The sequence below is a fragment of the Neolamprologus multifasciatus genome, chromosome 6, assembly GCF_963576455.1.
Source record: "Neolamprologus multifasciatus chromosome 6, fNeoMul1.2, whole genome shotgun sequence".
Classification (NCBI taxonomy): domain Eukaryota; kingdom Metazoa; phylum Chordata; class Actinopteri; order Cichliformes; family Cichlidae; genus Neolamprologus; species Neolamprologus multifasciatus.
In genome coordinates, this window is record NC_140444.1 from 25,244,741 (window position 1) to 25,316,829 (window position 72,089).

Here is a 72,089-nt window from a genome sequence, read left to right on the forward strand (position 1 = left end):
TTTGTTTTGTTCTTTTTTTCACTGCTTTTTGGAAAAGACATTATGTTGTGTTCAAGTTCAAGATTTTATTATTATTCAGTGCAATAATAAAAATTATATTTGTGCTTTCATCTTTGCAGATGAACCCTGCTGACCCTGCAGTTAAATGTTGGCCACCTCCAACAACACTCAGAGACAACTTTAGGTGGACTTATGAACTGTTAGGTGTGAGGTGGCGGTTTTGACTGCCTAGAATGGAAACACTAACAAAATACACAAGTGGAGTCCTGTCGTTACTCGGTTGGTGGACGCACACGATCACGATGCTGAGCTATGAGACAAACAACGCAATAACAGACGGACTGAGAGAAGAGAGTAAGCATTTCTTCAGTTTAGGGGGAAACAGCAGAGGCGGCAATGAGAGTCATGTTGTTGATGCTTATGTGGTCACATGCAAACCTAACCATCATCCCTTGGGATATCCTTAAAAGAGGTTCAGATGCTGAGCGCAGAAGATTTCCCCCACTGACCCTGCAGAAATGAAAGGGTGTAGCAGGTGGTATCACATCAGGAAATTATCACGCACTTTGCATGTGGATGTTTCACTTAGATCAGCATTCTGAATATGTGATCTGAATGGGCCAAATGGGCCAAGCAAAGAGAGAGTCAGAGTGTCTGATTTTTGTTCTCATGCATGTATATGTGCCTCAGCTCTGAGCTTGTGCCTCACTATGTCAGCTAAGAACTGTGGTCTGTCTAACTGTGATTCTCTGGGTCTATCTCTCCGAGCAGATGTACTCTTTTCTGCTCCACAGCTGCATCCCACATGTTTTCACGCTGCTTGACAATGCACGTATATTCTCTTCTGCTCGGAGCTCTAATGTTAGTGGTGATACTGGTGGTGGTGGTGCTGGTGGTGGGCGATTCCTACTATTTTTATGGCCCTGATCTGCCCTTAAACCAGAGTTAAGCAAGTAGCGCTCCAGCCCAGCTTTGGTCCTGAAAAATCTCCAGTTCTGTAATGTAAAGAATGTAGAAGGTAGGGGGTCAGAACTGGCAGGGTCTGCCACAGCTTCATAGCACACTGAGTCATTTCCATAATTGCCCACAATCAAACCAACCCCTCTTGGATCCCACCCGCTCCAGATTCCTGTAGATAAGCTGTGCCGCAGCTTTGGTGAGTGCTGGAGACCCCCAAGTAAGAACAGGTGCCGCTAATGTAACTGATTTCAGGTTTTCCCAATGTTTCCCCGGTAATTGCTTTGGGTTGAACAGTCCCTTTTGGATTGCTATAATGTGACTTTCCTGAAGAGCGGAATAAAAGAGGGTTTGTCCCACATTTGGTATTATCAGGAGACTTTAGCCAAATTAAGATGCCTTACTGTAAGTACGACTGTACAGGAACAAATCACTGGGCATCAGATCGTTAGTGATTGATTCGCATTGTAGCCAATTTTCCACCGCCTACAAGAAAAGTACTGCAGAGCAAAGCCTTTAGACCATAAACGAAGTCAAACAACCCATGACACAATATGCAATGTGACGTTTCTCTAATGCTACAGTCTCTTAAGAGATATCAGTCGCTGCCACAGCAAAGCCATTCAAGAACCGAGGCAAGTCATTTTTGACATGACTGTTCATTAACTAAAATAAGGTGAGAATCTGTATAAGAGGGGGGGGTGGGTGGGTGGGAACAGACATAAAAGTAGTATAAAAAGGCGCAGGTTGATTGTTTTTAACAAGTTTAAAAGAGCATATGCAAGTCTTTACGTAGCTAGTAATTACTGCGTATTAAAATAGTCACTGGCTAGTTTACCCATTCTTAAAAGCCTGCGTTAGCCTTCCCCAGAACCGTGCAGGTACAGTTTTAGTAAATGTACCTTAGGTACACCACACTACATCAGAAGAATAATACTTACTTGACGTACAACTGTAAAGGTTTTTCATATTTACGAACAACGACCGCCGTCTTAGGGAGGGAATTCAGGAGAAGTTTAATAGTGTATTACATTTCTCTCTCGCTATTATCAAAATAAGTCATTACACTGACGTGATAAGTACAGGAAGGCAGTGAATAATGAGCAACAGTCGTTTTAATCGCCTCTACCGTCGAATGAGCGTTCGGTACTTTACTCCCCCCCCCACCTCCTGTCTCCGTCCGCCGCTCTGCCAGGTAACCGTTTACCTCGACGTGGACGCGACTGTGGCCACACGCGCGCTCCCGCGAAGTCATACGTCACCGTGCTCGCTCCTCTTCTCGCGCGCTGGTTAAAAAGAAGGAGGAAAGAGCACGGGAAAACATGTGAGCGCTCTGAGGACTTTAGTGAGAGGCAACTTTTATTTTTCTTATATGTTTTTTTACCTGTGCATGTCCAAACTGCCGTGCTGTGCTCAAAAAGGAATTACATCTTAAAGGAACGTCACGGCTTTATTTTTTGTATTTTTTTCCACTTCCACTGTTTTGCGGGTTTTGGCTTTTTGTGCTCATCAGGATAAACTGTGTTATTATTTTTGCTTTCATATTGTTATTATTATATTATTTCAATTTTCGGAGTTATACTGTATAACCAGAAGGGAAAAGTAGGGCTAATTTATTTTAAACACCTGTTTTCATACTAACGAATCACATTTAGAACACCTGCGTGTACAAATTTGACTGTTGTTTTTTTTTTCTTGCGTGGAGAAATATATACATATAAAAATATAGTGCACTCCAGGTCAACATCTCTCTCTCTGTCTCTTTTTTAAAGGGACGCGTTTTGTTTTATTTTCTATTATTATAATTAATATTATTGCAAGCGTATTTTATTATCTTTTGAGACTATGAAGCATTTGCAATTTGTGCTTGTGCTGGCCATCGCGGTCAACGTGTGGGAATGTGGGGACGCAAAGTTTGGCGAGAGAGGAGAAATGAGCCCCAGGAGAAGAAGATGTTACGACGGAAGCTTGCCCAAGCGGCTGAAGAAAAGGGAGCGAAAACTGTTGCTTGACGGCAGCAGCGGAGGAGAAGTTTGCCACAGGCTGTATCCTCGCGTATCCTGCTGCCCCACCAGGAGAGCCGCCTATCAGATCCTGCACCGCAGGGATCCCAGGGTAAGTTAAAGTCCGTCCGCACACGCAGCATTTTCTTCTAATGAAAGGACTGGCTTTTTAAAAAAAAAAATTATTATTGCTAAGGCACCTGAGGACATGCATTTACAGCCTTTGTGCATTGTCATTCTGCTTCTTACTACCGACAGCTGAATTTGAGGATGGCAAGAGGAAGTTGCCTTGAGCTATGCTGCCAAGAAGAAGTCCTAATTTTATGTTGCTGTGGGAAAGCTATTGTAGCCTTAGTGGTGGGCGACCTTTAAATAGCTTCAGATGAAATCCCCATTCATAAAACTGTAAGCATATGCGTGGCTTAATTTTATTTATTTATTTCCCCCTCTTTTCAGTATCGCTGTACCATTTATACAATCTTCGAAGAACAACTTAATCTGCTTCTATCGGAGGCAGCCTTAAAAGTGAACAAAAATCCTGCTTTCAGCAATAAAATGTTTACCAGCTTCGCATAATACGGTTCAACTCTAATTCGGTGTGTCCAATCCGCTTCGTTGTTACCATGGCAATCACTCGCCCGATTTACGTTACTTCGACGCTGGCCACAGTGAGCTCCAGCCGCCGGCTGAGAGTGACAGAAAGAGGCGCTAGGTAACTAACTGTTGAGCCATTTACCCGACAAGGTAGGAGTTCGGCTGTACCTTTTTTTTTAAGTCAGCCGTCGACCTTTTTACTGGAACTGGAAGCTGATAAGGATTTTTCCCCTCTTGTCGGCTGTTTGGCAGCCGTTGGTTCTCAGTGGTTTTCAGAGTTAACGCTCAGACGTTTGTTTGTCTAACGTCTTTTAAGTGTCTCGCGCTCTTACGTTCCACTCTTGACCGTTATGGCGCCAACCGAGGTAATAATGTAAGTGTTAAAATGTAATGCAGCTGGGGGGGGTTAATTAAACCACTCTTCGGAAATGCAGGAAGGAGGAAAAAAAAACAGCGAGTGTATGCGGCCAAACTTGTAGCAGATTCCTTTGGATCCTCACCGGGCCATTCTCATGTAAACCACCCCTCGAATCATTCAGTGGCTGGGTGGTATCTCACTTTGTGTTGCGACAAAAAGCCATATTGCATCATTTAATTTGCTCAAGTCATGCAAATAAGAAGGGGGGGGGGGGGGGGTCGAAACTGAATAGGACGAACTCGACTTCTCCTCCTCCCAACTACACTGCCCACACACGGAGCCCTTTCTGATTATGGCAAAAGAATAACAACAACACCATTGTGTTTGTTGGTTTCACTAATGGGAGAAGCTGGAGAACATCATTCTCCCCCCAGTCATGAGCCCCTGTCCAAGTGTTAATGCCTTTGAGAGAGTGCGTGTCTTTCACTATATCCCCCGCAACAAACTTACACCTATTCCCTGAGGACAAGTGTTTTGTTAAAGCTTAGTGTTGCCTACCTCAGTGCTTGTCTCCCTTCTCCTATCCCAGTCTCCCTGATTGTGTGAGGACTGTCCAGATTTATTCTCTATTTTTTTTATTCCAGCTGAATCGTATTTTACATTTTCATTTTTTATGTGTTAATGTGTTTCTTCTGTGAATTTTTGCTGTTGAGTCATGCAGATGCGATCATAGAAGGAGCAGCTGTTCTCCCACACGAGGCTGAGCTTTGCAGGTGTGAAGGGAGTTTTAATAAATAAAAAAAATGCAATGTAAAAATCTGAAATGACAGGGGAGTTAAGTTACTCATGATTTAATTTTCCTACCCCATTATAGTTCCACTTTTTTTCCGATTGTGACTCTGCTCTTGATCTCTGTGAAAGTGTGACAGCTGAGCCTCCTCGTTGCTGTTTTCTCCCTGCTTTTTTGAGGCGTGTACTCACCAAGATTGAGCGAGAGACAACAAACAAAGGTTCACTTGTTCTGGTTTGGATGATGGCAACATTGGAGCCCATCCCAGTAACATATGGACACAGGGCATGGTTGAGAGCACACAAATGCTACTCTCTGGACCTTGTGCCAGCCTATGGCACGCAGAATCAATGGGCAATTTAGAGCAGGAGAGCAGGCATGCCCGCAACACTACATGGCATGAGCGTAGAGGATACCGAGACAGAGGAACACACTGTACATACAGCGCGGAGCTCCCTTTCGGAAAGGGGTTAGATAAATTGCAGGACAAAGATACCATTCAGTATGATTCTGTCTTTGTTTAGTCCCATTACATTGCCTTCTATGAATTGCGATTTCCTATTTGCATGTCTGAAAGTGTATTTCACCTGTTGGGCAAAATCAGCACTGTACAACTTCTGAAGAGAAAATCTGTTCTGCAGCTTCAACTCGCTCTGCAACTAGAGTAAAGTGTAAGGTGTCCATATGTTAGCCTTGGGTCCCCTGGTCTAATTGACTTCGACAGACTGCTAATTTGTTGATACCAGAGAGGGAATGATGTGCCTGTCTATCTCTAAATTGGTGTTTACACATGGACCTCACACAGAGCAAAGCACTACCAGCCTGCTGCCTGCAAACAGCACTTGACCTAAAACAGATTACATTGTGTTTTATTATAGCTAATTTGTTATGTAAATAATCCTGCTAATTTCTTTTGGATGAAGTCTATGTATACCTTTGCATAATCACCCCAAGTCAGGCTTTGAGGTGCTTATTTGGTTTCATTCATTTTATGCTTTGAAATTTGTCAAGCGTGGGTATCGTAATTTGATTTTAAATGTTTGTGAACTTGGTAAGTAGGCAGAGAATGAGATGATCTTTTTGTTTATTTCTGTATACAGAAAGGGAGGTCAGACTGTAGGCTTGACAAGTCTGTACAAAAGGCGACTGAATAAAAAATGTTGCAATTGTATAGAAAATTTAAGCATGTTGAGTATTTCAGCAAAAGACAAAAACAACTTTTAGATCTTTGTTAGAATTCACTTTTATGAATGGGATCATCCAATCTCCAGTGGGAGAACAAGGAGGTAAGTGACATCACTAGTTGCTGCTGAAAATGTGGAGTCGGGTGATGCAGATGCAATTGTGGAGTTGTTGAAGACTTCAAACTGAAAGAAATAAAAACTAAAACTAAATAAAAACTACCCAAACATATCCACTGTAGAACATTAACAGAGTCCATGGCATTAACATTAAACTTTTCATGTATGTAGTGAACAAATTATACGTCATATATATCTTATAACTATCTTTAAATCTTGTGAGTACTTCCTTTATATATATCACATTCGCTAATTTCATGTAGTTAAATGGGAGCATAATGTTAGACATCATATACACATATTTACTGAGCTGATATATACAAGCCTAACATGGAAATAAATATACAAAAATATATAAAAGTCCAGTTTAAAGGGTAATTTGAACTCAGTGAGATCATTTGAAAGCATCTTGCGTAGTTTTTCTAAATTCTCAGTGTCGTCATATTCAGGAATTTATAACAAAGATTTGAAAATGAATCTCAAAATCTAAACTCTCCCTTCTTCATAGTGTAATATTTATCATGCTGCTATCACCAAATGTCCAGCTAATCCTAAACTATATGTTGGCTTGCGTAGTGAGTGTGAAGTGAGAGGTAAAAGCAAACAGCAAGCCGTTCTAATCAGGCGTATGCCCTTGTTGCGTGTGGTCTCCAGATTTTCTCCACCAACAATACAGAATGTGGACGTCTCCTGGAGGAGATCAAGTGTGCTCGCTGCTCCCCCAATGCCCAGGTGTTGTTCCACTCCTTGGACATGGATAAGATGCCACACAGGGAGCCAGACCTGCCACGTCTCTGCCAGAACTTCTGCCGCGAGTTCTACTACACCTGCAGGGGGCACATACCAGGTAATTACACAGATAATAATAGCCATTATTATAACTTTAATGTTGCCCGTGTGGTTACCTGGTGGTATCCAAGTAAACATACACAGTGGAAAAGATTAAGTAAAAGTAAGCATGTGCTATATTTGGTCATTTGTAATTCTCATAAATTCAAAATGATGTGAACATGTTGATTTTGATTAAAAAAAAATAAAAAATCAAACCCAGCCACACTTCTCATTGAGACTCAGCTTGCACATGCATGTGCAGCTGGAAGATTTTTGGACTTATGCAAGACGTGGTGCGTCAATAGTCTGGTCTGTGGATATTTATTTATTCAGCTCTTACCTCATCTGACCTCACCCCGATTTGCTGTTGCTTGTCTCACCCATTTTGCTTGCTTTCTACCTCGTTTCTTAATGCATCAGTAAAATCACTTGCCACACTCTGGCTGTACGGACCCAGCACCTGATTAGTGTGCAGGCTGGCCTAGCACATTTGAGTAATCAAATTTGGAGAGTGTTTATGTCATCAGGTGCCGATATTGTTGTTCTCACGTCTCTGTTAGGTCTGTTGGGATCATGCAGGGTTATTTTAATCAGCAGAAATTTGCAGTAAATTAACTTTATGAAGCCCTTGAAGGTAGTAACAATATGCAGACTTGAGACAGTTCGTGACATGTGAATGGAAAATATTAGATATGCAAAGGTGGGTGTGAAAACAAATTTCATGAATGCACTGACAAAATCCAGCCGGCCTGACCTGTGTTCCAGAAAACTTGACTGACTGGAGCAAAGTGAACTATTTTATAACCTGTTCCTGGATACAACTTGCTAGACTGAACTGCTGGAGTTGATTCTGTGTTTGGGATGCATATGCACCCTAGCTGTGGTCTAGACATGACTGCTGGGTGCTTTGCCTTCCTCAGACATAAACTGTCACCTAAAAAAACTCTCTCATGCTCTGCCATTAAACTGTTTTCATTTGGGTAGTAGGTTAACATGATTTGTAAACATAGCTGAAGTGTTGCTGTACTGGCCTCTGTCGTTCCAGACTATTAGATGGCAGAAACACAAAAAAAACCAAAAAGCCATTGATGCAACAGTTTCCTATATGTGTAATGTACTGTTAAATGGGACGCCTCTATCACTAAAGCATTTGCTTATCAGAAGATCACAGGTACCTTCAGAGTGCACACCACACAAGATCAAACACTTCTTGACTGTCTCTTCTCCTGCAGCCAAGTCTTCTTCCAGTCTCGGTCGCCACAAACTGATTAGATCTGCTAAGATTTGCAAACAGAGAACAGTTTCAAACACACTTGTCTGCAATCCACCCACATGATACGCTGCAGCTCAAGTCAAATATCAAACACATACATTCCATCGGAGTCCTTGCTCATCTGCATTTAATGGCCTACCGTAGTATCATGTACAACACTTCAACTACAACTGATGTTGGCGAGACGGACTCTACAGAGCAAAGGCAAAGAAGAAGTCTGGCATTGTCAGAGTACATTGTTTCCTTATGAACTGATAGACATATGGGCTCAGAGAGTCAAACCAGAAAACCTCAAGAGAAGAATCCAGACACGACTCCCACCCCGTCCCCCCACTGTAGGCTCCTCCCTGTACACCCCCCATCAGCCCCCACAGATCAGCATATGTGGTGACGAATGACACATTTATTTTTCTACAAAGGTTGTGTGTATGTAAAACTGCTGAAGTGCATCAAGATGTCAAGTACTTTGGGTGGGCCACCCAGGTTGCCTTGGAAGATAACCAGATGGAAGTATAACTTTAGCAGTGGGGAGCCAGGAATATGGACAGAGTTCTGTCTCTCACTCTGTGTGTCTTTGCCTTCGCTCACTTGTTCTCTCACTTCTTTTCTCCTTTGGTTTGTTTCCTGCCTTTTTTTAATGTTAACTCTTTTACAGTATCTTTTGTTAGTGCACACCCTGCAATGAAGGTAGAAGACATTGTCAAGCATACAAGGAGGTATTGGCAATTCCTGAAAATCATCTCCAAGCTACAGACAGATTAATTTGATTGAATGATTTACAATATGAGCAATGCTTTTCTTAGGCATAAATGGTAACAATTAAGTTGGAATTTTTGAATGTGCAATTCCTTTTTTTTGTATTGTACCTGAATATTGTAATGGGAGGCAGCAAAAGTGAACATAACCACAAACCTTGCCTATCAGTGTCACCTGTTTTGCTAATACAAAATTACCAGTCACAGGTATTAAATTGAAACAGTAGCCTTTACTGCACCCATAACTGTCGTTCTGCACCCATGAAACTTCCTACCAGCCCTTGATTAGCCCATGTACCCCTTTTCTCCATAAAGCTATTTACTGCCTTGACTCTCACTTCTGCCTGGGAGCCTCCCACCTTCTCCATACTTCTCTTATGTCCTCCTCCACTCATCCCTGCACCCTCCATTCGATGTCCCCAACCAGCATGGTTAAGATAACTGCAGACACTAGAGTGTGGGTGGTATAGTCAGAGCTGTGTGTGTGTTTCTACGTGTGTTTGATCTTCATGTTATGTTTAGATGTTTGAGGGGATATCCTATCACCTCCAGTATTTGGTGCGGTCAACCCTTGCGGTGTGGGGCAAAGGGAGTAGATGAAAGGAGGGACAGGGAGAGTCCTGTTTGTGTTTTTACCACTGGTGTATTTGCTTTCCTCTGTCCTCTGAGGGATTGACTAAAGGAAACAATATTGGTAAGATTGTTTTTAGGTCGCTAAGGCCCCCGAAGACCCACTGTGCACTCTGCTTATTGCCGGGAATAATGTTGTGACTGCACTGGCTCGAGGGGCAGCTCTGTGTGACTGCTGTGTTTATGCAGATTACCCTCTCCTCTGGCACTAAGTCATTTTAGGTAAACTAGCAGGCCAAAGGGAAATAAGGAATGATGTGATGTCAGTTTTACCTTGAACTCATGGGCAGAATTTATGGAAATACAATCAGTCAGCATTTCGGAACATCATGTCTTTGTTTGGCAATTCAAGTGATGAAAAGCTCTCACCCTGAAAACAATTTTGTTTATTCAGTCACATGCCATATTAAACAGGTGGACTTTTTCATTTCACAGGCTATGCCCATGTGCAGCTCTGTAATGCAAAACAGCCAGACCTTTTTGAAGAGTAAAACAAGTAATTTGGTTGGGGTTTTTTTTTTATTTTTTTTTTATTTGATCAAATAACATTTTACGATACCTGTGACTGGCAAGAAAAATGAAGGAATAACATTTTTAACTCCAGCTAAGTGAATGAACACAGTTTGAAAATTGGAAACTGCCATCCAGCATCACCAGATTAGTTAACCGTTTAATGTGTTGATTTTGAGAAATAATGATGGGAAAAGTTGTAAAAATGTAGTTTTAGAAGAGTTTTGTAATTTGGTAACTTTTTTGACATTTGTTTTCAAATTATTTTTTTCTGCATCTATAGTGTTGCAGAATATATTCAAGGGGGTATATGTGTGATTCATGAAATTAATTTGGTTCCCATAATTCACTGCGATGGAGACATATTGTTTCTGGTATTGAGTCAGATGCTTTTGGCAAGGGTTTACCTAGTTAATAATTCTAGTAATCATATATTTGGCTTTCTTTGTGTCTCACATTTTTCAAAATAATTGAACTCCTTGTGGAGCTTTGTGGAGTCTTCGTTGGGATGCAGTGGGGTTTTTTTCTTTTTCTTTTTTCCCTAGAAATAGCTTTCTTAAGACCACTTCTGTGTATGTCACAACCTAGTCAACCATCAAATGATCTATGAATCAGTTGAAGAATTATATTTTTAGTGCCAAACAGACAAAATTATAGTCCTCATCATGCCAGTTCTTGTACTAGGTTTATTTCAGATTTTTTTCATGTACAACGGCTGAGATGTGTACTTCCTCAGCAAGCTTGATGAATTTTGCTGCCACTTGCAATGTGTTGCTGTTCATTTCCAGTAAGCTTTCATTTAGTGTACATCGACAGCGCACACTGGGTTTAACTATCTAAAGCAGTTATAATTAAAGGATCATCCAGCTGTAGCAAATGCAACCTCATTATTGCATGGTGTTGAACCAACTGAATAGAAAGACAGTCTCTTCTACTAGGACTAAGGCATGAGCATTATTTCATGAATAAAAATAATCACAAGGTAAACTAAAATTTAGAATGCAGTCATTCTTCTCTCTGGAAGAGGTATAGTTCACTGTAGAGCCCTTTCTAATGTGTGATCCATTTGGTTTGGCCCAGTTTGCTTTCACTTGTTCTTTTCAGCTCAGTCTAGCCAGGATTTGTTTTGGCTCGTCAAGTAGAACTCCAACTCTCCCCGACATACTAGCACATCACATCATTTCTCATCACATCTCTCTTCTTCTGCCTGCACTTACAATCTCATCTTCTCTTGCACAATAGCCACAATACATTATAGGCAAACCAAAGCAAGCAGGCCAGAGGAGCCAAGTATAAGAAGCCATGCAGTATCTAGTGAGTGCATGACTCCATATCTCGGTATCTGTTGTGTTTTCTAGAACTGTTCCAAGCCGATGTGGATGAGTTCTGCCAATACTATGGGAGGAGAGATGCCAGTTTGTGTTTTCCAGATTTTCAACGAAAGCAATCACATCGTCAGGATTCTAACTACTTGGGAGATGAGAAAATAGAAGAAATCAGCAGGTATGTAGTCTGACTTTTACAGTGTTTTACTGCATTGATTGTGTGATACTATGGAAGATCTAAAGTAATTTTTAAAATAAGTTTTGACAGTGCCATGTGTTCTAACAAAATTAGCTTCTTGGGTTTTTTTCTACACCTATGAGAAGCAGGCATAGCTTTGGAACATGTTTTGGGTTCACTGGTCCATTTTGACATGGTCCATACTTTCAAACTGACATGCCATGCAATTTCTCCTGTAATCCTAAAGTTTGTCCAGACTGCTTTTGCTCAGCTTTGCTAACATAATGAAAATGCTTATCCTGCGTCATTCTGTTTTCCTCCCTCACTGCAAAGGTCTGTACATCACAGAGAGCTTTGCCCTTTTGTCCATGGGGGGATGCCTTTCATCTCAGTTTTCCCTAGGGCAGAAAGGCCAGAGACTAGGCACCTGAACAGCAGCAACCAACTTTCCGTCAAATAACTTCCGACAGTTACTGAGTGAAGGGCTTAAATTGTCTCTTCTGTCTCATATCCTCTGAGAAGTGTAAGCACATAAATGACAGTGAACAGGCTCCATTACTTTAAAAGGGTGGGAGAAAGAGCCAGAATTAAGTCAGCTGAGCTATTGACTGAGAATATGAGCTTCATTTTGGTGATTTAAGGCACAGAGCTTTAATGCCCTGTGTTCCTTGCACAATGCAGTGTGGCAATTGTGCACTTTTATGGTAAAAAAAAAATTGTCACATATGTTGTCACTGGGTGGTGTGGATGATTATAGACTGATTTTTGCCATAGCACTTTATATTGACCTCTCTTATGTAGATTAACCTTAGTAGTCATGTCCACAGCCTGGAAATCTGCAGGGGTTCTTGCCTTCGTCTCACACTGGCACATTTGAGGGTAAATGTAGGTGGATGAGGTTGAACTTACTGGGTTTTCTTCTTTCAAAGAGCCAGATCTGACACACACAATTATTGCCCAGAAAAATCAATGTTTTGAATAAAGATGGGCAATGGCCGTTTTCTTATAATATTTTATTGTTCTGAGTGTCATGAATTGCAGATAGAGTGCTGAAGTGCAGATGCCTGGAGGCAGGCAGGTTAAACAGAAAATCTATCTTTATTAGGTGGACGTGATGTTCAATAATCAAATAATGAAGTCCACAAACTGAGACACAACAAATACAGGGAAACACACTAGGAGAGTAAACGGGTTATAAAATGAAATAAAGTTAAACCAGGAGACAACTAAGAACATAAACTCGCAAAGAAACCAAATAAAATGTCTAAGAACAAAGAGTACAAAGCTTAAAAAAAAACCCTCAGAGCTCCAAGACCCAGGATCATGACAGTCAATAAAATATGACAGTGCAGCTGATTTAGTTTTGCTTTGCATGTAAATGGATTTAGTAGTTATCAGCTAGGACACCTTTTAAATACCTACAGCAATAATGGTTTTTAATCATTGTCCAGGTAATGTATACTGTTGCTGGATATATTGTATTATTCTTTTAGTTTATGTATGGAAAAACCTCAACATTTGAAGCCTACGGCGTAAAGCTATGGAGGTTTCACTGCTTTCAGGTCTGTTTGTCCCAGTAGAGGCAAGGGTGACTGCAGATCTGTTCAGTGTGATCCCCTTTGGCCTGTGATCAGACATTTATAGAGCATAATAGGTCATGATTATGAAAATGATGTGGATCAGTGAACCATAGCTCTTGGTGCTATTTGCATTTCTTTTAGATGATGTTCTGATAAAATGACAAGAGTCAATGGCAGGTGGTTGCCAAATATCTTATAAAGACCCTGGTATGTTTTGGGGGTTATTTTGTTCTTCTCTTTCATCTGTACTGCTTCCTGAAAGTCTTCCTGTTCTGTCTTATTGCTGGATTCACTGACATAGTCATTCTCTGTTCCTGTTCATATCTGGCATTAAAATGTGTCTTAGATTATTTGTTCACTGCTGAATAAATCTAAGTATAGAGATAGTATAGTACAGTAGAGTATTGAATGCACCCATGAAGCAGTCACATTGAGTCAGTCAGTCCATTATTTCTGGTGGTCTGCACAGCAAATGGCATCAGTTCTTTTAGTAGTACTCTAGTGATTTGCCTCTCCCTAGTGAAAAACAGCACTTTGGCAGAGTGAATTGAGTTGTTTACCTGCAGCTATCATTAACCATTTGTTTTGAATAATACTGTTGTGCAAGGAAAAATAAAACACTTTATAGTGTTTGACCTTGCTTAGCTATGGTTCAGCTCATGTGCTCAAAACTGGTCAGTCAGGGTGGTGGTTCTGGATTGGAATCAGAGATAATTGTTGGTAACAAGTAAGTTCCAGTAATTTAGTAGTCCGTTTGCTCTCTGGTTGCAAGCAGAATTGAGTTTGCAAACTTGAGCCCATGCAGGATTCTAACATTTGGTCTTAGCAAGCGGAAATAATGTAGAGTACTTGTTTGTTTGCCTGTAAAGTGGGAGAGTGAGATCCGGTCAAAAGTGGTCACTCGATACGTATTCTAATGCCAAGTGTGAACTGACGCACTTAGCACGGTCCGTTTATGATCGGATCACCCAAGACGCATGTTGATGGCAAATATGAACAGGGCCCTTGACATTTTGTATCTTCCTTGTTACCCAGGAAACACAAACACAACTGCTACTGTGCCCAGGAGGTGTTGAGTGGTCTAAGGCAGCCGGTGGCTGTGGTGCACTGTGGAGATGGTTCCCAGCGGCTCTTTGTCCTTGAGAGGGAGGGAATTGTCAGGATACTCAACCATAACCTCGAGCTAATTAAGGAGCCTTTCTTGGACATCCACAAGATAGTGCAGAGCGGCTTGAAGGTAGGACCAACTTTGCCTCATACTGTTACCTGTGAATTGTAGAGGTAATATGTTGAATTAGATAATCATAGTGGTAAAGAACAAGGGGAAAAGAAAGAAAGAAACATGGCTGAGAGTACATAAAATAGTTTCTGCTACATTTCTAGAATAAGGAAGTAATAAAACACATGTCTTCCCAACACAAATGTTTTCACCTGTGTAATGGAATGTCTCCAGGCAAGGTAAATCCCTTGGAAGTCTTGCTTGCATACTATTAGTATTATATTATATGATTAGACCAAATAAGCAGTCATTCCTTAATTGTGATTGTGCATTGCGCTATTACCTGCTAATTAAATGTACACAGTGCAAACATTAAGCAAACTGATAATTTTCTGCTACCTCTCATAAGAATGGTTAATGGCTTTCTTAATCTCTCCCATATTGTTCCTTTAAGGGTTCCAATATTATAGGGACTTATTTATATGACTACCACACATGATAATGGGAATGACAGTTAAGTTTAAATTGTAATCTTGTTTATGCTTGTAGTTCAGTTAAACAAATAACTTCATATTAGAGGTCTGTGAAATCTTTTTTCCTCGTCCTGCACTCTTAGTGTAGTCATGGGGGTGTTATTAATACAAATAAAACCTGTAGACCTGAAGCGGCGGATCTATCCGCACCTCTGTAACATTTAACTTGTCTGTCTGACCATCTCTCTTGCCAGAAGAGGGAGGATGGCAGGGTAAACATATGTTCTACTTTTGTTTGGCTATCTGCCCTATGTGGGAAAAGTAAACATAGCCAAAGCAATAAAAAAAGGTGCACAGGAATTTTATTGTTTATGTCTTTTGAACATGATACACTCTTTTGGAAATAGTTAGGCCTGCTGTGTCCTTGAGTTGATGTATTCTCAAAAGTATGTGTGCCATGCTACGCTGCTAGTTTTTAAAATGTCTTTTTTTTTTTAAATTCTCTATGGATATATCATTTCCAAAGACACTTAATCTTCTGGAGATTTATTTTTATATCCGTAGACCTTGGGTAATCACAGATTTTGAATTTGGTAATTGTTCAGGAATTGTTTAGATTGCATGAGGAGATGTGGTAGCTTAGATGTCTGTGGGGGGCACACTCCCAGACAGGAAGTTTATCCATCACGCATGCCTCTTGCTCCTCCACTGACAAGGTCCTCTGCTTACAAGGAGTCAAACGGAGCAGAGCATTTGAATATTAAGCTGCACCCTTTGGGATGCTCACCCCACTCTTCTCAGCTCTCTTATCTTAATTTAGTCCAAACTAGTTGTGGATAAAGTCACTATTATGACAATTAGATGTGGCTCAATCCCCCTGCAAGCCCCAGGAGTCCTATTCTGAACTGTTGGCTGCCATAACGGTGCAATCCACTCCAAGGGAGGGCTAAGGTGTTTACTGGCAGCATCAACAGGATGGAGCTGCCTTTATACATAAAGAGGAACCCATGCTCTCAAGAGACAAGGCAAATAACGGGTTAATCATCAACCTCATGCACATGCTTTGATTGTAATGTTCTATGTTTCCTCTTACTCTTCTGTTCCCCTCCTTCCATGGATCCCTCAGTGCCAATTTAGCTGAACTGCACAAAAACAATACTACACTCTGGTGTGGGCTTCTACATGGCTGTGGGTGTTCTCAGAAATTCAGTTTGCTTTTAAAGTCATACAGTCCATTTATATACTCATGTTACAAACTTTCAGTTGATTATGTAACTCAGCAGGATCCTGTCTGCAGAAATCTATAATTGTTAAAACAATTTAAGCCCTATTTTAGGCTTGTTGTTTGCAAAGAAACAATATAGCATGTCAAATCTGAGTAACTGTTGATCTTGTGTTTTTCTTTTTTTGCTGGGGTTTGGGGGTTGTTTCTTAAATCTATTCCACATCCTTCAGGTTAAAAAGAATAGGGACCATTGGGTTTGTTATCAGCGCACAGTTCCAAAGCGATTATCTGTGATCGTGTGTGGTTATATTACTGTTTGTGGCATAGGTGCACATCAGTGAAGATAATATATACTGGGTTTTTCATCTCTTGCCTTTTTACATGATAGCCTTCCTCATCCAGATTTTAAAACAATAATTCACTATAACAGAGCCCAGGTGGAAAACTCACATACCCACAGTACCTGTAAACCGTTAGAAACACTGGACACTATATTAAGCAAAAAATTGGGACAAAAGGATGCTGCTCCAAGTTTGTTTTGTTGGGGGGGTTTTTTGTTTGTTTTAATCTGTTACTGGCATCAAATGAGCATATTTTTGATTGTTTTAATATGTTACATTTGTATAGTTTTTAATTGAATATAGGTTTTAAATTAATTATACAAAGATTTCTTTTTATCCTCTCTATGTTTTACATAGCCTATAGGGCTGGGCGATTTGCTCCATAGTTCAATCATACTGTCTTTCTCCTGTTGGATTGCAAAGCATTGCTGCCAGGAAAGGATGTCAGAGGAGGTTAACATGCACCAATTAGGGCTGTACTCCCTAAAATACAATGTGTGGCCTAAATTCAGAAAACTCATTACACACTGGTGAGAGAGAAACACACACACTGAGAATTTATTTCTCAACTGTCAGTTCCAATTTTTTACACCTGTAGCTCTACTAACTCATCCACTCTGTTTAAAATGCCTCACCTAGTTCCCCTTCACTCATCACCGTTTTCTCCCCACTTTGGTGGACCAAAAAGTTACGTAGAAGACAAGTATAGTCACATTACACTACAGTTTAAAAATCAAAACAGCTGCTATAAATATCCTCCAGATGTGACATGAAACTATGGCAAGGCAGATTTAATTTATTATGAATCACATCATAATAATAATTTATTTATTTAATGCATCAGTTGAAAATGAGCTAAAAATGGCCTTGATTGGTGAGTTGGCAAGCTATCGTTGATCTTTTGAACTTCATTCCCCAGCATTAGTATCTATTGGGGCAAACGTAATATCTCCAAAAGTTGATTGTGTTCATCTGGACGTTTTGTGGGAGAAACATTTCGTTACTCGATTGAGAATGCATCAAGACGACAAACTTAATAGTTTATTTTAGGTTATATAGCTTATTTTTGCAAACATGGTTATGTGTTAGCCCGTTTATTTGCCAGTAACAGTGAACCACAGGTGTATTTCCAGTTGCGTACTTTTCATGATTTATGGAAAGCAATGCTTGCAGCATACAAAGATTACATAAAATTTTATAGTGCTTTTACAAACATACATTTGAACACTATTAAACCTGTGGCAATTCCTTTGTTTGGAATTGCTCTCAAAGCAACCTATGAAGATGCAATCAGAAACAGTGTGCAAAAAACTTTAGAAATGCTACTTGAGAGTACAATGCATGATAATAACAGTGGACAGATATGGGTGACCAGCATCCCAGAGCTAACAGTAGTCCTATGAATCACTATGCATGTGGGTGAGTGGGCCTCTCACAAAATATTTCCCTATTCAGCCAAATGATTTAGAGCATTTGTGCTGTCCTTGGCATCAGAAGATCAGAGATGATGGAGTAAAATAAAGCAGTATGTAGTGTTGGCTGCTCTTGTTCATGTTGTAGTTCTACCTTAAGCTTTGCCCATGGTGAAGAGGGCAGAAGTTGAGCTATATAAAGGACGTGTTTGTAGTGGAGTGAAACCGAGTGTTAAGGAAAATTAAAACTGTCCACTGCAGCCATTGCCTGTGTTTCTCATTCATGCGTCCTTGATCTTTGTTGGGGTTTGTTTCCCACTTCTTCCTATTTGTGCTTATTTCTTTTCCTGTTTAAGTAAACTTTTTAACCAATCAGCATATTACAAACAAGTGATAGTGTGCACAAAGGTGTATCTCTGTAGCCACTGAGCTGATCAAGATCCTATAATCCTTCCTTCCCTGTAGCTGAACAGCTATGCAAGTGGACACCACAGTACTATAAAAACAGCTTTGCACATAAATGCTGCAGTGCTCATATAAATATTGTTGGCTTTAAAAAAAATCATCATCTTTGTGGTTGATGATGGATTATATCTCGTTCTTGGTTAGTTGGAGTGGAATTTGTGCATGGCTTCTCGATGGTCCAAGAATTTAAGTATCACCAGCTGAAGGCATTGCAGTGGAAACTTGACTGTGTGATTCTTATTGCACAAGAAAAAACAGACAGCAAAAAAACTGTGTATGTTGTTTGTGAGGGAGGTACGAGCATACATGCTGCAAGTTGTCTTTGAGTGAAGGGTGTAGAGGGTGTTTTTGTTCCAATCAACTCTAATGGAATGTCTTTTTGTGGAGTGAGGATCAAAAGGTTCAGGGTTATAATGCATGAACCAACACATGTGTAACTGATGCTCAGTGACAGCTATCCCTGCAGAATTGGAAATTGCTGCATTTCTTGTGACATTTTCTTCATAATTCTGTGAAAAATAATCACTGCGAGATATCAGCTGGTTGTTATCCCTGCACCTCACATTCCCAGGTTTATTTGGAATGATGCCACACATTCCATAGAGCCAAACCCAGAGCTCCAGAGAACAGTGTTTGAGGGAAAAGTGAAATGCAGGGATAGGTATTTGTGAAAAATAAAGAGATAATACCTGGTGAGAGATCAGAAGCCCCCTACTTTGCTTTGGAAGAATGATGGTAGTCATAAAAAAGACAAAGAGATTCATGGAAAAAATGTGTTTTAAGTTGACACAATGTGCATGGTGATTTGTACAATTAGACAGAGTCACTACAACAATCAGGGAGCTTTGAAGTACAGGTGCAGCATCTATAACTATGAGAATCATCCCTTATATAGATGGAAAAACATGGCAGAAACATGTAGCTCCTCCTGCATTCAGCTACACACGTGGTATCACTCTAGTCAATGTACTTGAACATCTTTATATGTACGTGCATTAGAGAACCTTAAAAGCTTCAGAATTGGCTTTACACCTAACAATATGCACAAAAATGCAGTTTGTACATTCTTTAAATGAGGTTGTTTATATAGTGTGTAGGTTTTTGAGCCGTGCCAAAAATATCTTACCTACTGCAGGTTTGGCAGCAGTTTTAACATGATCACTGCTCACGAGTCCCAGTTTGGCACTTTGTCTTCTTTTAATCAAGCTATCTCCATGGACCGGCTTACAGTGAAAGGCTCGCTGATGCAGTGTTTGTTTCTTATGGCTCTGGTGCTAGCTCTGCTGTCTGCCTGCTGCTGAAGGAGCTAGTCATTAGCAAGGGAGCTAATATTTCAGCCCATTTACCACTGTGTACCTTGGTGGTCCCCCTTTGGCTCCGGATCTAGGCCTCTTTGGAATTACAGCTTTTGACCCACTCCCTATGGTGAGTTTATTTTGGGGATGTGGGTCACTGCATCTCTAAATCTAACATATGGATCCAAAATTTCCAAAGGGGAGGTGGAGAATTTCTCTTCCCATCAAGAAACTTTTTGCCACAGGGTACTCACTGTGTCTCCAAGTAAAGAGTGCTGCATCCACTTCCTTATAACTCTTGTTTTTATTTGACTTCAATGGTCTGACATTTAGTAGTACTCATAAATTTTTGCAGAGGAACCCTGCCTTTTGGGGTGGAGACTTATTTGTCAACCTTTACAGTATTTCACTTTATATTCAGATTGATAGACCTCCTGTGGCTTATCCTGTGGGTCTCTGTTTTTCCTCATTGGTACTTTGAGTACATACCTTGGCAAAGAGTCATCTTTTTACATGTGTATGGAGCCTGTGTTTGGACTGCACTGGGTCCAGTGCAGTGTGAACCGAACTAGTAGATCCAGTATACCAGTTTATGTTTTTCTTGTCCTGTTAAATAAACTACACCTATCCAGAAAAGTGCCACTATAGTGCAAACAAATATTTATATGTATATATTTTTTCTGATTTTCTTTCTCATTGTTACTGTTTTGAGAATGAATACCTGAGGAATATGAGTGCAATGTCAGTGCTTTTGTAGTAACTGCAGACCTTTTTAAAGCTATTATTGATAGTAAATGAAACACTGTTATATACTTGCTTAAAGATCACTTTAAAAAATGTTCTTAACACCTGAGAATTCTGCTCATTCTGTAGTCAAGAAGAAATACAGGGAGAGAGTAAAACATTTAAAAAAAGACAACCTGACTTTCCTTGCCTGGGGAATGAAATGCTATAGCTGATTATTACAGCTAACTATGACGGGAGGACCACCAAGGTAGTGACAACTGATGTAGCTGCCTCCAGGGTTAGACAAAGGTTTACATATTACACAAGCAATTTAGATGTTTTCTAAACATGTTGCCAAGACAGTGGGAGTTGGCAGCTCTTTCCTTGTTTAGGTTGTCTTTTTTCCTTTTTTACTCTACTCTAGCCCCCCCCCTCCAAGCCTCGTATTTTGCATGGATTTTGTGTAAATCAGTGAAGAGTGAGGGGATGGGGAGCGAAAAGCAGGGACTGAAGCACTCTGCACTTTTGTGCTCTCTATGAACTGTGAGTGAGCTAATAAATTCTTTCAGCCACTCAGCATAGCATTCACAGATATCCCCCAAAGATTACACACACAAATCACCGCACAATAGAGGCCACCGGGAGGGTCTGGGCGTCACTGGGGCCCCCGACCCTGGGGACAGGCGCACATAAACAGGCTGCAGAAGACCTGGCAAAGTCTATGATTTGCAGAGGAGATGCTGCTAAACCCTGAGTCAAATGCTTCCTAATGGTTGGTAAAAGTATATGTTTTAAAGGTGTGTAGTGAAATAGAAGCAAGAGTGAGAGAAAAGCAAAGAAGTAAAAGGGAAGATGAACGTCAAATTTTAAAAAAAAAAATGGGGGGGGGGGGGGGGGGGGGGGACAGTGAGAGAACTAAAACAGGCAGGGGGTTATGGATGTATAGAGACTGTGTGTTGGGGATGATGAAGATGACCAAGGGGGGTGATTCCAACCCCACACAGCCAAGCACAAGCCAAGCAGGGACATAATTAACTCCTGGATCTTTTGTGTTTATCATCTGACTGCAGGGCGGAGATGAAAGGGGCCTGCTAAGCTTGGCATTCCACCCCAATTATAAGAAGAATGGCAAGCTCTACGTCTCCTACACCACCAACCAAGAGCGCTGGGCCATCGGACCACACGACCACATTCTCCGTGTGGTTGAATACACCGTTTCGAGGTAATGGGAGAAGTGGTGTACCAAACCACTGCCTGAAATGACACCATAAAGGGTACATAAAAGGTCGAGGTTAATAGAGACTGGATATGCAAACTTATTTTAAGACATCTTTAGCACATGAATGCAAAACAGTTTTCATTTTAGACAACTGTGATTTGTAGTACTGTACCTATGAAGTGTGGTGAACATTCCCATTTCCCATTGTTTTTAATTTTATTTAAATTCTAAACACTATAAAAAGGACAAACCTTTCTCATATGGAAGTTTCTGATTACTGAATTGTGAATTTTTTGATTATACCACTAATAAATCCAACCTGCTAACCTCAATTTCTGCAAGAAACCATGGTAACAAAACCTTCAAAGGCACACTAAGGATTCTTCTAGACATGCAAAGAAATCAAAACAGATAATTTTTGTCTTTTGAGGATTTAGAAAGTAGGTCAAATCGCCAAGAAAAGTGTTTTGTTAAAGATGTGCAACACTCTCATTATCATAACGGTGTTTTGCCTTTTCCTGTGTCTGTACCTTACACTCCCTTCACAATGACCTGTGATTAAGAAAACAATCTTTTCTCACGAACATGTTTAAGTGTTACATTTTAATTTTCATAATCACAGTTGTATGTTTGACTTAATGATCTAATCTTAATTATAATCTTGGCATGCAGTCTTGGTAACTGCAGCACATAGTCCTTAATTTGAGGGTCCAATAGAGAAATGGTAGTTAAAGTACTTAATGGTAGCTTAAAATACTTTTTTTTTTACTTTAGGAAGGTTCTTTTTAAAAATTGCACGACTACCCAAAACAACACAACTTGCCATATTAGTTGCTGATACTGTGAAACTAAATTCTCATTTTGCACTTCACTTGAAATTGTGCAACATTTTGCACCCTGTCTTTACATCTCCACCCACTGTCTTTGGCGATACATTAGATTAAGACTAAATGTCTGCAGAAAACAAAGTATTTAAAGTAATTTAATGTTGGATTTTGTTCAGCGTGTCATGTCAGCATATCTTATCCATGCCTTGGTGTCATTGTACCCATTAACAGAGTCATTATTTGAAGCAAACAGACAATCCATGGTGATAGTGCATGAGCTTTTCTTTTTATATATAAGACAGCGTAAAAGCATCGAGGTATAGAAATGTTGTGGGTACTCCTTATAAATGCAGTTTAGCAAACATATTTTTTGCATTTGCAATTTTTTATGATTTTCTCAGGAAGAACCCAAACCAGGTAGACACAAGGACAGTCCGAGTACTAATGGAAGTGGCGGAGCTGCATAGGAAGCACCTTGGGGGCCAACTTCTCTTTAGTCCTGATGGTCTGTTGCACATCATCCTGGGAGATGGCATGATCACTTTGGATGATATGGAAGAAATGGATGGACTAAGGTAAGATCAAAAGTCCAAGGGTCATTTTATTGATGTTTATGTACTGCTTTGTGCTCCATGTTTCAATCGTGACCTACCGTGTACAATTTTGAATGCGTGTTCTTGTTTTTGCTTGCAGTGATTTCACGGGGTCTGTGCTAAGGGTCGACATAGACACAGATAGTTGTGCTTCTCCATATTCCATACCACGGAGCAATCCTTACTTCAACAGCACCAACCAGCCACCTGAAATCTTTGCACATGGATTACATGATCCAGGCAGGTAAGTGAAACACTGCACTCTTTAAAGATTCTTGCTATGACTGATTTTCAATTTTCAATTTTCAAATGTAGAAATTCTGCTTATACTATAGGGTATTTTCATTACTGCTCTTGTAGAAAATATGAACTTAGCATAAACAGTAAGGCATTTTGTGTTGGGTCGATTGTTTCTTTGTTGTTAACAATGCTTCCCGGCAGTAAATCTTATACAGTTGGAAAACCTGTTTATTTCCTCTTATATGGTGACACATTTATAAGTAAAATCCTTTTACAGGTTGAACAACAGAGTTTGATATATGATCTGCACCCATGAAAACTTCTTCCTTTTTAAAACAGTGTTTTTCCTTCCCACTGTTCCCAAGAGCTTGATCAAAAGGTCTCATTTGATTGTTGGGATTTTCTCTGCATTATTGTAGGGTCTCTACCTTAGTATAAAGTATGTCAGTATAAAGTATGTTGAGGTGACTGCTGTTGTCATTTGATGCTATATAGAACTATACACAGCCACAACAGCTGGTCACCAGCTTGGTCACACTCCTGTGTGATAGCATCAACCTGGACTTACTGCTAAATGTAACGTTCCTCCACATGTTCAGGTTCCTGTGCACATGTTGCTGATGCCAGCATTGGAAGGCAGTCATGGCAGCCCTGTGAGACCGGAGACTAGCTGTGTGCAGTCTGTTCAGGATTGTCTTGGTAGAAAGCTGTTGGCTGTGTCATCTTGTAAACCTTGACTGTAGTTTTGTAGAAGACTGCCTATGATTCACAAGTGCTGAGAGAGAGGAAACAACCTGACGGAGATGCCTACTTTGCAGCCTGTCTCTGGCATTGCCCAATTTATGGAACTTCACTTTGGAGGTGGCAGTAGGCCTCCCTCCAAATAATGCAGCAGCTTGGTTTTGCTTAACATCAGCTGGAAGTAGCCCTATGGGACAGCTCTATTCAGATCAGTCAAACATGGCCTGGGGCATACACCAACTGACCGGTGTACCACAGTCCGTGCTCATCCCAAGGTGCTGCTAAACACTAGCCAATCAGGCTACTAGAAGTTCGAAACAAGACTCAATAGCAGAACAAGCTGTTCAGCACATGCTCAACTCTGGTGCTCAACCCAGAACAAATGTAGCACTAGCATTAATGGGAAATAAAGAAGCTTTCCAACGTTATAAAAGTTCTTACCAAGATGCATCGTTACAATAAAGAAATAATCAACTGCATGCAAATTACCTTTTTGTGCTTGTGTTTAGTTTCAGAAAACTTGTATTGCCACCTTTTATTTGTTTGGTGTTTGGATATTACTTCTAGTTATGTTATATTCATTCCTGGCACGCTGTGCTCTGTAGGTGTGCAGTGGATCGACTTCAGTCAGACAATGGGAGTCTTGTAATCCTCTGTACAGATGCCAGTGGCAGAAACACAACAGCAGGAAGAATACTGGAAATTACTAAGGGGGGCGATTATGGTGAGTTACAATTTCCATGAGAATTTCCAAAAATGTTCACAATATTTACCTTTTTCGCATGTTTGGAAGGAGTTTTAATATAGCCAGTTGTGCACAGTCTTTGCTGGAGTTTTGTTTGATTGCATTACATCCTGAGAAAGAAGTGAAAAAACATTAACATCCTGGATAACCTTTCACATTTATTTCCCTGAAAGTGACATGTGTTTTTATGAATGTCTTTCATTTTGTAAGAACAGTGTTTTGGCAACAGATTCAGAAACACACCAGGTTGAGTGCAGAAACAGTGAAGGTTAAATGTAAAAATGATGTGATCCAGAAATATTCCCCACTTGTGGTGTGTAGATTTGCCAGTGGAATGTAAGATGGTGTCCACAAGTAAGATTTAAAGCTGTCAACAATAATAACTGTCCAGATGATGGTTTGGCGCTGTTGAAAACACAGCTGAGAAGAATCTAGATCTTCTCACATTGAGAAAATAATCAATAACAGCAGCACTTTACACTGCTTATCCTTCCTTTTTCCACAATAAGAAAATTACAGCTCTTTGTTCCAAAATATATGAGGCAGGTTATCCTTGCGCTAAGTTAATCCTTAACTTTGATCTCTCACTCCATTTGAAAATGTCACTTCTTGCCACGGACCACCTCTCTCTTGGCCTGATGCCCGATTTAGCCAGTTACCCAAACTCCAAAGTGATTACGGTTGGGAAATGAGCACACCCTGTCTCGGATCATAAATTTTTAAGGGCGGCAAACCTCCATTCATATTTTTCCTTGCCAAGAAACCGTAATCCAGTAAATATGCCACATTGCCTCACCATCACGCTTTTGAATAAAAGATCAATACATTCAGTCCGATTTAAATCTAGAATTCCCTCTTTCCTCTTTTTTTTGTGTCTCATATAAACAACACAGCAATTATGTCTGATGAACGTGGTCTATGTTTTTGATTCCAAAACAAACAAAACAACACCAGTGCACAAGAAAAGCAGTTAAGTAGATTACAATCCCTGCAACATCAGTGAGACAGAAGAGATTGTCTCTGGGATAAAACATGCATGCAGACAGTTTGTGATGGTGTTACAGATGAATGGCAGTAGGTCTATGAGTCTATTGTAAGTGCCTAAATAAGACCTACGTCTCCTTGTCCCAATAGAAAATGAGCCCTCTGCCTATGACCTGCATTCCAGTGGTGGAGCACCACCTGTGGGGGGTTTCATCTACAGGGGCTGTCAGTCTAGGAGACTTTATGGCAGTTATGTCTTTGGAGATAAAAATGGGTAAGTACAATAAAGAAATGACTGATTAATATATTTAAACAGACTATTTAAGTATCTGTATGTTTTTAAGAATTAACTGTTTACATGATGACAAAAATCTATATTTCGAAGGCATTCTAACATCTTTATCCTCCCAGAGTTGATTTATGACTTAGTAAGATCAACATGACTTTTCTTCTAATATTAAAAACTATTTCCTTTGCATTAGCATGTGCCAGTGTAAACACCATGTTCATCCACATGGGAGGAAAACATAGACTCCCATGTCACCACGACAGCGCGGACCATTGAGTGTCAGTGGAGATTACACATTGTTCTCTGTGCTGTTCACACTTTTCTCTGGTTTCTCTGGTTTTCTCTGTTTTGCTGATGTCAAACACTGACAGTTGAGTAAACAAAGGGGGTAAAGTGTGTCCCCTCCTCAATCCATCCAATTATCGCAAGCTGGCACCGTGTTTAAAACAATGTGTGGTCGGTTAATTCTGTGCCTTATTACAATTTGGGAGCATTTTGCTGTGGCAAAGTGAAGGCTCCGGCATGATGTTTGTTTTGAAACTAAAGGCTGACTTCTTAAATAACACCATGTGGGACATGGTGTAGAAAAAGAAGATGGGTCATGAACCATGCTGTACCATGCTACTACAGTTTATTTCTTTTGCTTTATCCCCTGTGCACAAATGTAGTAGTAAGCCTTTTACAGTATCATCCAGTCTGCAGTCACTTACCATGAGTATTTTTACTTTTCACTTCAGTAACCTTCGCATCCTTCAGAAGTCTACATCTTCCACATCAGCGAGTGGTGAAGAGTGGCAGGAAAAAGCTCTGTGCCTGGGCTCAGCTGACTCCTGTGGCACTATGCTTGTTGGACACATCTTGGGTTTTGGAGAGGATGAACTGGGTTAGTATGGCAATTAATAAAAAAGCTAAAAATGTAATTGCTTCTGAGATCTTTTATCTTGTTTCTTTTCTCTCTTGCGCTGATCTTTCTTTAGATTTACACCTGACCTATGTTATGACATCTTTTCTGAAGCAAGGGTTTTAATCCATGACTCCTTGAAGGCTTGTTGACTTTGTGTGTGTATGTCTGTGTGTACAGCATATACATACATAACACACATAACCACAGCATAAAACACCACTGAAAATCTGAAAACAGGCAGCATGGTGGCGTGATGGTTAGCACTGTTGCCTCACAACACCACTGGCCAAGGCCTTTCTGTGTGGAGTGTGCATGTGTTAGCCCTGCATCAGACTGGTGACCTGTCAAGGGTGTACCCTGCCTCTCACCCTATGTTAGCTGAGATAGGCCCCCCACAACCCTGATAAAGATACGAATGGATGGATGGATGATAAAGCCAACACGCCTCCCATTAAGTTGTCCAAACATCTTAGTTAGTTGTCATTTTCGTAGGATAGTCATAATCTTCCAAAACCTCCTTAATTTACTGTGCCACCATGACATGTGTTAAGTGTTTCTCTGGGCAAGTTAAAGATTAAGTTAATATATGCAGAGTAACCTGAAATGAACTGACACAAGACCGTTTTATAAGTTGGATCCCCACCATACACTCGAAGAATTGTAAACCGTCAGCTCTGATGTTTCTGATTAAAATGAACACATGATGTAAATTGTTCGCCCGGCCATCAGAAATCTTTGATCACAGTTGTTGCCAGGTCTTGGAGTTATTGTTTGACGAGATATTTAAAGATTTCTGTATTCGATCAGGATTTGCAAGTGGTGCAAGAATTGCAGCGGGCGCCAGGCCTATGTCCCAAAAAAGAGGCCCCACAGACAGATGTTTACAATTTGTCCCCCTATGGAATTTTCTTGCAGGCTTGTTCCTCATTAAATCATCTGCCTGGTTCCCAGTCATGAGTATCCAATTGTCTCATTAAACTCTTTTTTAAAATCCACTGGCAAGTGCAGAAATGCAGAAGCCTGTGATACACTCATTTTCCTAACCCCCTCATGTCCTCCCCTTTCATTTTCTTGTGTTTCCTTGTCTTGTCTTGTCTCTTCTTTAGTTTGGCACTAGGATCTGCTGAATAGTTGTTCGGACACTGGAAGTATTTCATGCAGATGATGCTGATGGGATTCCCACTTAACTGTTCTTCTTTTGCAGGTGAAGTCTACATACTTGCAAGTAGTAAAAGCATGGTGCAGTCACACAGCGGGAAACTCTACAAGCTGGTGGATCCAAAAAGGTAAAAACAGGAAGTCCCTTGGTAATTTGTGCTGGTATGTAGTTAGTTGTTCGGTGATTAAGTGATTCCTTCTTAGTGGGGAGGACATTCAGCTAATCATTAAAAAATCCTGCATTACGTCCACAAGAGGGCAAACCAAGACAATGAGAGACAAAACTACTGGTAAATCGCTCTCTCTTGAGTTGAGTTTAGTTATAAACTCATTCCCCAAAGGTTGTAATTGAGTTATTCGCTCAAGTTAGTCTGAACAACATTTTCAGTAGCCTAAAGTGTTGATTGTGATTCCTGTCAACAACAACACAGAGTATTTCCAGTATATTCAAGCAGGACAGCCGTTCCCAAGTATTGGAGAATTTGGTATTTCTTTAGACAGCAATTATAATTGTTACCTTAGCATGTTATTAGCCTATTAGCCAATTCTTACCGTTAACTGTTTTAGGCATATTAACGCAGCTTTAAAAAGTTAAGGAGGTTAAAAAATTTTTAAAAGTACAAGCAAATAATTCAACAGTGTGAAGTTGTTTAACCGATATCATGAATTCATAATCACAGCTAAAGTTTGGAAAAATAATTCAGGAGGATGATATCTGAAGGGTGAAGCAAACGCTGTATGTACTAAGGTTGTCACGATACTTGATTTTCAAGCTTGACACTTATACCCAGGAAAATATTCTAAATACTAGATATAATTTTTGATATCACAGTGAAAAAATTACACTTCTCTTAGAACAATAAAACTAATAACATCAATGATGACAGCATTTTTAGGTTGCCAGACATAAAGAAAATACAGTAAGGTAAACATGTAAGTTTGGCTGAGGTCGCACTGCACTTTTCGTGACTTGGCACCATATTTTTTATTTTTGATCAAAAACACAATACTTTCTAGATACAAATATTTGTGATATCATGGTAAATGAACTCATTGTATTAGGATTACAGACAGGCAGGAGGTTTGCTCAAGCATTAAGGTTATCATTTTTTTTTTATATTAGCCATAGCTGCTAGCCTCTTTCTTAATGATAATAGACAGCTAGTGTGGCTATAAGGCAACTGTTAATAGTTACCGGTAGATGGATAATGCTTGTAGATAACAGCTAGGTTCTGTGCAGTTATCTATGATAACTGTGTGTGTGTGTGTGTGTGTGTGTGTGTGTCTTCCTATATCAATACTATTGCTAAATATGATCTAATCAGTATTAATTTTGTATTGTCAGTTAGTTTCTTAGTATATATATATATATATATATATATATATATATATATATATATATATATATATATATATATATATATATATATATATATATATATATATACATATATATATATAGAGAGAGAGAGAGAGAGAGATAGATAGATATTTTTTTTATTTATGTATTTTTATTTATTTTTTATTTTACAATCCTCGTACACACACACCTCTGCTGTTCTGACTTGCTGCACACCAAGTGTTAATGCAGGTTAATACTTCACTGTTAGCAAAATCGCTTTTTGGAAACCATCCTGCGCAGCGGGGACAAAGAAATTATCAGTAGTTCTTGCTTTTTCAACAATATAAAATCAGTTTCACAATCGCGTGGCAGGTGTTTATTTTTTGTTTTTCCTTTTGGATCATGTTATCAAATTTAGGATATCCGTTAACACCCCTAATCAGGACTGCCTATTACAGATGGAAGAACTACAGTAAACCACTTGCTTTATTTTCATGCTGTGATTTTTTTGTGAAATTTAGATGAGCCTAACAGCATATTATGAGATCTTAGTTACTCACAGATCATCACATTGAAGAACAGTGTCATCCTCACTGCTTACACACATTCCTGCAAGTAGAATCAATCACTAATTAACCTAACATGCGTATCTTTGGACTGTGGGAGGAAGCTCAAACACGCAGGAAGAGAAAGAACTCCACTCAGGAAGGCCACAGCTGGCTGGTGGATTCGAACCCTCCAGCACACACACGTCTACTTCCCTTTGGGAGGTGAAATCCATTTCTTTTCCAGTTTAATGCTTAATTAGCTGTGGAGGGAACATGTGCACAAGTGCAGCCTCATCATTTATATGTCAGTACATGTCACCATGTCATAATCCTTACCATATGCATCGCAGTATTAGAAATCATTCTGATAGTGATAGATCTATAAACTCTGCTTGGAGAGCCAAGTACATGTGAAAAACATTTGTCACTCAAGATGAGGAAATATGAAAACGGAATGAATTCGACCCACAAAAATACAAGAGGGATGTATAAAAAGTTCGATCTGAAATATTTGCAGGACAGAAATCACTTCAAACGTAAGAAGACTTTGTAATTCAAACCAACTGCATATAAAGTCTCAAGCCAAACCCACTCAGTGATTGTGCTTTATCTTTTTAATCAGTGCTTTTGCAGGGAGATGAGAGCATAAGATCCTGTAGGCCTACCGGTTCAAGTCAATGAGTGGCTTGTGATTAAGAGAAGTAAATAAAGTAGCATAAGCATACTGAGGAGAAAGAACACAAGAGAAACATATTCACATCTTATTATTCCTGGGTGACGGCAGTGCCACCCAGGCATTAGTACAGTTAATTACAGCACAGATGTTTCAAAGGGGGCCCTGATGGCTTGCTTCGTATTTATGTTTTCTGGCATGGCTGCTGGACGCGTTTCTCCCAGAGAACAATTCTTTCCACCATCAACTGGACTTGTTTAGTCTGTGTGGACCCTGTGGTGTTAGAGTCCTGACTCCTAATACACTCTGGCTTCGTTATTAGGATTTTGTTACAGGGAGGATGGAGAGAGGGGGCAAAGGGGGGAAAATGAATAGGGTAGCTAACGTGTCTGACCCCAGCACGTTATCAAGTCTGGTGGTCCTCCCTTCTTTTCTCTTCCCTACTGCAGGGACATCTGGACTCTGAAGCCCATTCAGACAGAGGTTTGTTTTAGAGTGTGGTGGTTTTTGTGGCCCGGTATAGCATCTCACGCTGTGTTTTAATCAACTTTGTGTTTGGGAACATAGAGTGGGAAAAAGAGGAACCGTTAGGGGGAGCGGTAAAGGCTTACAAGGAAACATCAACCATAAAATCCCTCAGCAGTGTTTGTGTAAACACGTCCTGGCCAAATGACTTCATTTTTAGGTATTTGTTTGTCAGTTGGAGTACCCCTCCAATAATAAATAGGCCACCATGCATTTTGAAACATGCCGAATGGGTGTGGTGTGACTGAGGTTGTACGCAAGAGAAAGCAAGAATGTAGAAAGGCGCGGCTTGTTTTTGGTGTTGCTGTGGGATAGAAATATGCATTAATATTTATCATTAATATCTTTACTGACAGTATCTCAGTGTGGTGACTGTAAGATGTGGTTGTGGTTTAACGATCAATGAGAGGACCTTAGAGTTTGGAGGATAAGAATAGGTATCTGTGTAAGCATGTTTAATGTTTCACCTTTCCACAGCAAAGTGATTAAATGTAATTCCCACCCTTTGTTGCTTGTCTTTAACATACATCAGTAACCCTGGTTCTGCACTCCCGAGTGTGACTCGAACTGCACATACTGCAGGTATTCAGGGCCTGGGTTTTGCTTCTTTTCTGTCCCACTGAGTCTGCATTTAATAACAATTATTTATACAGTGAAAGCATTATATTTGTGCCAGGAACAAACCTGTTTTATGTCCTTTTACCTGTTCTGAGGGTCATACAGTAAAGTTACGTGTTTATCACATCATAATTCAGAATCCCCACTTTGCACCCCCACCTTGCTCCTACGGTCAGTCCTTGGCAGGAGCTTAATTAACATATAGAGCCAGATCTCCTGCTGCTTTCTGGTACAAAATGCAATTTGCCATTCTTCATGTTGCAGCTCGTCACAGGGAAAGCAGTATTGAGAAGGGCTTTTCACACGTTCGGGTTTTGTCAGCTGCAAGCTAGACTGATTGAATTACAGTGAGCAGAGCCCTTAAAAAGACACAGTGAACTTCAAATAGGGCCCTGGGACCTCCTTTATGAACTGCATTAGACATGGAAGTCACAAATCACTAGATGTGCTGAGGAAGGAGACCACGGGTGCTCCTTCGTGGATATATTTATCTGTATGTGTGCTTTTCTGTGTGTTGTGCGCATAGATGTAAACCATGTGGGTGGTGGGTACACACACACATGCGAGCTTGTGTGCGTGTGTGGTACGCCAGCTCCCAGCACGCTACAGGAAAAAAAAGTCTTTTCTTTATTTTCCTATCCCTCCTAAATCTTCCTACATCTCCGCTGTGGTCCTCCCCTTGACAAAGCTGCTTGCTAGTCCCACTGAATAGCCCTGGCTCCTACAATACACAGTAAATTTCTTACACAATTAAAACAAGGAAAGAAGCTACAAAAGGAGCCCCCAAACAATGGAGTTGGATGACAAAACAGCAAAAGAGACCACACTGGGCCGTTTGATTAGGCCATTGTTAGAGTGCACAGTGTACACCACTCCATAGCCCTTTTCTCACATACACCTCGTGTCAATCAAACAGACCTGTGAGCTAACAAGCTAAACACAGATACACACTGACAACAAGTTTGAGGCAGAGCATTAGCACTCCTTCGACATGGAAGACTTGAAGGATGGTCACTGTTAATGTTTAGCTGACGTAAGGGAAGAAGAGAGGGCACAAAGAACCTGATCCTGCATGCATCTGCCCTGTTCTGTATGTTATCTTTGCAGCTGTGCTTGCGTGCTTTGTCACTTTTTGCTCTGTTTTATGTTCAGTTATGGCATGATCAGTGTCTCATGCCACTCTCTGACTTTAGTTGTTCTCTTTCTGTCTCTCCACTTGTAACTCTTGTGGAAGCACTATCGCCTTCTCCCACTCCCTCACTCTCACACATACGCCACCCCTCCCAAAGTTGATAAATTCCCACAGTGGCTGTTGACCCAGCTGCCTTTGTCAAGTGGTGCTACCAGCAGGTGCTGTTTTCACAGCCACCCTGGCAGTCGTACAGGCTGTTTAGTAGCGCTGCTGACCCCTGCCTGCTATTAACAGTGTTAGCTACAGACCAGCCCCCCCAATTCTCTAGGGACTCTTACTCTTTCTCCCTCTCCTTCTCTTTCTGTTTTCTCCCCTCTTTTGCTCTTTTTTTTTAACTACATGCAGCCTGCAGCAACAAAAGCCAGCAGAGATGGAGTATGGAGTTGGGTGCTGATGGGAGCATGGGAATCAACCCCCACCGACACTCCATCCTCAAAATTTAAAGCAACTTTAACACATACACACAGGCAGTGTGTCTGTCAGAACACCTGCAGCACACTTTTCAAATCAGGAAATCAGCATTTAAGATTTTCTTTATTTAACATATATTTGTGAAATTCTTCAAATATATAATTAGTATGCACAAAATCAAGTGTATTTATCCCCCAGTTGTTAGTATTTTTTGTAATAAAACTGCATCTTTCATTTAAATCTGTACAGCAAGTAAAATGAAAATAATTTATACTGAAGTACCGACTGCTGGAACAGGTGATCAGCACCTCACCAAAGCAGAATAGAATGAGTATCTAGTGGTGCTTCCACAACAAACACAAAGTAAACACTTTGAGCAGCTTCATTACTCACAGAACCTGCTCACTGGGGCTAGTACATGCAAATCCAGGTTAGCATTTACACCGCATTACCAAAACCTGTCAGAGCGACTCTTATGACACCTCTGACACTCAGAAATGGAGGAAAAGCTTATTGATGCCATTTGCAGGCAGCCTTCGCTCTTAGAGACAGGTAAAACAGGAAAGAGCACAATCGTAAGACTCTGATGATAAGTTATGAGAGATGTTATTGTAACGTAAAATGTGACTACCATAGGAACAGCTACCCAGATGGAAGTAATATGTATTCTAAAAATAGCTGATTTGAGCTTTAATATACAAATTGCTGGTTGTATGTCTTCAATCTAGTTTTGGCTTCTCCTGCTGATTGACTATTTGCTCCCCTGCCATGATTGATGAGGCCCATCCTCTCGTGGAGTGAGAATTACACACATACACATTCAGTGACCTCACTGCTCACGCCTCTCATACCAGCACCGGTCCACAAGAGTCCAGTTACCCTGCCTGTGTGTCAGACGTATGCGCACACGCCTTAATGTCCAACAATGTTTTGTAGTATAGTACAGCAGAAATGTTTACACAACTATTTTTCTTCCTCTCTCTCCTTTTCACAAATGTACACACTACCAAGTGTGTGTGTGTGTGTGGGCCGGTGGGTAATAGGCACCAACAGACGCTTCACATTCGAACTTGATTACGCACTCACTGTATTATTTCCAGATTTGTGGAGCGTGATATGAAATAATTCTGTTTCAGCCCATTTGCTGATGTGCGTGTCTGGATGTTTGTCTTAATATGGAATAATATGCTTCTCTGGTGTTCAAACTTGACACATATGGTGTGGAGATGTTTCTGTTTGTGTCTGTGTGCATTTTCCAAACCGTGTTCATATCTGTGGGAGCCATGCTTTAACCCCGTATGTCGTTTCGTTCTTCGAATAAGAAGTCAAAACAAAAACAACCACACATGAAGCGGCTCATGTCCCAACTACACGCTTCAATATTAACTTGCTATTAATTGGTAATACGTAGAAAAAGAGTCCCCGTCACTTTAACAGCATGTCACTGGAAAAAGAAACACACGCCTCCTTCAGGAGCAAATACATAAATTTTTAACTTGGCAGGTTAAAAGTTTACATCTTAAAGTCCCTCACTTCAAAAGTGCTTTCCCACTTAAGTTACATATCAACAAAACCTGATAGGCTCGAAAATCTGGGATCACGGACGCAGCGTGCGATGGCAGATTTGTCTTGTTGTACCATTCAAAAATAGCTTTGTGGTAAATAAATAGCTACCACAATACATCACAGTCAAGTGTTAGATGCTTAAATAGAACACATTTCCTACAGTCCCATCCTAAATCATGGTATAGTGTTACTGTGTAGCTCAGCCAGTGTGAGTTGGATGAGTGTTTTGTTTTTGTTTAGTCTAAGCTTTTTGTTTAACAGGACATTTTTTAAAAGGTTGCGTGAAACTGTTGTGATCTGGCAACTAAATGTGTTTGTGGGCGAGGCTCAAACCTCTAAACAGACTTGTGTAAGCCCAATTAAACGACCCGTGGACGCCGAACGACTGATTTCTGTTTTGGACACAACAGCAGTTCATTCATTTGAGGCAGATGCTGATTAATAGGTAGAATTTAAACAACATATTGCACATCTCTTGACATGCAGTCATCCAAACAGTGAATTATACCAAAGCTACATGCCTTTAAACCACATTTTCCCTTCATAAATCAACACAATTCTGATTACGTGTTATTATTATTATTAAGAGTTGAAATATGTTCTCCGGTTATTAACTTGAAATGTCTTGTATTATTTATTTGGTTATAATAAATTGTCGCTGTGTCGCTGTGGCTTAATCACCATATTGAGAGGCTTCTGTCTGCTGAATACTTACTTTGTCTTCTTCCGTTTTTTTAACAATTGCTGCAGGCCTTACACCCCTAAGGAGTGCCAGCATCAGGTGGAGCCACCGGAGCTGCTGATGACAGCTTGTTCCAGACACTGTAAGAACGGCCGCTGTACTCCCACCGGCAAATGCTGCTGCAACCCCAGCTGGGAAGGACAATTCTGCCGAGTCGGTAAGAGTGCATCTGTCACCCTCAGCGTATAACATGGACCAACATCGACATCGTGTTCTTTCACTCTAGATGTGGAAAAGATGTTCAGTAATATCTGCCATAATTTTCCTAATCAGAAATCAGAGTACGTCTGAATAAAACAAAGTTTAAAGTGTTTTCACTCTCTCATACCCTGTGACTGTAGCCAAATGTGAACCAGCCTGCCGCAATGGAGGAGTCTGCGTGGAGCCCAACAAGTGCCTGTGTAAGAGTGGCTACTCCGGCAACCAGTGTGAGAAGAGCGAGCGGGGTATGCCCAACGACCAAGAGAACGGCGGGATAGTGGACCACATCATCGACATGACCTCGTACCTCTTAGACCTGACCAAGTACGTCGTATAGTGGTGCGCGGAGGGGGCCGCTCCCCATCATCCATCCTCAAGTCTACACACATCTACCTTTCGCCCTCAAAAGACTCTTAAAGAGGTTTGCTAAATGTGGCCCCTTAATTTCCCCTCACATTCACACGGCCAAGCACACACACACACACACACACACACACATGCAGGACCCCATCAGACTGCTTTTAAACCACATCACCATACCAAGCTTTTCCTCTCCTTACCTATAAGCTACTTGTTCCTGAACACCAGGCCTGGCATCCAAGCCGTGTTCACATTTCAGAGAGCCCTGCAGACAGCTGATTGATGAGTTCCACTAAGACATTTCCTCTGCTGCTCTAAAAACGCCTTCACTGGCTCCACAGGAACAGGAACTCTGCCGGAGCGGACTGTTAAAACCCCGAGACTTTTATGCTGCCTTACGAAAAATGGAGTTTGAGGCATTTCAGTGGAGACAGTTGGTTATTCAGGAGTTCATTAAGGATTCAGAATTGGGTGGCTCAAGATGCAGTTTGTGTTCACAGTCCGTTGAAAACCTAGCAAAGAAATAAATGTCTACGCACTCAGACTGTGAGCACGAGGCATGCGTCTCATAGAGCCTGCAGTGCTTTTTGCTTTACTATTCCAAAAGCACTAACAAGAGGAAGGCTGTGTTGACTCATTAATGTTGTGTTCAGTTTGTGGGTACATTGTCATAAACAGCAATTTACAGTATAAAGAACGTATCACTCATTTGCTATCAGTGTACAGAGAGGATCTACACACAGACGTAGGAATGAGCGAGTTGAGAACATTGTACTTTGTCAGCGCCAGTTTCATGCAATTTGAACGGAGTGTTCGATTCCCATGCACTGTATCGTTTTCCTTTCATTCACTTCACTAAAAGCGCAATGAGAGTAGTTTCAGCTCCACACGTTCACACAGCACACTGTCACAGGTATGGTTTAACAAACTCCTTTCATTGCGTCACACACTGAAGCAGAAAGCTGAAGTCAAAACTACAAAGGGAAGGGATGAAACGCGCTGATGTATATTTCCAATAGAGCTTACCTACTTAGTAATACAAGAAAAAATCTACAAAAAAATCTATAGCATTACTATTGTTATCATAGAGGAGGGTTTATTTTTTTAAGCGTAATAATATATGGGAGAATATGGTGTTTATAGAAAGCAATTTTACACTAAGCTCGTCAGTTCATGTCATTTCATGTTGTACTTATACATATGCAGCTTTTATAAAAGACACGCGAGGATGTTTTCTTTTTTCGCCCAGAGTACAAGTAACGCATGTCTGTGCCTGCAAATAGTCATTCGGAGCAGTTGGTGAAGCTCATCTAAAACCCACCCACCCCCACCCCCACAGCAAGACCGTCAGAATTGTGCTTCTGTAGTAAGATGATCAAAGATCCCGACAGGCCACCAAGTCAGTGTGGAAGGAGCTCAGAGGTAGGGCTGGCATTAACCTGAGGAAGAAAGCGCAAATTCTCTTGTGAGCATTTCCAGAGTAAGGCAAGAAATTTTAAGAATGTGTTTGTTATTATAGATGCATATAGATGCATTCTTTTAAACCGGAGACTCATCCTAATAAGAACATTTGATTTTTTTACTTTTCTTCTTCACTACCCGTAAAGCCAGTCTTCCCAGAACTGACAGCTGTTTTAACCGTTTTTAAGGAAAATATTTATCCTTGTACTTTATCCACAGCTTTTATTTTGAAAATCTAGTTTCAATAACTTGATTTTCAATTGAAGTTTAGTCAATTGAAGTTTAGTGGCCATAAATGACGTGCTTGTTGTTCATCTCCTGCTTTCCTTGTGTTTGCTGAAATAAAACAACTGTACCTGGTCTTAAAACATCAAAAAGGAATTCATGCTGTAAAATGGAAAATTATAATTTTTTAGCACTTAATGTGAAAGTTGCATTGTAGCTGCTGAGACGGCGTGGTGTGAATAGAATAACCATTTTCATTATTTAAGTAGTTACACAAATAAAATAATTATTTAAATTCTCTATGTTGTTTTTACCATTGTACTGTATGTGACAATTTTGTATTCCTGTATTGTAAATAAAAGTAGGGATAACTTGGTTTCTCTTCAGAAATATCAATATGTCTATTAAAATGTATAGCATGTCTGAAATATTTGTCTCTCTTGTTTAAGATGTTTAAAAAAGTATCTATTTTTAAAATTATTTTCTCATATAAATTTTCTAATCAGTTCATAGTGTGTACTATTCCATAAAAAATTTTTAACAGTTAAAATTTACCAACTTGGAGCAACATAACTATAAATGTAACTATTAGGAGTGAAAACATTTCATGAATGACTTATGAAGGAGTGGTACATCCATTAAAGGGTTCCCTATTCAATCAGAGCTTGGTGAAAAAGGAGCAACCTTCACAGATGACTAGGGATGGGTACCGGTATCGGTTCTGACATAAACGGTAGTAACCAGACCGAAAATCAGCGCACATTTCGGTGCTTTATTTCAGTGCTTTTTTTTCCTGAGATGTCATACACTTCAGATTCTAGCCAATCATTTTACGTTTCCAAGGATAGTAGGCAGGCCCAGATACGTACGTTCTTTTAGAGCAGAGCTACAGATTGACCGCCTCGCCTTGGGCATTTTTAAACTCTAGCTGTACTTCACAGCAAAAGATGCAAACTCAGCAGCCTGCAACAAGTGCTTTAAGCTGATACTTTGCAAAGGAGGTAACACCTCAAATCTGACGACAAACCTGGCGACGTATAGCATTTTGTTAAAAGCCGAGAAATGCGCCGTATTTGATAGCTTGCTGCAAGACCTCACACCGAGCACATCTACTGAGGGTGGGTTGCCTGTTATCGGACACGGAGTTAGCAACATCCCCCGAAAACCCGAAGTGTAGAGTCCTGGCCCCTAGCCCTGCCAGTGTAGCAGAAATGGTGACGGATGATGATGGTGGCAGCAGCCGTTCTTCTCTGCGTGAGTAGCTTAATGTTGTTCGTGTGTAATTTACATTACACTAACCGCGTTATTACATTAATACAAGGTGAACTAGCAAACACCATCATAGCTACATGCGGCTGTCTTCTTGTTTGATGGCAGGTGCTCCCTTCACCCTGACCAAAAAGGCTAAAATGACCAAAGAAAAAGTGGAAAACAGCAAAACATGAGAGGTTTTTGGACAAAGTTTGTGTTTTTTTCCGTTGTTAAAGCACTGCTTCCAGCCAAGAGTGATGCCATAAATCCGCTATAGCTGCAGAAAAGGCTAACATTGTTATCTTTTTATCTTATCTTATCATTTTATCACTTATCATTTATCATTATTTCATCTTATCTTTCTTATCTTTCATCTATCTTATCTCTTTTTATCTTTTTGTTATCTTTTTTATTTTTTTTTATCTTTTTACAAAAAAAAACAGCTGAACATGAGAGGTTTTTGGACCAATTTTGTGTTCTCCATTCTTTAAGCACCGGTTCGAGCACCGTTTAAGCACCGGCACCATTTCAAAAGTACCGGTACTGGTATCGGAGAAAACCTAAACAATACCCATCCCTACAGATGACCAGTGTTGGTCAAGTTACTTGAAAAAAGTAATCAGTAAATTTACACAAGAAACAAGAAATTTAACCTCAGTCAAGTTGAATTACAAACACCACCAAGTGTGGTTCAATTTCTTACTCTTAAATCCCCCAAACTATTATCTAAAATATACAGAACACTTTCTAAAATAGATGAATCAATATCCCTTCCTATTGCAAAGTGGGAAGCAGATTTATCAGTCAGCTTAGACCAAAACGTCTGGTCTCAGATTTGCTTAAAAACCTTTAAATTTATTAAAAATCCCAATCTGCAATTAATACAATACAAAATACTGCATAGAGTGCACTATACAGGTCATCGAATGTTTAAGATGGGCTTTACATCCGCCAACAACTGCTCACACTGTCAAGGCAATACACCAGACAGTTACATCCACGCTCTTTGGTTCTGTCCACCAGTGCAGAAGTTTTGGCACGAGATATGTGAGGACTTATCAAAGTGTCTGAAATGTAAAATTCCAACCTCCCCTTTAGTATGCTTGTTGGGAAATTTGGATGATGTCACTACAGAAATTAATACAGTCCACATGGTTTTTATTGCCCTATGCATCGCCAAGAAAACGGTCCTCATGAACTGGAAAAATAAAAATAATCTTAATTCTAGCCAATACAGAAACTATCTAATAGATCACATTAGTCTCGATATAGCCTCTGCCACCACATTAGATCAATCCCTCTGGGCTCCTTTGATCGGCTCCATCACCTAGCGGGGGTGGGGGGTCGTGGTTTGGTCCCGCCTTGGCTATTGTGGTTGATGTGGAGGTTGGGATGGGCTTAGGGCACCTGGAGGACCCCTAGAGACGTTATCCCTGGAGGGCTTAACCCGGGGGTTGTGTTCATAACCTGGTTAGTGGCTCTGGTCGCTCTCAGAGGTTGTTCTCCTCGTGGCCGCGTGCAGCGGGGCTGGAGGATGGTCTGTGCTGGCGGACGTAGGTTACTGGCCTGGTGGCCTGGCTGCCCCTGAGTGGATCCGGGGCGGGCGTGGGGGTTTGGGGTTCGGGGGTGCTTCGCCTCCGTGCTGGGGCTCTGGCTGGGCCTTGGGGGCTTCGGTCCTCGTCGGTGTGTCGCCGAGGTTGTGGGCGGGTGGGTGCACGGGGGCTCAGCCCTGGCGCAGGGGGCCTCTTGTGCATCGGCCTAACCGGGGGGCTCTTGAACTGGCAGGGAGGTTGTTCCATCTTTGCAGGAGTCCACTCTGCAGGTGGGGGAGAGACATAGGAGAGGTGGAGAATAAACTTAACCTGGGTGTCTGTGTCTTGTGTAGTCTGGGAGATGATTGAATGTTGGGGTGGGTACAGTTTCCTCTGCGGTGGGGTAGAGTGGGCTGCCCCGGGTCCTGTGGGGCTTGGCGGTGTTGCTGCCGTAGGCCCCGGTCTGGATGGGCCTGGGCTCCCTTGCCTTGGTGGATACCAGAGGACGGGGGTGCATATTGGGGTCAGCGGGGGAGCTGGCCCTAGGGAGGGACACCCTCCCCTCCCTTCTTTTCCTCCCCATCCCCGGCTGCCTCCCTCTTCACGCTCCACCACACCCACCCACACAGGTAGGGCTTTGGGGTGCGGGTGTGTCACCAGGGTGCAGGGGAGACATTCCCCCCCCTCTGTCCTCTTCTGGCCACCTGTGCCTCAATTTTATCTCACAACTTAGACATCCACATTACTTACACTCTCATAACACACACATATATATATATATAGGGCCTTGAGGGTGGGCACGTTAACGGCGTCCAGTAGACGGTCTGTGTATTCAAACCTGCCTCTGGCGCCGGTGCCCACCTCTCAATTTTAAATCCATGTAGACATTGAGGGTTCTCGGGAGGGGCCGTGCTAACACCTGCTGCTCTCTGGCAGCAGCACCATGCTCTCCCTTGTTTTAAATACACTTTAGAGCAACACGCAGCAACACTACACTTGAGCGGGAGGAGGGAGGTATGGGGTCTTAACACACCCCTGTTCTCTGCTAGCCATCGGGGCGGGGGGGCTGGGAAGAGATGCTGGCTGTCCGATTGGCCTCCCTGCTGCTGCGGAGCCTGGGGCGGTCTGCTTGCCTCCACCCCGGAGGGAAGGGTAACATCTCTTGGGTCTGGGTGCCGTTTCCATCTCTGGGGGTGAGGATACCTGGACCCGGGATATAGAGTATGTTTGGGGATTGTGATTGTGTGTACATGTCCATTTACGTTTATTCCTGCGTTGGGTGAGTGCTGAGTGTTTGTATATGTGTGCATGAGGGTGGGAATGCATGTCTGTGTCTGTGTGTGCCTGTTTGTCTGTGTCTATATGTCAGGTCGGGTCTTAGACTTCACCTCTCTGGGAACTCCAAGGCCCTCCAACGTGTGGAGGCCTATCTCCCCTCACCACACTCCCTGCCGGTGACTGATGCCCTCAGGGGTCGGTGCGTTGGTGGTTCTTGGTGTCCGGGGCTGGGCGCTCAGGTATGTACCAGCTCACTCCCGGTGTCTACTTGGCGGGGCCTGGCGCCTGCTGCTCGGTCAGGCCTCTTCCGGGGCGCGGGGGGCCCTCGGGCCTCCGGCCTCTGTGCCTGCGGCTCGGTTCACTCTGGCACAGCTGGCTGCCGGCAGAGCCGGCGGGCACGCCGGTGCAGCCCCCTCTAGCTTCTGCCCGGTGGCTACTGGGTGACCCCTCATCTGGGGATCCTCAGCCCTTCCCATGAAGGTGGCACGGATGCCCCTCCGGTGGTCCTCCTTGGGCTCTTGCACTCTGGGGCCTGGATCTCCTCCATGCCTGCTTCATGCCCTGGGGGACGGGGCTATGGCTCTCTACATCCTCTAGCAGACCATTACATGGGGAAACCATTTGAATACAAGCGCGCCGATCCACACAGGTGTGCACATGGGTGTTCACTATTCGTAGACTTAAATCACACCTTTCTTGGCTGCTACTTCAAAGCACATTGTGCGCTGTCTGTCCTGCGTGCTGCACAACAACATTCAATATTTAGTATTTACTGCTGTTTACACTTAGCTAGATTAAAACGATGGTGTTGTGTATAGTATGTTGCTTTGTTTTGTTTTTTTTGCTTGTTTTCTATTCTTTTTCTCTCAACAGGTGATCCCGGAGATATTTTTTCTTCCCCCCTTTCTCACTGTCCCTCTCCCCTTCTGTTTTTCTTTTCCTTCCTCTTTCTTTCTCCCTTTCCTATCCCTCACTCATGTCTGTCCCGTCTGTAACAACTGAAAATAAAATAAATAATAAAAACAAAGGTCGATCAAATGGACCAATACGGCAATGCCATGATGATCCATTTGGCAAAATAAATCCATTGGGTATCCTTGTTGGTCTTCAGACAACAATTCTGACGGCTAAAGAACCAAATGGGACAGGCGGAAAAAAAAAAAAAAAAAAAAAAAAAAAAAAAAGTAATCAGTAATTAATTACTGATTACATCCCCAAAAAAGTAATCCCATTACTTTACTGATTACTTATTTTCAAAAGTAATTAATTACTTAGTTACTTAGTTACTTTTTAAAAACATGATTTACAACCTGAATAGGTGATAAAGCGATAGATCTTTCAGCCCATTTCTACTTTTTCTACATAGTCCATCATACAAAATGTAATCAAATGGAAAAGTCTCTTTTTAAAACTTGTTTTGTTAGTTTTAATCTTTTAACTTTATGCATGAAGCAAAATTTTAATTATATGCAACATTATCTGACTGGAAGAAATTAGTTTAACATTTAAACCTATTTTCTGCACATTCCAGCACATTATATATATATATATATATATATATATATATATATATATATATATATATATATATATATTTTTTTTTTTTTTTTTTTTTTTTTTTTTTTTTTTTTGTGTTTACACTCACTCTTTCAGATGCAAGTAAAACACAGCAGAAAATAAATAAAGTCAAAGACTAGCGGTCCTTTTGCTCTATTTTCACCTGTAAAGCAGGAGTAGAGTAGGTGGAGGTTTATCCTGGTGCAGGTGTGCTGCAGCGGTCAGTGGAAGGATACCGCAGTTTCTCTGTGAGTTTCCCATTATGTCATAGCTACTCGGTGCTTGCTTGGAAGTTTAGGGGGGTTTTTTCACTGTAAAAAGAAGTTTTCTTCCCACGCACAGCGGACACTAATGTTTTTGTCACTTTTTACGGAATCAAACTCAAAATAAGGTCAGTACTTCCACGCTTTAAACGCTGCACGCTCATACTCTCTCCGCACTCGATATATGATCCATTGTTGATCTGCACACAGCTGTTGTCACGAACATCACACTCGCTTATGTCACTGTCATGAGACATTCTCGCAAGAAAATCACGGTTTTAGTAACGCAGTAACGCAGCGTTCCTACGGGAAAGTAACGGTAATCTAATTACCGTTTTTGCAATAGTAATCCCTTACTTTACTCGTTACTTGAAAAAAGTAATCGGATTACAGTAACGCATTACAAGTAACGCGTTACTGCCCATCTCTGCAGATGACAAATGAAGCCAATGCGGGGATAACGGAGACTACAGCTCCGTGGGTGCCACTTCAGGCTGGGTCCTAAAGGGAGTCAGTCCCCACAGACTCCCATGTTAAACTCAAACTCAAGTTAAAGTATCAAAAAGTGTAAAAGTAATATTGGCCTGTGTGGATAGTGTGTTTCACATAACAAGTCTTGAGTGTGATGATTTATATTTAAACTCATCCAGCTGGATAACTGAGTTAAGGGCATGGTATTTCTGATTGACAGGTGTCCTTACACAGGTAAGTTTAGGTGATTAGTATCTGCTAGGCCTAATCCACTACTTTGAGTCTTTAAATTGAACCATTTCACTGTGTGAATTCAGTTAGCACTAATTAGCCAGTGTGTGTGTGTGTGTGTGCTTTGCACCCCTACCAAAAAAAAAAACAGGGCAGCAGCCAAAATGCTAGCATGGATGCTTCAAAATGCCAGAAACCAGTGGTATGGATACACCCATCTTTTACACTGTGTGGTACCAACTATTACGTACTAACTGTTAAAGTAAAATAACAACAATCCCATTAATTATCCACATCCATTCACCACAGTCATTTGGTGACTTCAGCTGATGGAGGAATCCAAACACTGTGTTAATTCAAGCTGGAGTCAGACAATGACCATAATGACGAAGTCCCTCAGCGAGTAATTTGGTAGCACTCCAACAGGAAGCAGTTCAATAATCAGACCGCAAAATCATCCTTTCACAGTAGCATGTGATTATATCTCCTTCAATCACAGCTAGGGCAATCTCTCCATGTTTCTTCATGCAGCTCATGTTAACGTCACTGTACACTGGGAAAGTCCTGTTCCCACTACTTGTTTCCTGGATCTCCACTATGTCGAAACAAAAAACAGGGACATACTGAGTTCCATTTGAAGTAGAAAGTTAAAATTTCCATTACCCAGACTTAACTTTTTTCAACTGGAACACTCAAGTCCGATTTCCAGCTCAAAAAATCGAAGCAGTCCCACCAACCCTCAGTTAGCAATCCAAGATGGCGGTTGCAAATATAAAAACACATGCTCTACCTCGCTAAGAGGCAAAACAAATCCTGGTTTTCTGACTCTATTACTGGAACATTCGCATGTAGAGAGTGATGTCAAATCCAATATCCAACTTCTGACGTAAATAGAACACAGCATCATTTTGGGTAAAGCACAGAGGAGCATAGAGCTTAGCTAAACCACTCCTTTTCAAAGCGCTGTATCCTGGCACATAATGGCAAATAGTATGACCTCAGTTTAGTAATTTGGGACAAATATTTCAAGCAGTAACTCACAGCACGAATATCACACTGAAAGTCTGATGCTATGGGGTGCATGACCCCATGGGTGTCGAATGTTGCACTCCTGACCTGAGGCATGGACTGTTAGCATGGCCGCTGTGGGATCTTCCACTGAGAACTGCTGTTTTGACGCTGAGTTGTAGCCAAAGACCCAGCTCCCATCACCAGTAAAGATCATTGACATGAACGTCAGGTCATTTCACAGTGTGTGATGATTGAGCCACAAGTGCAAGAACCACAGAGCGATCTAAAAATAGCAGGAGCACTGGAAGCTATCCAGATGTGCAAGAGGACACGACCTCGAAAGGGGAAAAAGCCCAAATTAAAACCAGGATTTTTGTTTTTTTATGGCTCGAGGTATTGAACTTTATAATTGTATTTCCTTTCATGTCACTTTCTCCTGTAATTTGCACCAAATTTTATGCTAAATTGCTGAACGATTCTTGGAACTTATTGGAAAGTTAACATATTTCCTGTCTCGCCTTCAGCATGTTTCCTGTCTGTGTCTATTTCCTCAGTATAGTCACTAAATGCAGGCCTTTCATAAAGTGTTAGCGAAGATTTTGGATAAATCTGTCAAAACGGGATGGTAATCAAAGAAAAAAAAAGCACGTCCTTTGGCCGCATATTGTGAGTTTCTGGTAACTCAGCTGCAACATTTCCACTGTCAGTTTTACCTCCGGCCAGGTAAGAAGAGTAAAGAAGAGGATGCTGAGAAAATATTTTAAGTTAAACCGGAGACAGCGCGCCTACAAACCGCAGATTTTCCCTTCATTCTCGCTTCAAATGGAAAAGCTGCCTTCAGAGCTGTCAGTAAGGAGCAAGCTCAGTGATGGCTGCGATGTCGTCATGCAGCGTCATGTCATCGCTCAAAGTTCAGGCTGGGAAAATTCCTCATCTGAAGTGGAAATTCTCCGCTCCGTTTTTCGGAAGTACACAAACAGGTCCGAGCATGGAGGCACACACGCAAGAGCCACTGCTGATGGCAATATTAATTTTCTTCTCAAAATACCAATGAGGCTTTTGTGTTGTGTAATGATAAGTGAGCGGAGACCACCCACCTCACTCTGGTCTCACTCACTCACACACACACACACACACCAAAGAGCGCACACTGCCATATTTAGAGTAATGCGATACTAAGTTGTCTATGCAATGTTCAGATCCAATCAAAATTGCATAAAGTGGAACTGTCCAATAGTGCTGCGAGGTCCAACATATATTTTAGTTTATACACTATCAGCGGCATGAATCATTTCTTTTCATTTGGAATAGTTTTCTTTTTCCTTCCCAACGGGCCCTTGTCTGGCTATCTTTCCCAAACAGTGTAACCCAGTACTTTGAATAAACACGAGGAGCCTGTATACCAAATATTTGCAGGACTGAGATGGCTGGAAGTGCATGCTATAATACTGTATACATGACTGCAAGAGTCGGCGCAAGCAATACTTATAGGGTAACAGAAGGAGACCCACAGAGCAGCAGAACAATAGCCCCGTGATTAAAACGAGACACGTCATTCCTTTTCTCCTCAGCCAGAACAAAGCAAATAATTCATTACACTCTATCTACTTGTGTTTCTATTTTGTAGTAGGTCGCCTGTTACTCTCGGGACTGCAAATGATAATTAATACCTCTATAAATAATTAATAGATGCGCACAAGGAGTAAATTAGACTTACTATGCAAGACATTAACAGATGAGACTGATTAAACTGTTGTACTAATAAATTTACTGCGACAGTCCCTGTTCAGGCTGCCAGTGTGTGTGTGTGTCTAGGGTGTATCTGTATGTGTTGCTATTAAGGTGCAAGAGTCCGATTGCCTAAACAGTCTGGAGCATCTAGACGCAGTTCTCCTGTAGGGTGTGGAAACCTCAGCACAAGCACCACACAACGTTTAGTTAGCTAGTTAACTAAAACACATTTATTTTGTAAGCTACTAATAATTTTATTTTGATGGTGCTGGTGCCATTTCTCACTGCTGTTGGTTTGCACTAGCCTTTCACTGCAGTGCATAAAATATATGGCTAAAAAGTATTTGCCTCCTTCCTGATTTATAACTGTTTAAAGGCACTATTCTCTCTATGTGTCTAATTTTAATATTAGACAAAGATAACCAGAGTAAATACGAAAAGCAATTTTTAAACAAGGGTTTCAATAATAATAGGAAAAACTGTGACCGATAGGCACCAATTTCTAGCCATGCATGACTGGAGCTTTAGCAATCACTTTTATAGTGATTTTTCCTTAGCAACCGGTGGTGGCCAGGCCTGTCACCTATCAGTCTCCAGCCCTGTGTTACTCAGCGTTAGCCCTTTGATAGACTGGTAACCTACACCACCTCTCCCTCTATGACAGCTGAATTCGGGGCGACCGTGGTTTATTTGAAAACTCTTTCTCTCTCTGTGTAAATTTCAGAGCACAACACATGAAGAAAGGGAACTTAGTAAAGATAAACAATAAAAAAAAACGTTTGGTCCCTTATACCCAATTTATGCTTCAGCAGGAAATCAAACCCCTCTGAACCCTACACCATAACCCAGTATGTAACCTGACGTGCACCTCGCTAAGTCTGATATAGACTTCTGTGGGAAATCTACGCCCTAACTTACGATGTAAGAGGAAACTATAACCCTAAGCTGCAACTTTCTATACCAATCAAGTCATTGTCAGTCACGCAGGTTGCGTCGTAGGCACTACAAAAGTCAAAATCAGGCTGTAGACTTCAGCTTTATAACAAAAACTACAGCAGAAATGTGCAAGTTCAGGAACATGTGGCCATTTCTGCATTGGATAAACTATATATAATTTCCTTTTTATAATTTGAGTCTGTTTAAAATGGGCGAAGGCCTAATTTCTCAACAGTCTTTTTGTGGTTTTGAGTGTAGTATGAGGAATATGCTGCACATATATGATTTGCCACTTAAAGCTGGTAGATCCATTTTTTAGACCACCCTGGGTGATGTTTCCTTTAACTATTCCCCAGAAAAACGAGACGTCTCGGGGGTTTTTCCTTGTCGGGCGCTTCCTTTCCTTCACAAAGCCAATTTATACTGTGTTATTTCAAATGACAACTCAGACGATTGCGTTTTCGTGGCACCACCCGTGACCTCACATGTCACATGTCAACTTTCTGAAAACATCTCCTGGTGTTCATTAGGATTGTGACATTCCTTCATATCTTGTCTGACTTTCCCTGCAGCGCTGTCTTCCACTGTCCTCACCACAATACCGCAAAAATCACAGTTAAATTTAGAGTGTGTTTGTACATTTAGCTGAGTTTGTGGTGACAGGTTAACTTTTTAAATCATGGTGTCTTGTCAAGGAAGGAGCTTGGGAGCAACAGTGATGTTTCTTCTGCATTCACACAGAAAGCCAAAGAAAAAAAAGGTTTCTTGTGATTTAAAATAGATGAATAAGCTAAAACTGATTTATGTGATAATTTTGGATGTGGAGTGTGTGAAGGTTCCTTCTGAGCTTGCATGTCTGCAACTGCATGTGCTAATTGAAGCTTTCCAGTTGTATATCAGGTTTTGTCACATTGCTAATTGTAGTGTATTCCTTGACCTCATGTGTTTACTCCTGGCGGCCTCACTGAGTACTACTGCTGAAATCTTACCTCCCCCTGTCCCCCGATCTCTTACTAATGAGGACACGCTTTCCAACCAGGCTGCTGCTGCGCCTTCCCTCCTCCCTCACCAAGCTCTCCATTCATCACATAACAAAACAAACCACACGCGCCGACCACCTTGGAGGAGGTTTGGGTGGATATCAGCTGTTGATTTTGTCTCTTTTTTTAATTATTATTATTATCTTAGAGATTTCTTTTTCACTGCTGTCAACCCTGCACCTCTTTATACTTCTGCTCTCTCGTGTTTCCCCAGTTTAACTCAAATTTCCCATTCTCAAGCACTTCCTCGGCACTTGTATTTATCCTCTTCATCCCCATCTCCATCCTTTCTTCATTCCTTCACTCCCCCACCCCCCTCCTCCTCCTCCTCCTTCCTCTCTTTCGGCTCCTGGATTCGGAGCTTGTTTACTCTCCCGGACCACAGCACTGACTCGCATCCATGAAATGATGCAATTAAGGTTCCAACTGGGGCTCAATCTGTCATGTTAACACATGCTAAACCCCCACAGAGAGCCCAGAGCAGCACTGAGTGTTGGCCGACAGGTAAGAGTGACGGGGGTGAGGGATGGAGGTTGGAAAAAAAGGGAGGGGGGGGGGGGGGGCAGGAGTTTCATGTCCTGAACTGCAGAAGAAACAAAATGTTCCAGACAGGATTCGACTGATCTGTGAAGTCAAAGAAGAATGACGAGGGGATCCTGTCAAAATGTACATTTAGTATCTCCTGATGGGAAAAAAGAATAACTTGACAGACCTGGTGATCTGATTTTGATGGAGTCGAAATGTTGGACGGCAGGTTCTGTTGAGCAGAGACTCTTTTTATACAAGCAAGATGATCGGTGCCAAAGTCCGAGTCTTTACAAGTAAACACTATGCGCTCTATGTGTTCATGTGTAGCGCAGTGATAAATGAAGCCAAGCGACATTCAAGCAACTGCAGTTCCTCAAATGGCTAACTATACCTCAAACTGGGTTATCAACAACATGGTGGCTGCCAAGAGGTTCTCAAGGGTTCGTTCCATCTGTCAGAGAACCGCTGACCCAGGGCGAAATCCTCCACTGGTATTTTGTTCACAAAGATCTCAATTAAGCTGGTTATCGGTTTTTGAGAGGACTGTAAAGGTTCATAAATGTGTATAAATTGCATCACATATTTGTCTGTGTGTAAGATCCAGTCTATATGAGCGTTTGCGTGGCTGTCAAAGATAACACGGCGCTCTTTGCCTGCTTTCCCTCTACAATCCTCGGGTAGGCTAGGTAAACAGCTGATGCCGGCTGGAATGGACCACCTAAGTATAAGTTTCCACGTGGGGGTATATTCTCAAAGCAAAGTGAGGAAATTTTCCAAAACACATTAAAAGGAGTTATGCAAATGGTTTACGGCAGTGCTCGTGTGGCTGTATTGTTAAATTAATCTGTATACACTGCGGCTCATCTTGGCAGGACCTTTTGTTTGTCTTCACTCTTAATCTGCAGGGCTCATCTCAAGCTTACATCACTAAGAGTCAACAGAGGGATATCCGCCGCAGTCTTACCGCTAACACTTGAGCTAACACTGGGGTCAAATAGTGTGTGTGTGTGTGTGTAGGAAACCAGCCATGTTCACAGGCACCTGACCGCTGCAGCAGTGCAAACGTCCCCGGTTTTGCTGCTCTTCTGTTTGGTTTTTCCCAATTAGAAATGGCTAAAAACTATTTTTTAGCTCTGTGTAACCAGCAAGCACTTCGTGATGACGACACCTTTGCACATATTTACTCTTCAAACACTCACTCCCCAACAAGAAATAGAGGAAGAAAAAAAAAGTGAAGCACAATTGGTTTCTCGGTCCTTGCAAAAATGTGGTTTCCTCCAGGAGAAGTGAGCTGTTGCTTGCATCAGCCTGTCCATGTTTCTGTGTCCAGGCCAGTGAACTCTGCCACATGCCTGCCACCTTCTTATCTGTACCAGCATGGCCTGTTCTCCTGTGTTTATCACACACCACTGGCAAATAGGCTGGAGTCTTGCGCAAGTGATAGTGCAACACACAGACTCACAAAACGCATTTATATGCATCCTTGGAACAAATGTAGACCTCTTCATGTAATCATTTTACATTCAGGACTCTCGATCAGTCTTGCCTAGGCAAGGCAAAAGTCAAAACCTGATTACATCAGTTTAAATGGCTGAAATTAAGTACAGATGCAGTTAGATAAAACCGCATCTGAAAGTCAGATGCGGATGGCTAACTGGAAGCAGAGAGTCAGAGTGGGCATTGCTTTCCCTAAATTCCAAAAGATATGCAAATAATGGAAGTGCAGTTCCTCAAATGGTTAATTCTACTTTTGATGTTTCCAAGAAAACTGATCTAAAACAATGTGACTGATGCTTTTCACCTACTGAAGGAGGAAAGAGGTGCAAAGGTTCTCCTCAATTTACTCGATATTTTTTTCAAAAGTTATTTGATGATGAACCGATAAAATAAAACACGTGACAATTCTTAGGTCAGCTTACCTTCACACCAATGACTGTGGTTCAAACAGGGCTGACATCTTGTTTGCGTCCAGTACATTCCCAGGTTCCTTTATAGCCACTAGGTGCCTGCCGTGTTAATTCACTCGATTTCAACTCTAGGCCATGACTATGGTGTTGGTGCCTTTTAAAGTTTATTTAATTATCCAACTTCCAAATCCAAATCAATGCATGTAGACATGGTCAAGATTAGCCTGCATCAGAAGGAGGAAGAAAGGTGATTTCAGTGTCATGGTTGTTGGTGCCAGACAGGCTGGCCTGAGTGTTTCTAAAACTGCTGATCTGCTGGGATTTTCCCCACACAACCATATGCAGGGTTTTAGAGAGAACAGTGTGAGAAAGAGAAAAACCTTCAGTGAGTTCTCGGAAATGCCTTGTTGACATCAGAGGTCAGAGGAGAGCGGTCAGACAGCTTCGAGCTGATAGGAAGGCAGCAGTAACTCAACCAAAGTATGCAGAAGAGCATCTCAAAACACTCAACATGTTGAACCTTGAAGCAGATAGGTTACAGCAGCAGAAGTCACCACTGGGATTTGCACAGGCTCACCAAACATTGGAAAAACGTTGCCTGGCTTGATGAGTCTTGATTCCTCCTGTGACATTGATGGACACGTCAGAATTTGACCACCAGACCCTATCTGAGTATTGTTTCTGATCATGTCCATGCCTTTCTGACCACAGTGTACTCATCTTCTGATGCTTCCTATAGGATAACACACCATGTCACAAAAGTCATCATTTCAAATAGTTTTTTTGGACATGACAATGAATTCACCCTACTCAAATGACCTCGACTGTCACTAGGCCTCAGTCCAATAGAGCATCTTTGGGATTCACATCATGAATGCACAGCTGGAAGGTCTGCAGCAACTGTGCGATGCTCTCATGCCAACGTTTTCAGCTCTTTTTTGAATCTCTGCCATGAAGAATTATAGAAGTTCTGAAGGCAAAAGGAGGTCTGAGCCGGTACCAACAAGGTGGATATGATAAAGTGTCCAGTACGTGTATGGACTAGTCGCACCTTGCTACTGAAATTGGTTTGTGGTATCTGTCAAACACCAACGTGTTTTTGTGAGCATGTGTTACTACGAAGGCAGGAGTGTTTTTACACACACCACTCTAAGTTCTCCTAATCTGCTTTCAGTTTCATACCTACTGTACAAACAATAAACTGCTGAGTAACACGCTGCGAGAAATTAAATAAACTCTATTTCCTAAAATGATTAACTATTCCTTTGAGGTCTGACATTTGATTAGGGAAGTCTTTTAATGTGTCAACATTAAAGAAAGGGAAAAACCTCTTAACTTGACTAATAAATCAACACTGACTGTGTAACAAAGAGGCAACGAAAGCCTTGATAAACAGAAATCTGATTGTTTATGGTCCTGCCAGCACAACAAATTGCAACCGTACACGGCCTCTCAGTCAAACCCACACACAATCACCCAAATGCACCCCTATAATTCGAACTGCAGTGACAGAATGCACTCTACAAAATGAATCATAAATAACTCAAGTTGTTTTTATCCAGAAATGGAAGATTACAGACTTTTCTCTGTGAAATATTGCACTGAAAAAGAAATATGGCCCATTTCTTCTTAGGAAAGAAGCAATTAATTCTCATTGGTGCCACATAAGAGGAAAAACACATTTGGTGTATAAATTTTCTTAACAATTTCCTGATAGCTTTTTTTTTTTTTTGCATGTATAAGAGTTATTCTTTGGTGCTGCCTCACCATTGCCAAATCTTTAATCCTCGTTTTGGTACACAGACTGCCTGTGGTGGTGGTGGTGTACTGTGTGCATCCTAATCTCTCCAAAGCTCTGTGTCTAATGCCTGCACTGCCTCTCTGTACACTGTGTACTCCCACTTTAGCTACAGCCTAACAGCCATGACAAAGTGGTGACAGGAGGAAAAGACTGCGAGGGAAGAAAACTAAAACTTTTCAGCCACAGTGACTGTAGGCATATTCAAGTTAGACTTTGACCTTTGAAGAGGAAAAAACCTCAGATACCTGCAGGAGCTAGGTACAGATTGATCTTCTTTTATTATTCTTTTGATTGTTTCAATACTTCAGTTGCTGTACCTTTAAAGGGTACCATCACTTCCTCTCCAGTGTCAGTGTCTCAATGTAATGCAGGTTTACCTTCCCCACAAGGACCCAACCTCACCTGTTTCTGACGACTCTCTGGCAGACGAGCCAGTCTTCCATCACCTCGCCCTCCACCTGTGTATTCAAGGACCAGTTTAACCATCCACTCGTCACTAGTGCTGGGCGATACTGCAAAGTTTGGTATCGATGCCAAAGTTAGTATAGGAGGAGTATTGCCGATTCCAATACCGATACCGATATGACTGAAGAAGTCACTTGGATGAGTGAGGAAACGTTTCTCCCACTGAAAACACTACGTCCAGATGAACATAATCAACCTTCTGGGATTTACTTACCTGGATAATGGAGCATGCATCAAGACGATATACATAACCTACAAAGACAGCTTATGTAGGGGGGAGTTGTGTGTCATGAATCATGAGAGAAATTGTCATTAATTTTCAAATTCTGAATACATTTTATTGACCACTAAATCACTATGATTTTTACCTTCCAATATAATGAGTTAACACAATAAACCCCAACTTTCAACTTTTCATATATTTTAAAGCTGGAGCTTTTGGGAGACCTGAATGTAAATCTGCCGTTCTCTAAAGCACTTTGGGTAAGCTTCTGTTGTTTTAATGTGCTATTAATTTTGCATTATTATTTTTGATATTATTTATTTTTTATTTATATTATGTGTACTTTTTTATTATTATTTTATTATATTTTTAAAAAATGATTTAACTCACTTCAATGAACGTAGAAGATAGAACATTTATTTTTGCCTTTTTGTGCATTTTATTTTATTTCTGCAAGGTTCAAAACTAACCTGTCTGCATACCTATGACTCTGTGCTACTCCCATCACGAGTCCATATAATTCTAATGTAGTAAATACCTTTACATTTACATTTGAGTCTGTTATTCCTGTTTCTTCACTGTTGTGCGGAAGCAGTTTGCCTGCATAGTTTGGTCATCTGTAGCCCACGATGCTGTTTGCAGCTTAGTTCGGGCTCAGGTTCCAGTTCTATCACAGCAACGTTAATTTGAAGTGATATACTCTGAATCCTCTGCAGCTGAACGCTGCCCTCACACAGCGCTCTGGGTTTAGGTCTGCATTATTTTCAGCAACATTTGCGGCAACAAGCACTTTTCATGTACACAGTTTGACAGTTATTGTATTTCATGTCATTCAGCATGAAAATATGCCAATCCACATGAATGTGATGAGGTCATGCAGTTGAAATGAAGAAGTTAAAAGATGAAGATGTGTTTTCATGAGTCATGTTCATTTATTTATGCCTGAACAGCCCAGTGTTAAATACTTTGTCAGGACTCCTGGTGTTTCAGTGATGTGTACACACTGTTCTTTGGTATCGGTGCCATATCACGGTCTGAGAGCAAACAGTCCTTTTTAAAAAAGCAACAAAGTTTACATCAGGAGGATGGACAGGCAACAGTGACAAGAATCAAAAGACTAACAATCAGGGGGACTGTGGTCGGGGTACAGTTTTTTTCACTTGGTTCGGTTACGCTCTTAGTTTCAGACACCAAAGGTTCTTGGTAAGATTAAGATAGCGATTCTAGTTTTCGATAAAATATGCCGATGTACACCAGCAACCTTGCATTTTGTCATATGAAGCCAAGAGAAGAATGAGAAGAGCCAAATAGAAGAATGCTTTCTGTACAATACTTAAATATTCAGGGTCTGGTGCTGTAATCTGGTTATGGCAGAGAGGCCAGAACACTGCTTTATTTGTATAGCTGAGCACACCTACAGCCAGCTTTGGACTTTGCCTCTAAGGGATAACCTTCTGAATAAAGCATAAATCAGATAACGCAGTAGGTGCATTTGTTGCAATCTCTAGACAATCAGTGCCGAAGCTAAGCTAGCTTGGAGCACATTTACCGCATGAATATGCATCCATGTCGGTGGCATTGCATCCTGTTCCATACTTTGCACAACTTCAACAACGGGGGAATTTTGGTAGTTTGATCTGGTCAAGGGTGCAGGCCTATCACAGCTACCGCTGGGCAAGAGGGTACACAAGGATACACCCTGGACAGGTTGACAATCTGATGCAGGGCTGACACAGACAGATGGCCAACCATCCGCACTCACATTCACACGGACGTGGACAATTTAGAATCACCAATTAACCTAACCCCAATATTTACATGTATTTGGACTGCGGGAGGAAGCCGGAGTATCCAGAAAGAAACCAAGAAAACATGGGGGGCCTTTCTCTACACAGACACCCGGATGGATGGTGGAGGTGAACTTGGGACCTTAGAAAGTCTTAGAAAGGGCTTTGTGACTTTGTTTCTTCTCTGTTGTTAAATGATCTGAAACGTGTGAAAAATTTGTGGGGAAAAAAAGAAATTGGGAATGAGGCAAATGCTTTGAAGCGCTGTAAATGCACATATCAGACCAGAAGTATAAAGAAGATTTAAAGTTGGTAATGATGGCCCGAGAAGCCTAATTTTCCCCCCTCCAGACTGTTGCACTGTCTTCCTGCCAGAGCCACCACTATGGTTCTCATCAGGCCCTCACAGGTGTCCTCTCTGGTGACCTCATCTCTGACCTTCAACCTTTAACCCCTCATCCCTGACTGATTCCTTTGCATACTCTCTGTGAACTCTGACCCCAGACTGTTTATCATCCTGGGGTCACCTGTTAAAACCACCAACCAAAAAGTATACTAGTTAGGCAGTGATGAAGTCTCAGCACAGCTCGTCATAGACCAGAGAAATTCCCTCAAAACATCGACACACCCTAACATTTTTTGCTCTGTCCTATTTTCTCGCATTGAGGCCTAATTCCTAAAACAATTTCAAGAGTTGTTATTTACATGTACAATACAGCAAATCATGTACGTCTCTTTATGTTGTGATAACAGTTTCTTTTTGTTCAGGTATAGAAAGAGAAACTCATAAAGTGTTAAAGGAATGTCTGTTCCTTTCATATCATGTGAAGAACATAAACATGCATAAACACACTCATGGACGTTTACACATGCTGATATTCAGATATTCACATGTGGATTAGAACCAGACGTACGCATGTTTCTGCACATTAATAAAACAAGAGGAAGCAGTGTGCACATGTAGTATGTTTATCATACATGCAGTTAGAAACTTGGTTCAGAGACATTACATGCTTGATTTGATTACTGATTCATCCTGTAGAACAGTTAATTTACCACAGACACAGACTTTTCAGTGGGGACTGGATATAGACTGTAAATAAAAGATGGCTAGTGAAGTCATGAAGTGCTTTAAATTTGCATTCTTCCTCATGGTCAGCAGGGGGTAAATCCTCCGGTCTGTTCCCAGATATTAATCTTAATACATGTTCTGGTGTTTAGCGGCTATATCCTGCATTACGTTAATTCAATTCAATTCAATTTTATTTATATAGCGCCAAATCACAACAACAGTCGCCTCAAGGTGCTTTATATTGTACAGTAGATCCTACAATAATAGATACAGAGACAATTAAATGACCCCCTATGAGGAAGCACTTTGGCAACAGTGGAAAGGAAAAACTCCCTTTTAACAGGAAGAAACTCAATGCATCATGGGAATTCCCCAGAAGCCTATGTCTATTGCAGCATAACTAAGGGAGGATTCAAGGTCACCTGGTCCAGTCCTAACTATAGGAAAGTTTTAAGCCTAAACTTAAAAGTAGAGATAGTGTCTGTCTCCTGAATCCAAACTGGAAGCTGGTTCCACAGAAGAGGGGCCTGAAAACTGAAGGCTCTCCCTCCCATCCTACTTGTAAATACTCTAGGAACAACAAGTAGGCCTGCAGAGCGAGAGCGAAGTGCTCTAATGGAGGATTTTTGAAATGAAAGGAAGGTTGGAGATTGGCCTATAATTAGCTAAGACTGCTGGGTCTAGAGATGGCTTTTTAAGTAAAGGTTTAACTACAGCCAGCTTGAAGGCCTGTGGTACATAGCCGATTATTAGAGATAGGTTGATCACATTTAAGATTGAAGTATTAATTAATGGCAGGACTTCTTTGAGCAGTTTTGTAGGAATGGGGTCTAAAAGACAGGTTGATGATTTGGAGGAAGTAATTATTGAAGTTAAAGTCTAAATGAATATCAAGCTGTAGATAATATTACATCTGTGAGATGATTATGGGTAATTTTTTCTCTAATGATTAAAATTTTATTTGTGAAGAAGTTCATGAAGTCATTACTAGTTAACGTTAAAGGGATGGTTGGTTTCTGAGTTTTACAGCTGGGGTGGACAAGGCTAAGCATCAGGCTTTCAAATGACTCAAAAGTCTGTCTTGGTCTTTTGCTGATTAATAGGCTGGTGTGAAAAATTGCTGCCACACCGCCCCCTCGGCCTGTGCTTTGAGGTTTCTGGTAGTTAGAATGACTCGGGGGTGTTGATTCATTTAAACTAACATAATCATCCTGCTGCAACCAGGTTTATGTAAGGCAGAGCAAATTGATTTGTTGATCAATTATTAAGTCATGTACTAACAGAGACTTGGAGGAGAGAGACCTAATATTTAATAATCCTTAATGTTTTACTCTTTGGTTCGGATGTGGATACTGTATTGTTCTTTCTTTGTGATTTTTTTTGCGTTTAAGTTGTTTATTGCTGGTTTTTAGTTTGTTTTTTGTGTGTTTGGGAGCTGACACAGTCTCTATGGCGATGGGGTTTTGGGGGGGGGGGGGGAATAACAGGAGGAGAGAAGCTGCAGAGAGGCGTGTAAGACTGCAACTCTGCTTGCTGGTCCCAACTCTGGATAGTCATATTTTGGGGGGGTTTAGTAAATTTGTCCATATTTCTAGAAATGAGAGCTGCTCCATCCAAAGTGGGATGGATGCCATCTCTCCTAACAAGACCAGGTTTCCTCCAGAAGGTTTGCCAATTATCTGTGAAGCCCACATCGTTTTTTGGACACCACTCAGACAGACAGCAATTTAAGGAGAACATGCGACTAAACATGCCACATGTTAACACATCAATTTATTCCTGCTGGAGAATATCTACCTGTGTCATCAGTCTCTATAGAAAATCGGTGTCGTTGAGAAAAGTCCAAAGTGCTCTATCAACAAGGATTCAGCCCTGATGAAACTTAAAGAGACACTAATGGATGGATGTGTACATGTAGCCGGTCTGGCCTAAAACTCTTATTGCTGTTAGTTCTCTGCGTTGTGTTGTGCGAATGACCAGAGGAGTCAGCTCTCACTTTGCCAGCTGGATGGATTTATTCTCCCAGAACTGTTTAAAATAAAAACAAAACAGTACAGCGACTTCACTTTACTGGACTTCTGCATGAACACCTCTCCTCAGCGGGGCCTCTAGGCGACTGAGGTGCAACATCACAATAAATCCAATTAACAAACAATACTGCTAAAATGTATTTATAATCATATATAACAAACGAAAATGCACTGCATCGTGAACATATAGTGACAATTACCTCATCAACAAAATTATACTTTAGGGAGACTTCATTTACCAGTGACAATTTTACATATTTTTTTAGTTACATATATCTAACAGCAAGTTGAAACAGTGAACATGAATCACAAACTAACAAAAGATATAACCAGTTCACATGACACAAAAATAAAAGAGGGAGCTCACATACCTGTTTAAAATAAAAACAAAACAGTACAGCGACTTCACTTTACTGGACTTCTGCATGAACACCTTCAAGGGAGAGAGAAGGATAGCGGACCACATGAGAAGCCACGTGCATGCTCCTATGCTCTCATCTGAGATTAGCTAACTAGCATGTTACAATAAAGTGCTGTACTCGACAGAAAAACTAATTCACACTAAAACATCAAACAGAACTGTGAGACAAAATGCACAAAGGGGACGAGCAGTGTTTGAATTACTTTTAGTTACTTTAACTGTGTTTATTCGCTCTGTAACTGAGAACACTAGCGTACGCTCACCTCTCCTCAGCGGGGCCTCTACGCGACTGAGGAAAATAGCGCGCAGCTACAGGAAGTGACTTCGCGGGAAGTCAAAGGTCACACAAACAAAATAAAAGCTCCCAAAATATAAATACAGAAAATAAACATATATAAATAAACACATATACATAACCAATACTGACAAAGCAAGATAACACTGAAGGATGGATCTTTGGTGAAATATAAATTATTTTTTAATACACCCGTTACATCCACATGCACGTCCGTAACAGAAACTATACAAATGTTGAAAGCAGGTGTTTTAGGGTCCCCTCAGGTGCAGTCAATTGAATGCCTTTTCCCCCTATCAGCTGTTTACTCTGATCTCTGCTGGGCAGCTACTGCGCTAAGAACACCAGCCCACAAGTCTATATGTTTTGTGTCAGTACTGATAACAGATTGATAGAAATGTGCCCAGAGCTGCAGCACTGGAAGTTAATTTTTAATAGGATTCAAAGAGGAAGTGGCAGATAACGAGGACTTTGTGATCTCAGTGTTCTGGATTTAAACCTCTGGGTGCTCTGAGGCATTTCTGTGTGGAGTTTGAATGTTCCTACTATGCCGGAGAACACACTTGTTTGGTTGACTGACAAATCTAAATGGACTGTAGTTACTAGAGGGTGTTTTTCTCAGTTCTAGACATGAGGGCTAGCGACCTGTCCCGGGTGTCCTGACAGCTGGGATAGTTTCCAGCACCCTGCAAGTTAAGAAGCAGTTAAGAAAATCCATGAACTATGTCAAAAATCGATGTCGTTCAAAGAGAAATGATTCCATGACTTTCTTACACAAGTTTTTATAATTTCTTTTAACAAAACTGCAATTTATTCTCAAGTAAATCCTCTACACATTTTAATATTCCAGAAACTCCAACTAATGAAAAAAAATTGCAGAAGAAGCCTGGACAAGGTAGTCTAAATTAATCCATTAGTGACAACGCTCAACTCTAAAATGATTACCAGCAGCTGTAAAATTAGGTTTAATTTGACTTTCCGTGCTTTTTACTTTAAATACCCCTCAAAAAATGTGAGAACGCATCTGAATTGTCACTTAGCGCACCTGCATGTCACTATCACATATGACTAAGTGCAATTTAATAAGAGCAGAAGGGCTCACTGTATGTTCTGTGCGATTAACCACCAAAACTGTTCCAGGAATCGTATTTTCACTTCACAGCGATTCACTCAACTTTATCATTTATGACGGACACACTGTACTTTGGAGCGAGCTGGGGTTGCGAAGGAGCTCCGAATGACATCTGATCTCTTTGTGGGGGCATCCTTTTTCAAGCTGAGGAATCAAAGACCACCAATGTGTTACAGCTCTAATGTGGTCAGAGGCAGGGGAAGGCGGTGGGGGGAGAATCTGCAGATTGGCTCAGAGGCACACTTGAAATCTTGATCCTCTCCCACTGCGTCCATGCTGGCAGATGGGAGAGAGCAGAGCTCAACTCCCCCGATCGACTCCTGCACTTGCCACACACTGAGCTAACACCGACAGCGTTTATCATTCTCTCTTCGCTGTCGATGGCCACTTTCCGCTTTCCCCCGTTCCCCCTCACCGCGTTCCCCTTTTTGGCAGGCGGGATTAAGTTTAATGGTATTGTGTGTGACAGATACGGAGTGAGGTTTGGCACTAATTTGAGGCAGACCACGCACAACCATTTTATGGTTTTTTTCCAACTCACTCTGTGACATGTGGTGGTGACACGTTTGACAAAAACCATCCAAGGTGAAGGGCTGGGTGGGGCCCTCTGTGCGTGTGGGTTGAAAGTGAACTCACCCTGAACGGCACCTTCTTTCGTCCCACCCAGCACCACAAATAATCCAGTTTCTCTACAAGCATCATTGGCTGATTTTAAAAACTGTGTGGTTTGCAGTCTGAGGGTGTTTATGCTGGTTTTATGGTCTCCTCTGCAGCAGTGACACCCCGGGGCCACCTACTTGCAGTAATCTCATAATTAGCTGAACGGTTTTGAAGGAACATGCCAAATATGTGTTACTTGTTGCTTTGAGGCCAGACAAACAGAGGTGTCGGCTGCGAGCAGAAAAGGTCCATTTTACTGAAAACTGGATGAATGAGCTGAATAATGCTTGAGCGTGGTGGGTAGATGCATAATCAGTTTGGTGTGTGCTTTAAGGGGCGCTGTAGGGATGACATAAACTTATTTTAAAAAGAAAGAAAAGACTTTTTACCAGCTCATGCTCATCCATCAGACAGATGCAGCCTTAAAGCAGGATTTGTGTGTGTGGGTGTGAGTGTGTGTCTAGCCTAGTGAGCAGACCACCAGGCCTCTAGACACGGACCCCGTCTTTGAGCTTAATACAACTGATTGCACTCTGATCAGTCCTGGTAATAGTTAAGGCTTCAAAGACACAGCCTGTGAGGCTGCCAGTGGTTATTTCCAACCCTGAGATCTCAGTCCCAACCTTCGGTACTGTAAGCAACAACCAACACTAAAAGGGAAAAAAAGTGCTAAGCCTTTGGTTGGTAGCTACTCTTTCTTGCATTTCTCGTGTACTTTCATTTGTTTTAACCCCAGTGTTACATGTCTCGGTGTCGGTTATTTGTCTTTTGGTTGTTCCCTCGTTTTCTTTGATAGATAATTTTCTGTTGATTGTCCCGTTTTTGTTTTCCCTTCCTGTCTTTGTCTCGTGCCTTTGTCGCTCTGATTGTCTCCACTTGTGTCTGATTACTGTCACCTGTGCCTCATTCCCCACCTGTTTCTCATCCCCAATCAGTCCACTGTTTTCATGTTTTGTTTTGTTTTTTTGGATCGTCTGTTGTGCTGCCCTTGTGGTCTCGTGGGGCCTTTACTCCAAAGAAAAGTTCAACATACCCAGGATATCGTTCCCTTATCTGGATTTTCTTTTCCTCATTGGCAGTGAGGCTAAACGGTCACACAAAGCTTGATAAATCAACCCGGAGTTTTCCAATCTAGGTGCAAGTGCACTCACATGAAAGAGGTCGCGTCTACTGACAGCAGAACAACTGATTTTACAAAAAAAAGATAAAGCTGCTATATTAGAACAACATCATGAGCTTAGGCACACATTACAGTCTGAAAACAATCCAGCTGCCTCAGACCAATCAGCATGTGTGGCATGTGCTCTGTGAATGTGTATGCGCTTTAAGTGCTTTGTTCTGTAAGACTGGAAAAGAGCTACTGTATTAAAGTTTAGCCTATTTAAAGCCCAAATCTTTCTCCAGGGTCTCAGTGGGGCGTTTTCATTGGGTTATAAGTGTGGACTGCAGATAGGCACTCAAACACTTTGACTTTGGAGGCACTGTTAGAACAATGACAGCAGCACAAACTACATCTGCTGTTGAAGGCAGTGTGATATGGATTGGAACAAGTCAGTAAGTGGTCCCAGACCAGTGATCTGATTTTTTTTAGCTTCTTTGCAATCTCACACCTCCTTCCCTCTTTTATTTCTCTCTTTCGTCCCTGCGCCTCTCTTTGTGTCCCACTCTATATTTTGCGTCTCTTACACAGGTGAGCTGTCACACCTCTTGCTCTCAGCACCTTGCAATTACCCCCTCCGCTCTTCAACACTCACACATACACCTAAATGCCCCTTGGCATAACGCTGCTTTTCGAACACACAGACACTGAAGAACGAGAACTTCCGAGGATAGCAGAAGCTAATATGTAGTTCAGAGGTTTAAATAGAAACTGTGGTGGAACAAAATGACCAAACTAAGTCTGCAAGTCTTTGTGGTGATGGCACATTTTCTTTTCTTTTCTCTGGCTGATCATCGGGATGGGTAAGAGTTTTCTGAAAGTATTTCTATTTGAAGGAAATTTGAATTTGTTAAACTTTCTTAAAAAACATGCAGATTTTTTTCAGTTTTCCCTAAAGCTGGTAAAAGTGAACGTAATACCATAAGAATATTGTAAAAGCCTTTTTTAAAAGTAATGGTTGTGACTCTTTCTTCCTGTACAGTGTGAACATCTTAAATTAATCCAGTTGCTTTGTATTAGATCATTTAATAGCCTGTTAACATGAAGATTTAAGAGCAGCTACAAATGCAGCTCACATGGTGATCCTGCAGGCAATTGAGTTTTAATACACATTTGCCGATGAAAGCAAATAATAAGGGAGAAATTGTGATTGTATAGAATAGAAAGACTTTTTTGTTAAAGACTCGGGATGAGGAAAGTGTTTCATAAGTAGTTACAGTGTACAGATGCTTTAAATAGGCAGCAGTATGCTTGACAGATCCAATAAAAAATAAACAGATGGGCATAGTTGAAGTAATATGGAATCAAAGATGTAGAAAAAACAAAGCCACGTGATTAAAAAGAATTAAGCTCTTTTTTTGCTAATAGTATGAGTCTGGGTGTATATGAAACTGTAGAAAGGTCTGACAAGAGTTACAACCAATGTTCCCTCTAATTTTTCATGTGTCTGAGCAAACACACAAACTCCCTGAGCGGTCCCTTGGACCACTGTGAGCAACAGCAGACGTGTGCACTGTGGTCACGCCAGCATTGAATCCATTCAAGTTACATGGTTTATTAAAATAATCAAATTACAGCATTTACATTTATGTTAGACTACTTTTAATTAACTGCTTTAGCCCACTTACAATGAAAATTTAAAAAAAAATCTGTGTAGTATGTTAACACTATTGGAAGTAAAAATAACGTGAACTCCAATTTTGAAAACACAACTTTATTTATTTATTCATTTATTTATTTGCTCTGACTTATATTATGAGTCTGTGGTCTGGGAGAGAGTCCTGTAACTCTCTGTCTGCAAAATACAGGATATAATGACCAATGTTGGGCAATTAATTATATAGTTACTTCTTCAAAAAAGTAACTGAGTTATGCAAACAACAAAGTTTTTTGCAGCTGTTTACCTAAAAATGCAGCCAAGGCATTTTTTTTTAATTAACATTTCAAACTATTTACAGAACAATCAGCTGTTCTGCGTCAAAATGCCGCACAAATTATTTGTGCCACTCCAAAAAATAATTTCTTTCCACTATGAGATAAAAGAGAACAACAGCCTGATACCTGCAGGCCTGACAGCAGGAGATGTATCACTCCTGTAACACCTGTAACATTCAGTAGTCGCCTCATTGTTCTGACACGCACAACAAAACTAGTGACTACACTACACACTAACTACACAAGATTTGCGCTAAACGTTGCAAATCTCTCACATCTCAAGACACCGCTGTCACTCCTAACACTTCCCCCCTTCCTAAACAACTAAATGCCATGTTGCCATATCATTTTTTGATTGGTCCACAGAGTACATTTTTCCACCAATAGGGTGGAGGGGTGTGTGTGTGTGTGTGTGTATGTGTTTTTGCTCACAGGCGGAGAGTGCTTTCGAGCGTTTTCCTTATAAAACGCTGTTTTTACGGTTTCTTCCGCAGTAAATATAAACAACAATAGTATTCAGGAAAAAAACAGACATTGCATATATTTTTATCATAACTATGGTTTTACGTGGCCTATCAACACAATTTAAAAACTGGTATAGTTTTTAAATTGTGGTATAAAGTCCACACTTTTTCCGTCAATTGTTCCGTCTGTCCTGCTCACATCTCCAATGGTTATACGTGTTGTCATTAACGTGGCTTCACTCCACATCAGCCACGCCGCTTTGCTAGCTAAAACACCGGTGTCGGCACATAAGGACGCTGTCATAGCCTGTCAAAGTTGATTAGCTGCTTATATACAAATGTGAATCACATCAGTGGCTGGACTATGGGATAAGGTGGCATCGTTCTAATCCCATACTGGAGCAGCCAGTCACTTACTGACTAACACTACAAAACAGAATTGTTAACTTATTTATTTTAATTTCAATTCAGGTTAGATTGTTTTTTTATGTGCGCAACACAGATTTTCTGTGCGCAGAGACCATGCCAACACTGCACAATTGAGCATGCACGCAGCTTAGAGCGAACATTGGTTACAACTGATTTAAAGTGTGGGGGATTCATATATAGAAGAGTAGAAAAATCCAAATACAAGTAAAAGATATCATGAAGATTTTGAGACAACATAGACTTTTTAAATTTGGTTTTGACTGAGTGAAGAAGTTGTTAAAGTAAAAGCTAAACTAACCTTTGGTTAATGCTGAATATTCTGTTGTTATGGCAACCTTTTTGTTCACCATTTTGCATGCTAACCTAGCTAGCAACCTACCTACCTAGCTAGCCCTTATTTAAAACTGACCTTCAACAAAGTGTTACTGCTCCGCAGACTTCTTGGTGACACCTCCAGGAAGTAACTTTGGGTTAATGAGACGCTTCTAAATCTGTCTAAAGGTATGGAGGTTTTGCACACACGTGTCCATCTGATGCAAACTGCGCCGCCAATTTGAAGGTCTGTCAATTATCATGATATGTACAGTCAAGTGATTAAGAATATGCTGACTTCTTTACAAACACTTGCAAACTACTCTCTGAGGATACTAAAACTGTGAGACTCTTGGCCTTCAAAATAAAAGTTGCACTATTTGAAACATATTGACTGTAGCACTAAGGCACAACTTTTAGTTTGAAGGTGAGCAGTCTCCCATTTCCATTGCACGTTTTCAAGTTTTACTCAAACTTGGTTAGTAGAGAAGTTAGAGTAGATCTTAAGTAGATAGTAAGTGCATCTAATTAATCTAATTTAGAATCTTATTAAGAATTTTGGTGATTTTAGCCCCGAAGAGTTTTTTTTTAACCCTTAAGGTTATATTTCTGGTCAAGTGCAAAGTAATTAATTTTTTTAGTTTAATTTTAGTTTTAGTTATACAGCGCCAAATCAGTTTCCTTGAGGCGCTTTATATTGTAAGGTAAAGACCCTGAAATAATGCAGAGGAAACAAGGGAACCCCCAACAATCAGGTGACCCCATATGAGCAAGCACTTTGGCGACTGTGGGAAGAAAAAACTCCCTTTTAACAGGAAGAAATCTCCAGCAGAATAATGCTCAGGGCGTGACCAGTTGGGGGTGAAAGAAGGAAGATGGGACAAAAAGTACACTGTGAAGGAGAGCCACAGAGTAATAATAACAAATGATTAAGTGAGTCAAAAAGGTGAGTGAAGAAGAAAAAAGTAACAAAACAATGAAAATGTTTCTTGCTCTTTGCACTAAAACACTTATAAATATAATAAATATAACGCATGCTACTGTAACCCAAAACAGCAGTAAGCACACTTATACTGCAACCTTAGTATTATTATACACTACACAGGTCCTGTAGTTGTAATATGTAGATGGACAACTCAAATGATGCCTAAATTAATCAAATTACTAATTTAGCAGATGAACCAAAAATATTGTCTTGCTTTTGTTTTGGCTTTGTGTTGTTCGCTGCATATGCACACTGAGACGTGCTCTGCAGTACCATCAGTGAACACTGGGAAACATCTGTATTAAGACTGAACGTCGACTCAGTTTTCAGCTTACTGTGATTTATGTTCATCCCTGCTTGTGATGTGATCTCAGAACTAATCTGGAATTTATTTATTTCTGTTACTTCCCTTCTTCCGTCTTCTCTTTTTCTTCTTGTCTCTGGGTGTTTATGAAACAGATTTCCCAAGAGCATTTCTATTTTTATTGTTTGCGAAAGTGAAGACATTTTCAGCTTAAGCAGTTACTTCTTTGTCCTTGTATGTCCTATCTGAGAAAGAGCCGATCTCATGTCCAAAATCACACCCTATTTATTATACAGTGCATTATTTCTACCTTACACTGATTTCAGCATAAGTAGGATAATCTATCTTACTTCATCTCTTTCACATTTAAATATCATTTTTTGTGTGTGGTTTGTCTAATATTATTGTCTCTGTCTCACAACTGCTTCTGGGAAAACCATCAAAGGGCAAATAGCTGTAAAACTTTATTGGTGATTAATTGCACTGCCTACCTCCCAGGCATAAGAGGGGCTTTGTGCTAAAGCCCTGGAGGTCTGGTGATGATTAATAATCAGATAACCTCTTGTCCCAGCCTCCACAGGCCAGTGGAGGATGAACCGGAGCAAAGTCAGGGTCTCTGCAGCTATGGTCAGACGACTTCCTGCTGTTTTGGATGGAAGAATATTAACAGCATTTGTGAGCGTAAGTCGTTCTGCAGTTCAGTAATGCAACAGCCCCAATCATCCAGCTCCTGAGGTCACTTATGAGCTCAGGGTAGAAAGAAATGTGAGATATTATGACACATACTTTATAATAAGCTGTAACAACCTGAAAGACAGCATTGCTCTTGAGACATTTTTCTGATATTAATTAAATGTGTATAGTTTTTATATTTACATTTAAAGCTGTATGTAAAATGTAAAATGTATGCTGAGAGTTAACTATTCCCCTTGGTTTTATGAGGTGCTTCAGTTTCTTTCAGCACATAATTTATGGCTCTATTAGTCTAGTATTATTAGCTCTGTTTCAAGATGCAGGAAAAAACACCTCACAATTCATTCCGATAATTTTATCAGCAGTCACATCACCAATAAACACTAGTGACTCGCCTCCACTGGCAGTCATACATGCCTATGCTGATGATGATGTGATATGCTTTGACATGATCGAGTTTCTCTCTTCGTGTCATTCTGGTACAAGTTAATCTTGAATTGTAGAGATTTTTTTTCCCCCAGAACTTTGCAGGCTCTTTTAGATGTTTCCTGGGAAACTCTAATCTGGTCTTATTGTTCTAGAGTGTAACCAGTAGTTTGCACCTTGTTGTGTATGTATATTGATGAAGGCACCTCTTGATTGAAGAACTCCTCGATACCATTCTTGAGATGGTTAGATGTCATGACGTTGTTTTACTTAACCATAGAAATAATTCTGCATTCAATCGCATTCGTGTTCCTCTTTGATGTTTCAGGCCTTTTATTGTTGGTGAGCTGGTCAGTGCTTTGTAAAAATGGACCAGATTATTGATTGTGCCACTTTAATAGGTTGATTTTGTTTTTTCTAATCATGACCTTCCTCTCTTGTACTGACATATCTTTTGAGCTCATATTGACATTTCCACTTGGAAGCAGCCAAAGATCTTTTATCTGCTTAATTTATAATTAAATAATGAGAGCCCCTGGCTATGAAACTTCTTGTCAGTCATTTGTCTTAACACTTTTGAGCCTCTAAAAATTGCGAACTGTGCATACAAATGTCTGTAATTCCTAAATAGTTAATGCAATGTGTTTTGTGAAATCCCTTGAAAGTCGCCACTTCAACCAAATCTTGATTGTTTGATTTAAAATTGTCTGTGCTGAGCCTAAGTATAAGTATAGTTACTACATAAAAGAAGAATATAGCCACTGTGACAGTGAGTGTAACCAGCTGAGCTGGAGGTCCTCACCCATAGACACCTGTTTAAACACCTGTTTTAGCACACATTATTGTCATCAGGTTTAATCATTAATGCAGTTTAAACTATTCAGTTATATAAATATTTAGCTTGCTAACATGGCTCACATTAAGTTTTTCTCCATTACCCTGTGCACGCTTCACATGCTGTTTTATGTAGCTCATACCAGTGTGCAGAAGTTACATTGTGTCTGTTGTTGTCCGCAGCGGTGTGCAAGAGGTCCTGCATAAATGGGAAATGTGTGGGACTGGACAAGTGTTCATGCTCCACGGGATATAAAGGACCGCAGTGCAATGAAGGTGGAGTATCATTTACAAAATCGTTGTCTGTCTTATGTTTTTGATTTCTTAACCATTACCTGCGTCATTCTGCATCATTTACCACAAGGATTTCTATCTACCGCTTGAATAATGTTTCATATTGACTCCAGATGTGAATGAGTGCGGTTTGCCGGAGAGGCCGTGTTCCCAGCGCTGCATGAATACGCACGGTAGCTATCACTGTTACTGTGAACCTGGCTACACACTCAGTGCAGATGGATACACCTGCACCAGTGAGTAATTTCCTGTGGAGGGGAATGCTTAAAATCCACATTAAGAAAAGCCTGTGTGCTGGCAGATTATATTTCTCTCCGATCAGTTTTCTACAAAAAGCTTTCCTCCGTCTTCATACCATAATAGGAGGTTAAAGTGTCCGAGGACTCAGCTTACACGTCCTTTTAGCCTCGCATAAATGTTTATGGCTGAAATTTACAGTTTATATTATGGAAAGTGATATCATAACAAACCTTGGCGGTGACAGGGTCAAGAGCAAAGAGCATAAATTAGTGATTCATGTAAGATTTTAGTTTTTAAGGAGCATTCAGTTATCATTTCTGTTTACAGCTTCATTACTGGTCTGAGTGTTGCAGAGCATGCGCTCGTGTACTGTGTGGTGGCATGACAGTGTGTGTGACCCTCTGACCGATCCTCAGCCAGTGTTTCCCTGTCTGTCTTCCAGGAGAGGCCGCATGTTCCTCCCTGCACTGCCAGTTTGGTTGCCAGATGGAGAGAGGGGGAGCGCCGCGCTGTCTGTGTCCCCCCGGCCTCCACCTGGCTGCTGACAACAAGACCTGTGAAGGTAGTGCCTCCTTAGAAACACCCTCAGTATGTCACCCCGTTTAGATTCTAACTTTTCACAGTTTTTATTCACCCGATAATCAGACTGTTCAAATTTGTATTTTTTTTTTAAATTTACCCATGCAGTAAATATCATCAACAGGTCTTTACAGAATGTGTTTTAATCACACTGCTACTCTAGAAAAATATGTTTGATTCATTAACAATTATAGACCTACTTCTAATCGTTCTTTCCTCAGCAAAATATCAGAACTTTTTCGCCTTTGATATTGTTGGTCATGACATTTTAATTTAATTTTAATTTAAGGCTTAGTTTTGGTTTAGGTCAAGTTCTTGATAATCCTACTTAAAGAATAGAAGTTTGTTTTGTTTTTTTTAGTTACAATAACTAATTTTAGATCTGCACATATAAAAATTTAATCAGGTGTTCCTCAAGGGTCTGTTCTCGGTCCATTACTCTTTAACCTTTACCTTTGACCTCTACATGCTCCCACCTGGTACTTTTATTTTAAAAAATCACATATTCTATCATTCTTATGCAGATGATACACAAATGCACGTATTGTTTTCCTCTGATGATCTAACCAGTTTTCAAAAATTAATAAGCTGCACTGATGACATTAACAGCTGGATGTCTGATTAGATGATTAGAACTGAACAGAGATGAGACAGAAATATTTGTTGTTGGTTTAAAAAGTTAGAGGCAGAACATTTGTTCATATTTATCCCCCCATTTCTCTGAAACACAGCCAGTCAGAAACCTTGGCATCATTTTGGACATGGAAACTTGAACATCAGTATTGAAGTCACACCATCTCAGTTTAGATAATCATTAGAATAAGGTCACCAGGACTGATTTTTATCACTTAAAAATATGTCAAAAATGAGAAAATCCATGCATTCATGTTTAGCAGGTTTTGCAAGCTCCTCCAAATTATCAGTAAGTTGACTTGAGCTTGGTCAGAATGCAGCAGCCTTTACAGGTACATGCAAATTTGAACATATTACCTCTGCTCACTTTGTGGGATCCAAGTTCAAAATAGTTTTACCTTTAAAACCCTTCTATTAGTTCATAAAACACTCAATGGTTTGTGCGAATCTTTCAACTATTCCCAGAATTCCCAGATCTTCGTGAGCTGAGGTGCACTTAGCTGCTGTGGTCCTGTTTTTTTTTTCTGCCTGCTAACTTTAGGTTAATTACAACTGTGTCTATATTCAAACCCTCAAAACCTTTTTATTCTCACAGGTCTATACTTAGTTAATGTATGTGTGTAACATTAAATAGTATTTTATTTCTTTATTTTGTTGTTTTTATTGCCTTTAACCCACAAAGGTGTCATGTTTTATCGTTTATGTTGAGCACATTGAGTTTATGTGTAATCTAACTTGCTATATAAATAAAATTGCCATTGCTGTTGCTGTTAGTTGTCAATGTGGCATTATTCTCGTATATGGGAGAGAGTGGGTTTTTATTTTCCAACTGATGTCTGTCTAAAGAGCTAAAGAGCTTTGATTTATAATCATCAACTTACTATCAGGTCTGAATAAATGCTTAATTAGAACTCATAGATGAATCTAGTAGGAAATGTTTGCTCAAAGCTTAAAAATAAAAATAAAGCCTCCACACTCAGTTGAGTGTGATGAAAGCATTATGTCAACTACCTGCAGCAAAGTTACCAGAGAGCCACTGATCTGTCCACCCAGTGGTAAAAATAGCCTTTAATGACCTAAAATGAAGGGAATTACCTAAAATTCTGGAGTCCCTCTCGATAACTCCTGACGACTCCTGTCCTGTAATGAAGCGAACCTCACAGCTGTTAAGGGGCATTCACACACTCTTTGTGGGAGCTAGTCAACTTCAAAGGCAGTGGGAAGTCACTGTTTTTTGTTTTTCTCTCACCGAAATACTGCTCTATTTAAATGACACTGGGACAAATGACAAATAATAATTAAAAAGTCTAAAATCTGCAGGTGTTCCTCCTCTTCCTTAAAGTAAGTATATTACATAGGAAAGAAAATATTTGGT

The 72,089-nt window shown here is 40.8% G+C and overlaps 2 protein-coding genes and 1 long non-coding RNA gene across 12 annotated transcripts in view; 2 read left to right on the forward strand and 1 right to left on the reverse strand.

Moving 5' to 3' along the window:
- The first annotated feature begins 2,254 nt into the window (after positions 1 to 2,254).
- hhip (hedgehog interacting protein) lies at positions 2,255 to 38,233 on the forward strand. Of its 10 annotated transcripts, none has more exons than XM_085162961.1 (14): positions 3,117 to 3,704; positions 4,634 to 4,685; positions 6,658 to 6,850; positions 11,361 to 11,505; positions 14,121 to 14,322; positions 21,312 to 21,463; positions 22,689 to 22,862; positions 22,981 to 23,124; positions 24,467 to 24,585; positions 25,741 to 25,864; positions 26,617 to 26,762; positions 27,988 to 28,069; positions 35,567 to 35,715; positions 35,900 to 38,233. In XM_085162961.1, exons 3-14 carry the CDS (start codon positions 6,757 to 6,759, stop codon positions 36,094 to 36,096), a joined length of 1,728 nt encoding a protein of 575 aa, XP_085019087.1. In that variant the 5' UTR covers positions 3,117 to 3,704; positions 4,634 to 4,685; positions 6,658 to 6,756; the 3' UTR covers positions 36,097 to 38,233. The 10 variants fall into 10 exon arrangements, with proteins under 10 accessions (XP_085019082.1, XP_085019087.1, XP_085019084.1 ...); XM_085162962.1 differs by lacking the exon at positions 3,117 to 3,704 and adding an exon at positions 3,711 to 3,927 and having other exon boundaries at positions 4,626 to 4,685; XM_085162965.1 differs by lacking the exon at positions 3,117 to 3,704 and adding an exon at positions 3,711 to 3,927.
- A 20,648-nt stretch (positions 38,234 to 58,881) lies between these two features.
- Positions 58,882 to 59,833, reverse strand: LOC146517099 (uncharacterized). The gene is made up of 2 exons (XR_014874570.1): positions 58,980 to 59,833; positions 58,882 to 58,917 (listed from the first exon to the last, which is right to left on the reverse strand). It is a non-coding gene; the product is annotated as an uncharacterized LOC146517099 (long non-coding RNA).
- Positions 59,834 to 62,692: 2,859 nt separating this feature from the next.
- Positions 62,693 to 72,089, forward strand: part of LOC146517100 (epidermal growth factor-like protein 6) — a 16,290-nt gene continuing 6,893 nt past the window's right edge. The window contains exons 1-5 of the mRNA XM_085162967.1: positions 62,693 to 63,389; positions 67,587 to 67,696; positions 69,152 to 69,244; positions 69,376 to 69,498; positions 69,945 to 70,064. Of these exons, the coding sequence (XP_085019093.1) occupies positions 63,313 to 63,389; positions 67,587 to 67,696; positions 69,152 to 69,244; positions 69,376 to 69,498; positions 69,945 to 70,064 (523 nt within the window). The 5' untranslated portion in view covers positions 62,693 to 63,312. The remainder of the gene's footprint in view (positions 63,390 to 67,586; positions 67,697 to 69,151; positions 69,245 to 69,375; positions 69,499 to 69,944; positions 70,065 to 72,089) is intronic.

What these genes read in the sequence shown, in the direction of transcription:
- hhip (XM_085162956.1), top strand. Translation starts at nt 2,803, where the DNA reads ATGAAGCATTTGCAATTTGTGCTTGTGCTGGCCATCGCGGTCAACGTG. An exon ending in TAGTGCAGAGCGGCTTGAAG is followed by an intron (nt 14,323 to 21,311) that starts GTAGGACCAACT and finishes ATCTGACTGCAG; the next exon opens with GGCGGAGATGAAAGGGGCCT. An exon ending in AGGACAATTCTGCCGAGTCG is followed by an intron (nt 35,716 to 35,899) that starts GTAAGAGTGCAT and finishes CTGTGACTGTAG; the next exon opens with CCAAATGTGAACCAGCCTGC.